The following is a 67596-nucleotide window of genomic DNA, read 5'->3' as shown; positions in this document are numbered from 1 at the left end:
GACACAGGCAGAGCAGAGCCACCAAGGCGTGTTTTTCCCTGATGTGACACTGGCAGTGCAGAGCCACCAAGGTGTGTTTTCCCCTGTGTGACACTGGCAGTGCAGAGCCACCAAGGCATGCTTTCCCCTCCTGCCTTTCCTGAAAGCTCCCAGCCCCACCCCAGCTGGTGTGACATGTGCAGAGCCACCAAGGTGTGCTTTCCCTGATGTGACACGGGCAGAGCAGAGCCACCAAGGTGTGTTTTCCCCTCCTGCCACTTCTGGAAATGTCCCAACCCCACCCCAGCTGGTGTGACATGGGCAGTGCAGAGCCACCAAGGGCAGCTGGGTCAGTGGCACTGTGTCACCCGTGCCAAGCTGGTGTGACACTGGCAGCACAGAGCCACCAAGGTGTGTTTCCCCTGGTGTGACACTGGCAGCACAGAGCCACCAAGGTGTGTTTCCCCTGGTGTGACACTGGCAGCACAGAGCCACCAAGGTGTGTTTTCCCCTGATGTGACACAGGCAGCACAGAGCCACCAAGGTGTGCTTTCCCTGATGTGACACTGGCAGCACAGAGCCACCAAGCTGGGCTCTCCCCTCCTGCCGTTCCCGGAAAGCTCCCAGCCCCAGCCCAGCGAGGCACTCAGACATTCCAGCACTCACTTCTCCACCACGTTCTTGCTCTTGAGGATCCGGTGCAGCTCAGCAGACGTCTGGGGACCTTGCAGCTTCTGCCCGTTCAGCATCTCCTTCTCCAGCTGCTCGATAGACTGCAAGAACCCGGAGGTGAGGAGCTGAACCTGCAGCCCAGTGCTGCCCAGTGCTGCCCAGTGCTGCCCCAGCTCTGCCCAGCGCTGCCCAGTGCTGCCCAGAGCTGCCCAGTGCTGCCCAGTGCTGCCCAGTGCTGCCCCAGTGCTGCCCCAGTGCTGCCCCAGTGCTGCCCCAGTGCTGCCCAGTGCTGCCCCAGTGCTGCCCCAGTGCTGCCCCAGCGCTGCCCAGTGCTGCCCAGTGCTGCCCAGTGCTGTCCCAGCTCTGCCCCAGTGCTGCCCAGTGCTGCCCAGTGCTGTCCCAGCTCTGCCCCAGTGCTGCCCAGTGCTGCCCAGTGCTGCCCAGTGCTGCCCCAGTGCTGCCCAGTGCTGTCCCAGCTCTGCCCCAGTGCTGCCCAGTGCTGCCCAGTGCTGTCCCAGCTCTGCCCCAGTGCTGCCCAGTGCTGCCCAGTGCTGTCCCAGCTCTGCCCCAGTGCTGCCCAGTGCTGCCCAGTGCTGTCCCAGCTCTGCCCCAGTGCTGCCCCAGCTCTGCCCCAGTGCTGCCCCAGCGCTGCCCAGTGCTGCCCCAGTGCTGCCCAGTGCTGCCCCAGCGCTGCCCAGTGCTGCCCCAGTGCTGCCCAGTGCTGCCCAGTGCTGCCCTGGAGCTGGGCAAGGCTGGGCAGTACTGACCACCCTCTGGGGGCTACCTGGGGTCACCTCCCTGCCTGCTCAGGGTGTCACAGAACCGTGGAATATCCCGAGTTGGGAGAGACCCACCAAAATCATCCATCCCAGCTCTCAGACACCCCAAAAACCTCACCCTGTACATCCCTGGGAACATTTTCAAACACTCTGGCAGCCTCAGGGGGCTTGTTTAGTGACCAACAACCCTCTGGGGGCTACCTGGGGTCACCTCCCTGCCTGCCTGGGGTGTCACAGAACCATGGAATGTCCTGAGTTGGAAGGATGGATGACAAGGATCATCCACCCCAGCTCCCAGACACCCCAACAATCCCACCCTGTGCATCCCTGGCAGCATTTCCAAACACTCTGGCAGCCTCAGGGAGCCTGCTCAGTGCCTGACACCCTCTGGGGGCTACCTGGGGTCACCTCCCTGCCTGCTCAGGGTGTCACAAAACCATGGAATATCTCAAGTTGGAAGGATGGATGACAAGGATCATCCATGCCAGCTCCTAGACACCCCAACAATCCCACCCTGTGCATCCCTGGCAGCATTTCCAAACACTCCTGGAGCTCTGGCAGCTTGTTTAGTGCCCAACCACCCTCTGGGGGCTAACTGGGATCACCTCCCTGCCTGCTCAGGGCGTCACAGAACCATGGAATATCCCGAGTTGGAAGGAATCCACAAGGATCCTCCATCCCAGCTCCTCCCCCTGGCACAGACACCTCATCAATCCCACCCTGTGCACCCCTGGGAGCATTTCCAAATGCTGTGGCAGCCTTGAAGAGCCTGCTCAGTGCCTGACACCCTCTGGGGGCTAACTGGGATCATCTTCCTGCCTGCTCAGCAGGCTGATGCAGGAATCACAGAATCATGGAATATCCTGAGCTGGAAGGGATCCAAAAGGATCATCCATCCCAGCTCCCAGACACCCCAAAAACCCTACCCTGTGCACCCCTGGGAGCATTTCCAAACACTCTGGCAGCCTCAGGGAGCTTGTTTAGTGCCCAAACACCCTCTGGGGGCTAATTGGGATCACCTCCTGCCTGCTCAGCAGGAATCACAGAATCATGGAATATCCCAAGCTGGAATGGATCCAAAAGGATCAGACACCCCAAAAATCCCACCCTGCGCACCCCTGGCAGCATTTCCAAACCCTCCTGGAGCTCTGGCAGCCTCGGGGAGCTTGGTTAGTGCCCAAACACCCTCTGGGTGCTAACTGGGATCACTTTCCTGCCTGCTCAGCAGGTTGATGCAGGAATCACAGAACCATGGAATATCCTGAGCTGGAAGGATCATCCTTGCCAGCTCCCAGACACCCCAAAAATCCCACCCTGTGCACCCCTGGGAGCATTTCCAAACACTCTGGCAGCCTCGGGGAGCTTGTTTAGTGCCCAAACACCCTTTGGGGGCTAACTGGGATCATCTTCCTGCCTGCTCAGCAGGAATCACAGAACCATGGAATATCCCAAGCTGGAAGGAACCCACGAGGATCCTCCATGCCAGCTCCCAGACACCCCAAAAATCCCACCCTGTGCACCCCTGGGAACGTTTCCAAACGCTCTGGCAGCCTCTGGGAGCCAGTTTAGTGCCCAACCACCTTCTGGGGGCTAACTGGGATCACCTTCCTGCCTGCTCGGGCTGTCACAGAATCATGGAATATCCCGAGCTGGAATGGATCCAGAAGGATCAGACACCCCAAAAATCCCACCCTGTGCAACCCTGGGAGCATTTCCAAACGCTCTGGCAGCCTCTGGGAGCCAGTTTAGTGCCCAACACAGCCTCTGGGAGCCAGTTTAGTGCCCAACAACCCTCTGGGGGCTAACTGGGATCACCTTCCTGCCTGCTCAGCAGGAATCACAGAACCATGGAATATCCCGAGCTGGAAGGGATCCAAAAGGATCATCCATCCCAGCTCCCAGACACCCCAAAAACCCTACCCTGTGCACCCCTGGGAGCATTTCCAAACACTCTGGCAGCCTCAGGGAGCTTGTTTAGTGCCCAAACACCCTCTGGGGGCTAATTGGGATCACCTCCTGCCTGCTCAGCAGGAATCACAGAATCATGGAATATCCCGAGCTGGAATGGATCCAAAAGGATCAGACACCCCAAAAATCCCACCCTGCGAACCCCTGGCAGCATTTCCAAACTCTCCTGGAGCTCTGGCAGCCTCGGGGAGCTTGGTTAGTGCCCAAACACCCTCTGGGTGCTAACTGGGATCACTTTCCTGCCTGCTCAGCAGGTTGATGCAGGAATCACAGAACCATGGAATATCCTGAGCTGGAAGGATCATCCTTGCCAGCTCCCAGACACCCCAAAAATCCCACCCTGCACACCCCTGGGAACATTTCCAAACACTCAGGGAGCCTGCTCAGTGCCTGACACCCTCTCGGGGCTACCTGGGATCACCTCCCTGCCTGCCCAGGGTGTCACAGAATCATGGAATATCCCGAGTTGGAAGGATGGATGACAAGAATCATCCACCCCAGCTCCCAGACACCCCAAAACCCCACCCTGTGCATCCCTGGGAACATTTCCAAACACTCTGGCAGCCTCAGGGAGCCTGTTCAGTGCCCAACAACCCTCTGGGGGAAGAACCTCTCCCCGATTCCCACCCCAAACCTCCCCTGGCACACCTCCATCCCCCCCAGCGCCGCTCACCTTCCCGGTCTTGGCGAAAGCCTCGGCCACCTTGCGGTTCCGTCCCCCGTAGCAGGTGGTGATGAGGTCAGCCACCCCGCAGCTCTCCAGGAAGGTGGAGGAGGTGACAGGACCCTTGCAGAAGAGCTTGGCGAAGGCAATCATCTCCATCAGGCCCAGGCGGATCACGGCAGCCTTGGTGTTGTCCCCGTAGCCGAGGCCATCGCAGAATCCTGCTCCCACTGCCACCACGTTCTGGAAAAGAGCAGCACTGAGGCTCCCAGGTTTGCAGCAAGACTTTTAGAGTTCTGGGAACTGTGGCTAGCACAGGTCTTTCCCATGAGAACTTTCCTCTGTGTTTTATAAACAAAGATAAAAGTTTGGATGTTATTAAAAACAGTGTCTGGAGATTTGGGCAGTTCAGGCCTGGCCAGTCAGGCCTAGGGGGGAGGTTTCTGACTGACCAATCTGGGTGACCTCTGAAAAGTCTATATAAGCTGAAATCAAAATAATAAATCTCTCTTTTCTATGCCACGCTGAGAATCCGGGATTTCTTCTCTGCTAGCAGCTCAACAGCAACAGAGAACAAGCAGGGTGAAGTGAATAAATCCCCTTTTGCATGATTTTAAACCCCTGAATGTGAACTTTCAGTTTTCTCCGTATTTCCTCCCAGCCGAGCTCAGCGCTTTGCTGCGTCCTTGAGACACCTGTGGGATCACAGTGACCACCATCCCTCACCCCTGAGCCCCCTGCAGACCCCAAACCTGACCCCAAAAAGCCCTGAACGCCCACCTTGAGAGCCCCACAGATCTCCACCGTGTCGGCTTCCTGCACCACCGACACGCGGAAATTCGGGGTTTGCATCAGCTCCTTCAGCATCTGCCCGTGCTTCATGTTCTTGCAGCCTGGGGAGACATAGCAAGGAGGAGAAAGGTGATGAGGATGACCTTGAGGTAGGTCTGGAGGTCATCCAGGGAGAGGGACTTTGTTGGGGAAGATGAAATAGGAAAAGTCTTATAAATAGGATTACCTGGCAAAAGATGCTGAGAATGTGGGAAGTGTAAGGGAAATTGAGATGAAGACAAGCTTTGAGTTACTGAACAACTAGAAAACCGACTGGAGGTAATCCCCCTCTTGATGAGACAATCCTCTCTGCCAGCAGACAGGTCCAAGGGTCAGAGCAGACCCTGCCAACTTGGGTCCAAAAAGCAGTTTTTAGGGTTTAAAATATAACCCCGTATGGTAATGGGATGATTCTTACAGGTTGTGTGTAAATGTTGTAGGGTTTGGAGCTTGTTGTAGATTGGTTAATGAGAATTAGAATATTCAACACAGGAGATGATTTATTGTATTGTAAAGGCAACCAGAATCTCTCTTTTCCACTCCTCTTCTACTCTCTCTCTTGCTTCTCTGACCTGCTTTGGGCTCGTCTGGCAGCCCCTGGCAGCTCTCCTACACCCACCCATGGTGTAGAAGATTATTTTCACAATAAATTATTGTTTTCACAATAAATTATTATTTTCACAACAAATCCCATGCTCTAAACCTGACTTCAGAGATCTCTCATCTCTGTCCAAAACCCACAAACAGACCCCAAAAATCCTACTGGATCTAATCCTACAGGGATGACCTTGAGGCAGCTCCACGTTGTCCTGGAGGTCACCCAGGGACAGGAACCTGTTGCCCAACCGATGGATGTCACCAAACATTTGCAGGTCCACAAAGAGCCAGGCACACACTGCCTGACAGATTATCAACGTTTAACCGAATTTCTCAGCGTTCCCAGAAGACAATCCCCATCAGAAATAACCTCCTGAACACTCAGTGGGTTAAAAACACCTCCAAAAAGTTGCAAATTTGGGGTTTTCTGTGCTGACAGGGGTTGTGCTCCACCTCCCTGGCCTCCTGCCCAGCAGGTTTGCTGCTGTTGAATAAAACACTCCGGAAGGCACAACTCCTGACCCAGCCAGCTGCCCTGTTTGCTTTGGCTCTGCGAGGTTCCCGAAAGCACAGAGGATTTAGGACAATCCCCAGGTGAACTGCCAAGCAGCTCTGGCTGGCAAGAGCGTGAGATCCAGGTGAGTGAAGCCCAAAGAAATCGAGGATGGAATTATTCCTAAAAGAACTCTTGAAACCCAAGGGAATCGAGGATGGAATTATTCCTAAAGGACCTCTTGAAGCCCAAAGAAATCGAGGATGGGGGATATTCCTAAAGGACCTCTTGAAACCCAAAGAAATCAAGGATTATTACTAAAGGACCTCTTGAAGCCCAAAGAAATCAGGGATGGGGATTATTGCTAAAGGACCTCTTGAAGCCCAAGGAAATTGAGGATTATTCCTGAAGGACCTCTTGAAGCCCAAAGAGATCGAGGATGGGGATTGTTCCTAAAGGACCTCTTGAAGCCCAGAGAAATCAAGGATGAGAATTATTCCTAAAAGACCTCTTGAAGCCCAAGGAAATTGAGGATGGGGATTATTCCTGAAGGACCTCTTGAAGCCCAAGGAAATCAAGGATGGGACTATTCCTAAAGGATCTCTTGAAGCCCAAAGAAATCAAGGATGGGGAATATTCCTGAAGGACTTCTTGAAGCCCAAAGAAATCAGGGATGGGGGTTATTGTTAAAGGATCTCTTGAAGCCCAGAGAAATCGAGGATGGAATTATTCCTAAAGGACCTTTTTAAGCCCAAAGAAATCAGGGATGGGATTATTCCTAAGAGACCTCTTGAAACCCAAGGAAATCAAGGATGGGAATTATTCCTAAAGGACCTCTTGAAGCCCAAGGAAATCAAAGATGGGGATTATTCCTGAAGGATCTCTTGAAGCCCACAGAAATCGAGGATTATTCCTACAGGACCTCTTGAAGCCCAAAGAAATCAGGGATGGGGAATATTCCTAAAGGACCTCTTGAAGCCCAGAGAAATCGAGGATGAGAATTATTCCTAAAGGCCCTCTTGAAGACCAGAGAAATTGAGGGTGGGAATTGTTCCTAAAAAACCTCTTGAAGCCCACGGAAATCAGGGACGGGGAATATTCCTAAAGGACCTCTTGAAACCCAGAGAAATCGAGGATTATTCTTAAAGGACTTCTTGAAACCCAATGAAATCAAGGATGGGGAATATTCCTGAAGGACCTCTTGAAGCCCAAAGAGATCAAGGATGGGATTATTCCTAAAGGATCTCTCAGTGTCACCCCTTTAAATTATGCCAGGACTGTCTGATGCCCACTGAGGAACTTCTAGCTGCACAACTCTGTCATTAACGAACTGATCCCACCAGAAACCCTGGGAATGAGCCCATGGGATCTCCTGCCTCCCCAGGGAACAGGACCAGCAGAGTTTCAGCTCCTGCTTTGCCTCCTCCTGCTCGTCACAAACGAAATCTGCTGGCGAGGTGGAGCTCCTTACCGATGGTGGTTTCACAGAACTTCTCGTCTGCCACCTCGTTGGCGATGTTGGCCCCCATGAGGACGTTCATTTCTATGCCCAGCTTCTCGTGGATGATGTCTGAGATCAGCCTCAGCCCCTCTGGTCCTTCGTCCACGCCCTGGGGGAGAGCCAGGGATGGGAATCACAGGCTCAGTGAGAGTGGAAAAGATCTCTGAGGTCATGGAGTGAATTTGGTTGAGCAGCTTGTCGAGCAGAGCGTGAGGAGTCAATCCTCCTGGAGATCTGTCCTCCACCCCAGTGCCACCTTGCTGTGCTGCAGGACCCGAGGGATCCTGATTGCTGAGCTGTGCTGAGCTGATCTCGGTGCAGGAGATCCCCAGATGGCCTCAGCCTTCTCCACCAGCAACCCCCAAATCTGCACCAAGACTCTGACCCCATGTGCCCCTTCCCCAGCTGCCCATTCTGATCCTAAATATTTCTGATCCAAAATGTTTCCACTCCAAAATTCTCCCCAGCTGCCCATTTCTGCTCCAAAATATTTCTGCACCAAAACATTTCTGCTCCAAAATCTCCCACCGCCCATTTCTGCTCCAAAATATTTTTGCTTCAAAATATTTCTGCTCTGAAATCTCCTCACTGCCAATTTCTGCTCCAAAATCCTCCCATTGCCCATTTCCACTCCAAAATATTTCTGCTCCAAAATCTCTCACTACCCATTTCTGCTCCACGCCCTGGGGGAGAGCCAGGGATGGAAATCACAGGATCAGTGAGAGTGGAAAAGATCTCTGAGGTCATGGAGTGAATTTGGCTGAACAGCTTGTCGAGCAGAGCGTGAGGAGTCAACCCTCCTGGAGATCTGTCCTCCACCCCAGTGCCACCTTGCTGTGCTACAGGACCCGAGGGATCCTGATTGCTGAGCTGTGCTGAGCTGATCTCGGTGCAGGAGATCCCCAGATGGCCTCAGCCTTCTCCACCAGCAACCCCCAAATCTGCACCAAGACTCTGACCCCGTGTGCCCCTTCCCCAGCTGCCCATTCTGATCCTAAATATTTCTGATCCAAAATGTTTCCGCTCCAAAATTCTCCCCAGCTGCCCATTTCTGCCCCAAAATCTCTCACTACCCATTTCTGCTCCAAAATATTTCTGCTCCGAAATCCCCCCACTGCCCATTTCTGCTCCAAAATCCCCCAATGCCCATTTCTGCTCCAAAATATTTCCACTCCAAAATCCTCCCATTGCCCATTTCTGCTTCAAAATCTTCCCAATGCCCATTTCTGCTCCAAAATCCCCCAATGCCCATTTCTGCTCCAAAATATTTCCACTCCAAAATCCTCCCATTGCCCATTTCCATCCAAAATATTTCTGCTCCAAAATCTCCTCATTACCCATTTCCTCTCCAAAATATTTCTGCTCCAAAATCCTCCCAATGCCCATTTCTGCTCCAAAATATTTCTACTCCAAAGTCACCTCACTACCCATTTCCTCTCCAAAATATTTCTGCTCCAAAATATTTCTGCTCCAAAATCCTCCCAATGCCCATTTCTGCTCCAAAATATTTCTGCTCCCAAATCCCCCAAAGCCCATTTCTGCTCCAAAATCCCTCACTGCCCATTTCTGCTCCAAAATATTTCTGCTCCAAAATCTCCCACTGCCTATTTCTGCTCCAAAATCCTCCCAATGCCCATTTCTGCTCCAAAATATTTCTGCTCCAAAATATTTCCACTCCAAAATCCCCCGTTACCCATTTCTGCTCCAAAATATTTCTACTCCAAAATCACCTCACTACCCATTTCCTCTCCAAAATATTTCTGCTCCAAAGTCCTCCCAATGCCCATTTCTGCTCCAAAACCCTCTACTGCCCATTTCTGCTCCAAAATCTCACCACTGCCCATTTCTACTGCAAAATCTTCCCCAATGCCCATTTCTGCTCCAAACTATTTCTGCTGCAAAATCCCCCCACTGCCCATTTCTGCTCCAAAGTCCTCCCAATGCCCATTTCTGCTCCAAAATATTTCTGTTCCAAAATCCTCCCACTGCCAATTTCTCCTCCAAAACCCTCCACTGCCTATTTCTGCTCCAAAATCTCACCACTGCCCATTTCTACTCCAAAATCCTCCCAATGCCCATTTCTGTTCCAAAATATTTCTGCTCCAAAATCCCCTCATTGCCCATTTCTGCTCCAAAATCCTCCCATTGCCCATTTCCACTCCAAAATATTTCTACTCCAAAATCTCCTCATTACCCATTTCCTCTCCAAAATATTTCTGCTGCAAAATCCCCCCACTGCCTGCTTCTGCTCCAAAATATTACTGATCCAAAATATTTCTACTCCAAAATCTCCCCACTGCCCATTTCTACTCCAAAATCTCCCACTGCCCATTTCTGCTCCAGAATCCTCCCAATGCCCATTTCTGCTCCAAAATATTTCTGCTCCAGAATCCCCCCAAAGCCCATTTCTGCTCCAAACCCCAGGACTCCCCCCGCAGCCCCTGCCAGCCAGGCTGCTCCTGCTCCCACCTTGATGAGCGACATGCCCACAGCCTCTTTCTTCACGTGGCCCCTGAGCTGGTCGCAGACCTTGCCGATGAACTGGTGAGGCACCACGAAGAGCAGGATGTCAGCTCCTGCACAGGCTTTGAGCAGGTCGGGCTCTGCCACCTGCAGAGAGAGGGAGATGGGAGGGACTGGGGAGATGGGAGGGAGATGGGAGGGAAAATAGAAGGGGAGGTGGGAGGGAAGCTTGGAGGGAAAATAGAAGGGAAGGTGGAAAGAAGTTGGAAGCAAAGCTGGAAGTGAATCTGGAAGGGAGCTGGAGGGGAAGCTGGAGGGGAAGCTGGAAAGAAGTTGGAAGGGAAGCTGGGAGGGAAACTAGAAGGGAAGGTGGAAAGAAGTTGGAAGCGAAGCTGGAAGGAAGCTGGAGGGGAAGCTGGAAGGGAGTCTGGAAGGGAAGATGGGAGGAAAACTGGAAAGGAAACTGGAAGGGAAGATGGGAAGGAAGCTTGGAGGGAAACTTGAAGGGAGCTGGAAGGGGAGCTGGAAGGAAGGTGGGAGGGAAAACAGAAGGGAAGGTGGAAATAAGTTGGAAGTGAAGCTGGAAGGGAATCTGGAAGGAAGCTTGAGGGGAAGCTGGAAGGGAAACTGGAAAGGAAACTGGAAGGGAAGATGGGAGGAAAGCTGAAAGGGAAACTTGAAGGGAGCTGGGAGGGAGTTGGGAGGGAAGCTGGAAGGGAAGCTGGAAGGGAAACTGGAAGGAAGCTGGAAAGGAAGCTTGGAGAGAAACTAGAAGGGAACCTGGAAGGGAGCTTGAAGGGAAAATAGAAGGGAAGCTGAAAATAAGTTGGAAGCGAAGCTGGAAGGGAATCTGGAAGGGAAGCTGGGAGGGAAGCTTGTAGGGAAAGCTGGGAGGGAAGCTGGAAAGAAGTTGGAAGAGAAGCTGGAAGGAAGTTTGAGGGGAAGCTGGAGGGGAAGATTGAAGGGAAACTGCAAGGGAAACTGGAAAGGAAACTGGAAGGGAAGCTGAAAGGGAAGCTGGATGAGAAACTATAAGGAAAGCTGGAAGGGAAGCTTAGAGGGAAACTAGAAGGAAAAGTGGAAAGAAGTTGGAAGGGAAGCTGGAAGGAAGCTGGGAGGGAAGCTGGAGGGGAAGCTGGAGAGGAAACTATAAGGGAAGGTGGAAGGAAGCTGGAAGAGATCTGGAAGGAAGCTTGGAGAGAAACTAGAAGGGAAGGTGGAAGGGAAGCTGGAAGGGAAGCTGGAAGGGAAGCTGGAAGGAAGCTGGAAGAGCCCAAAGCCACCACGCTGAGGACCCTGCCAGCGCTGGCAGGGCAGAAGGGCCGCAGCAGAGTGGGACCATGCCAGCTCAGAGGCACCGCGTGGCCTCCAGCCCAGTCCGTGGGCTGCCAGGGCAGGGGCAAAGGTGGGCAGCGAGAGCGGCCAGGGCTGCAGCTCATCCAAGCACAGATGAAGGTCAGCGGGAGGGAGGAACTGAGCCCCGCGCAGCTCGGGGCATCCCTGCGGCTCCAGCGGCCCCGCGGAGCCCAGCGGTCAGCTCTGCCCCTCCAAGAGGATTCTGAAACCTCCCCAGAGCCCAGCGGTCAGCTCTGCTCCTCCGAGGGGCTGCTGAAACCTCCCCAGAGCTCAGCGGTCAGCTCTGCTCCTCCGAGGGGATTCTGAAACCTCCCCAGAGCCCAGCGGTCAGCTCTGCTGATCTCTCCCAGAGCCCAGCGGTCAGCTCTGCCCCTCCGAGAGGCTGCTGACCTAGGCTAGAGAATATTCAGAGAATGGGATCTGAGGGTAAAACTTCCCTAGGCAAGTTTCAGGTCTGAAAACGCTTGTTAGCCTAGACCTTAGTCTGGGAAAAAGAGAGAAAGTTTTCTCTCAGCCAGAGCCACTCTGATCGGTGTGTCTCCAGCCTGATGGACGGGAGAGGAAAGAAAGATTACATACATTTTAGATGACATTTCAGCCTGCAATGGGGATTAATGTTTGGCTGTTCTCTGGTTTTAATGGTGACTTTCTAAAACTGAAGTTAAACTATTACTCTGACATGGAAGTCCATCCGGAGCCCAGTGGTCAGCTCTGCCCCCCGGAGGGGCTGCTGGCCTGTCCCCAGAGCCCAGCGGTCAGCTCTGCTGATCTCCCCCAGAGCCCGGCGGTCAGCTCTGCCCCTCGGATGGGCTGCTGGCCTGTCCCCAGACCCCGGCGGTCAGTTCTGCCCCTCCAAGAGGCTGCTGACCTCTCCCAGAGCCCAGCGGTCAGCTCTGCCTCTCTGAGAGGCTGCTGATCTCTCCCAGAGCCCAGCGGTCAGTTCTGGCCCCCCGGACAGGCTGCTGATTTCTCCCAGAGCCCAGCGGTCAGCTCTGCTGATCTCCCCAGAGCCCAGCGGTCAGCTCTGCCCCTTGGAGGGGATTCTGATCTCCCCCAGAGCCCAGCGGTCAGCTCTGCTGATCTCCCCAGAGCCCAGCGGTCAGCTCTGCTGATCTCCCCAGAGCCCAGCGGTCAGCTCTGCTGATCTCCCCAGAGCCCAGCGGTCAGTTCTGCCCCCCGGACAGGCTGCTGATTTCTCCCAGAGCCCAGCGCTCAGCTCTGTTGATCTCCCCAGAGCCCAGCGGTCAGCTCTGCCCCTCGGAGGAGCTGCTGATCTCCCCCAGAGCCCAGCGGTCAGCACTGTTGATCTCCCCAGAGCCCAGCGGTCAGCTCTGCCGATCTCCCCAGAGCCCAGCGGTCAGCTCTGCCCCCACGGCCGGACAGCTGCCGCCCCACACTCACCACGTTGGGCGGCAGTTTCCGGCCCGGCAGGTACTTGACGTTCTCGTGCTCGGTGTTGATGATGTCGGTGAGCCGCCGGCCGCCCACCTCCTCCTCCAGCACCCACATGTTCACCTGCCGCTCGAAGCTGCTCAGCCGCGCCGTGTTCGTCCCGGCGATCTTGGCGATGGCCGAACCCCTGCGAGGGCACAGCGCGACGCGGCTGTGGCTACCTGGTCACCGCAGGTCACCCGCAGGGACACCAGGAGGTGCAGCGGGGTGACAGGGACAAGGGAGGGCAGGGACAGTGCTGGCCGAGGGGACCCGAGCGCCCCGAGCTCACCAGTTGCCAGAGCCCACGATGCAAACCTTCTTGGCACCCATGGCGTGGGGACAGCGGGGACAGCGGGGACAGCGGGGACACTGCGGGCGCTCAGCTCGCTGGCTGAACGCTGCTCGCTGCTATTTGAAGGCTGCCCGGAGCGGGGGAGGCTCCGGACCGCCTCCGGCCCCGCCTCGGCCCGGGACACCGGAGACACCGGGCAGCGCTCCGGGCAGCGCTCCGGGGACACCGGAGACACCGGGTAGCGCTCCGGGGACATCGGGCAGCGCTCGGGACAACGCTCCGGGGACACCTGGCACCGCTCCGGGCACCGGGCAGCTCTCCGTGCACTGGACACCGCTCCGGGCAGCGCTCCGGGGACACCGGAGACACCGGGCAGCACTCCGGGGACACCTGGCACCGCTCCGGGCACACCGGGCAGCGCTCCGGGGACACTGGGAACACCGGGCAGCGCTCCGGGGACACCGGGCAGGGCTCCGGGCACTGGACACCGCTCCGGGCACCGGGGACACCGGGGACACCTGGCACCACTCCGGGCACACCGGGCAACACTCCGGGGACACCGGGCAGTGCTCCGGGGACACCGGAGACACCGGGCACTGCTCCGGGCACTGGACACCGCCTCGGGCAGCGTTCCGGGGACACCGGGAACACCAGGCAGTGCTCCGGGGACACCGGAGACACCGGGCAGCGTTCCGGGGACACCGGGAACCGCCCCGGGGACTGCTCCGGACAGCGCTCCGGGCACCGGGGACCCCGGGCACAGCCCCGGTCACCGCTCCGGGCACAGCCCGCGCTCGGGGCGGGGAGGCTGCGCGGGAGGTGCAAAGCGCTGCCCCGGGGCAGCTCAGGTCCCGCAGGATCACAGAATCATGGAATATCCCGAGTGGGAAGGGAGCCACGAGGATTGTCGAGTCCAACCCTGGCCCTGCACAGACACCCCAGTGATCCACCCTGTTGGCCTGGAGCTCCCGCAGCTCTGGCAGGGTCAGGGTTGGGATCATTCTGTCCAGGAGCCTCTTCTGTGACCAAGAACCCTTTTCCTAATATCCTCTATCCTGTGTGATCCCAGTGCCCATCATCCCTTTTCCTAATATCAATTCTGTGTGATCCCAGTGCCCATCATCCTTAATTTCCATCCTGAGTGATCCCAGTGCCCAAGTCCCTTTTCCTAACATCCTCCATCCTCTATGATCCCAGTGCCCATCATCCTTTTCCTAATAAATTTCCATTCTGTGTGATCCCAAAGTCTATCCTCCCTTTTCCTAATAAATATCCATTGTGTGTGATCCCAATGCCCAGCATCCTTTTTCCTAATATCCACCCTGTGTGATCCCAGTGCCCAACATCCTTAACATTCATCCTGTGTGATCCCAGTGCCCATCATCCTTAATATCCATTCTGTGTGATCCCAGTGTCCAACATCCTTAATATCCATCCTGTGTGATCCCAGTGCCCAACATCCCTTTTCCCAATATCCTCCATCCTGTGTGATCCCAGTGCCCAACATCCCTTTTCCTAATAAATATCCTTATAAATATCCACCCTGTGTGATCCCAGTGCCCAACATCCCTTTTCCTAATAAATATCCTAATAAATATCCATCCTGAGTGATCTCAGTGCCCAACATCCCTTTTCCTAATATCCTCCACCCTGTGTGATCCCAGTGCCCAAGTCCCTTTTCCTAACATCCTCCATCCTCTATGATCCCAGTGCCCATCATCCTTTTCCTAATAAATTTCCATTGTGTGAGATCCCAGTGCCCAACATCCCTTTTCCTAATATCCATTCTGTGTGATCCCAAAGTCCATCCTCCCTTTTCCTAATAAATATCCATTGTGTGTGATCCCAATGCCCAGCATCCTTTTTCCTAATATCCACCCTGTGTGATCCCAGTGCCCAACATCCTTTTCCTAATATCCTCCATCCCGTATGATCCCAGTGCCCAACATCCCTTTTCCTAATAAATATCCTTACAAATATCCATCCTGTGTGATCCCAGTGCCCAAGTCCCTTTTCTTAATATCCTCCATCCTCTGATCCCAGTCCCCAACATACCTTTTCCTAATAAATATCCTAATAAATATCCTAATAAATATCCATCCTGAGTGATCCCAGTGCCCAACATCCCTTTTCCTAATAAATATCCACCCTGTGTGATCCCAGTGCCCAACATCCTTAACATCCATCCTGTGTGATCCCAAAGTCCATCATCCCTTTTCCTAATAAATATCCACCCTGTGTGATCCCAGCGCCGAGCCTTTCTGCATTAAAGCATTTAATTCTACCCTTTTTGCTAAAAAATGCCATTTTCCACCCATGTAAGGAATAGGAACTGCCTGGTGCAGCTCAGGACTCAGCCTGAGGCAGCAGCACTTTTCTCACAGAGGATCCTCCCCTCGCCCGAGGGCTCCAGGTTTGCAGCAAGCCATTTACAGCCCTAAAAACAAGCAGGGTGAAGAGATTAAATCCCCTTTTCCAGTTTTAAATCCCCATTTACAGCCCTAAAAACAAGCAGGGTGAAGAGATAAAATCCCCTTTTCCAGTTTTAAATCCCTGTATGAAAACTTTTTAATAGTTTCCTCCAAATTTCTGCCCCAATCCCCTGGGATTGCTGCCTCAATCCAGCAAAGTGGACATGACTTATTAGCAGTGGCCACTGGATTGCCAGTTTTGAAGGATTTATTAGCAGTGGCCACTGGATTTCCAGTTTTGCAGGATTTATTAGCAGTGGCCAATAAATTTCCAGTTTTGCAGGATTTATCAGCAGTGGCCAATAAATTTCCAGTTTTGCAGGATTTATCAGCAGTGGCCAATAAATTTCCAGTTTTGCAGGATTTATCAGCAGTGGCCACTAGATTGCCAGTTTTGAAGGATTTATTAGTAGTGGCCAATAAATTTCCAGTTTTGCAGGATTTATCAGCAGTGGCCACTAGATTTCCAGTTTTGCAGGATTTGTTAGCAGTGGCCACTGGATTTCCAGTTTTGCAGGATTTACTAGTAGTGGCCACTGGATTTCCAGTTTTGCAGGATTTACTAGTAGTGGCCACTGGATTTCCAGTTTTGCAGGATTTATTAGCAGTGGCCACTGGATTTCCAGTTTGGCAGGATTTATTAGCAGTGGCCAATAAATTCCAGTTTTGCAGGATTTATTAGCAGTGGCCACTGGATTTCCAGGTTTTGAAGGATTTATCAGCAGTGGCCACTGGATTTCCAGTTTGGCAGGATTTATCAGCAGTGGCCAATAAATTTCCAGTTTTTCTCTTCACTTTGTTTACCACAAAAGCACTTTGCAAAGGCTCAGCAGACTCTGCAAGCTGGGAGATCCCTCTGTGAAGAGCTCACTATAAAAGGTCAAAATATGAAGAATATTTTTTTCTCCAGTCACTTCACCCTGCTGGCTTTGAAAAGAAGAAAGAAATCAGAGATAATCCTGTCTCTTCCCCCACAATTCATCCCCCTACAGCTTCCTTCAGAGGAGTCTTTTATTAAAACTGGGTGACGTCTACAAGGATACAGTACAAAAAAAAAAAAAAAATTTTGGTCCATGGAAAAAAACCGTAATATTCAGTTAAGAGGAGCAGTTACTCTGCAACAGCTACGTTTGCCTACGTAGGATTCTGCATCCCTCCTGTGGGAGAACCCTGAGGAGCCTGGGGCTGCTTCTCCAGCACCAAGACCTTCACCCCAGAACCACAGAGGAGCTTTTTGGGAGAGAAGGGGAAAATTGAGAGTCTATTACTCACAGACATGTAGTAACACAGACACGAGGAGGAGGAGGAGGAGTAGGGCCACCCAGGTGCTCCAACTCACAGCAGCTACACCGAGCTGGGGCAGAGCTTGTCAGCAACATGATCTGCAGTTAAGAGTTGGACCAACTTTTGAGTCCATTTTGCATTACAGTCCCGAGCAGAAATGCTGGGATTGGGGTGGAGAGGAGGAGTTTTGTTCTCCTAATTACCACCAGTAATTCGTGCCAGGAGGAGGCTGCTGCTCCTCGTGGTGGAGAGAAAAATCTATTTGTACATTCCTGAACCATGCTGGGCCCTACTGCAGCCCCACAGCCTAAAATCTGACTAAAAACCACAGGAGCTCCAGCATGGAATCACCTGCTGCTTGGAAAAAAATGTCCATTTCCAAGGACTGTCCTGTTCTTGGATCCACACAAAGGAGCCTCTGGTCCCCACAGCCAGTGACACAGGACAAGTGTCCCAAAGGAATGAGCCTACAGGAGTGTCCCTGCAGAATTCCAGGCAGCTGCTGCCATCTCCTCTTCCTGCTCCAGGGAAAAGCAGCAGCAGCAGCAAAAAAAAAAAAAGGTTTGCTGGAATCCACTTGTGGATATTTCAAGTGCAGAGCGCTGCGTCACTCCAACATCCCTGCAGCAATTGTCTCAGTGATCCCAGCCCAGGACAGTCACAGAACACCAAGGGAACGGGGCAGGGAAGGTGGGAGAAGGGAAAAAGCTAATTTTTTTACACAGTTCAGTGAATTCCTGGAGGAGGAGAGCGAGCTGGGAGGCAGCCCAGTGCAGCAGCACCCTCGGAGGAGGGGGTGAGGGCAGGGAGGTATGTCAGCTCACGGCGTCCTGCCCACCACAGCGCCTGGCACGGGCTGTAAAACGTGGCAGGGAAGAGCCCAGCCACACCTTAGAGCAGAGGCAGGCTTCAGAGCCAGCTCTGAGTGCCCAGCCAGATGCTGGCTGGGGAGGAACAGGCTGAGGGAGAAGCCACTGTGGCTAGCAGGGACACTAGGGAGTCACGGGGAAGCTCGTGGAAGCCTCGGGGCTGACAAGGCAACAGTCAGGAAGGAAACCAGGTAGAAATGTGTGCTCAGTGGAGCCTGGCTGCTTGTCACACAGCCCACCAGGTGGCCTGGAGTTGTCCCAGCAGGGACAAGGCCAGGGTGAGGAAGGTGGGCCTGGCTGCTGGGACGGGGTTCTGGGAGCCGAGCGGCGAGCTCTGCAGCTTTGTCCCCAAAAACTGCTGTGGTGCTTCTGCCTGGGCAGCAGCAGGGCAGCCTATGTGTTCCTGATGCCCAGGGCTTGCTCCAGCTCCTGCCGTCTCTGCTGCACCTGCAAGAGGAGCCAAACGGCAGAGTTAACACCTTTGGGTGGGGCAGAGAAAACTGTGAACAGGTGGGAAAGTGTGAGATCAAACTGGGATCGAGATGGGTTTGTCACCTTCCCCTCAAGGTGTGTCCCCCACCTGGGGGACACAAGGAGTGACAGGTAGGGAGAAGGATTCCTGTGTTGGGGAAGGTGAAATAGGAAAGCCTTATGAATAGCATTACCTGGCAAAAGATGCTGAGAATATGGAAAATATAAGGGAAATTGAAATGAAGACGAGCTTTGAGATACCAAACCCCAGTTACTGAACAACTAGAAAACCAACTGGAGGTAATCCCCCTCTTGATGAGACAATCCCCTCTGCCAGCAGACAGGTCCAAGGGTCAGAGCAGACCCTGCCAGCTTGGCAGAGGGTCCAAAAAGCAGTTTTTAGGGTTTAAAATATAACCCTGTATGGTAATGCGATGATTCTTATAGGTTGTGTGTAAATGTTGTAGGGTTTGTAGCTTGTTCTAGATTGGTTAATGAGAATTAGAATATTCAACACAGAAGATGATTTATTGTAACCAGAGACTCTCTTTTCCACTCCTCTTCTAATCTCTCTCTTGTTTCTCTAACCTGCTTTGGGCTCATCTGGCAGCCCCTGGCAGCTCTCCTACACCCACCCATGGTGTAGAAGATTATTTTCACAATAAATTATTATTTTCACAATAAATCCCATGCTCTAAACCTGAATTCAGAGATCTCTCTTGTCTGCCCTCACTGTCCAAAACCGACCAACAAACCCTCAAATCCTACATCCCTGCTCGGGGAAATTGGCAGAAATCTACTCACCTGCTTGGGGAAATTGGGGGAAATTGGGGGAAATGACTCACCTTGGAGTAGAAGTATCTGCACACAGCTTCCTGCGCCCACGGCTGGAAGTAGAACTCAGCCCTGCGCTCCTCCTCGGGATTCCCAACCACGTCAGTCATGGTCTGGGGAGCAAAAAACACGACAGCTCAGGGAGTGTGAGAGCTCTGGCTGTGCTGAGCAAACCCACAGCCTCCCCTTTTTTCCCCAGACATCTCAGTTCAGTCAAGTTCTGATGTTTGACTCCAATTCCAGCCTTGCTTTTCAAGGAGGAAATTGCCTTTTTCCCTCTGCAGGAGCTCGTTGTAATGAGGGAAAGGAGGGAGTGGATCCACCTTGCACAGCAGCCAAAGGTTTTACCTTCAAATCCCGGCACTGGGACTGGAGCCAGTCGTTGATGAAGCCCTGAGGATCTCGGGCAAAGCTCAGCATGAACTCGCGCTGCGTCTTCAGCTGGTTGATGGTCTCGATGGTTTCGTGGATCTGAAGGAGAAAAACTCAGAATGGAACTGCTGAGCAGGGGAGAAGTCAAAAACATCAAGATGTTCAACACATGGAGACAAATTCTTACACTCTCTGGTTGACTTATTAGGATTTTCAATTCCCAGTCTGTGGCTCTAAATATTATCAATTTTCCCATAGTTTGCTTTAAAAATTTAATTTCATTTCCAGCTCTGCAGCTTCCAAACAACAGAGCACTGCTGTCCTGCCCAGGCTCACCTCCTCCAGAGACACAACCCTGCCCAGCAACGAGGAGAGCAAAGCTGAAGGAGCTTTTCCTACCTTGTTATCCAGAGCAGCAATCTCCTGCTGGCTGGCTGTGGAGAGCAGGAAGGAATTCATCTGAGTTTTCAGGGTGTCGTCCACCTCCACGTCAATGTCATAGCAGGCTGTCTTCTTCTGGTCGTTTGGGTCAACACTGGGGACATCCACAGGAAGGCAAAATCAGGGATTGGCTCCAGAAAGGAGGAGGGGAAAAATCAGGGAGTAGATCCAGGAAGGAGAAAAAAAATTATCAGGGAGTAGCTCCAGAAAGGATAACAGAATCAGAGAGTAGCTCCAGAAATGAGAACAGAATGAGGGAGTAGCTACAGAAAGGAGAAAAAAAAAAAAAATCAGGGAGTAACTCCAGAAAGGAGAATAAAATCAAGGAGTAGATCCAGAAAGAATAAAATCAGGGGGTAACTCCAGCAAGGAAGGGGGAAAAAATTCAGGGAGTAGCTCCAGAAAGGAGAACAAAATGAGTTCCAGAAAGGAGAACAAGTAGCTCCAGAAAGGAGGAAAAAAAATTATCAGGGAGTAGCTCCAGAAAGGATAGGAGAATCAAGGAGTAGCTCCAGAAAGGAGAACAGAATGAGGGAGTAGCTCCAGAAAGGAGAACAAAAAATATCAGGGAGTAGCTCCAGAAAAGAGAATAGAATGAGGAAGTAGATCCAGTAAGGAGGGGGGAAAAAAAATCAGGGAGTAATTCCAGAAAGGAGAACAAAATCAGGGAGTAGCTCCAGAAAGGAGGAAAAAAATTATTAGGGAGTAACTTCAGAAAGGAGAATAAAATCAAGAAATAGCTCCGGAAAGGATAACAGAATCAAGGAGGAGCTCCAGAAAGGAGAATAGAATCAAGGAGTAGCTCCAGAAAGGAGAACAGAATCAAAGAGTAGCTCCAGAAAGGAGAATAGAATCAGGGAGTAACTCCGTAAAGGAAATTAGAATCAGGGAGTAGCTCCAGAAAGGAGGAAAAAAATATTAGGGAGTAACTCCAGAAAGGAGAATGGAGTCAGGGAGTAGCTCCAGAAAGGAGGAAAAAAATTATCAGGGAGTAGCTCCAGAAAGGAGAACAAAACGAGGGAATAGCGCCAGAAAGTAGAATAGAATCAGGGAGTAGCTCCAGAAAGAAGAACAGAATCAAGCAGTAGCTCCAGAAAGGAGGAAAAAAAAATGTCAGGGAGTAACTCCAGAAAGGATAATAGAATCAGGGAGTGGCTCCAGAAAGGAGGGAAAAAAATTATCAGAAAGGGGAATAAAATCAAGGAGTAGCTCCAGAAAGGAGAACAGAATCAAGGAGTAGCTCCAGAAAGGAGAAAAAAAAATTATCAGGGAGTAGCTCCAGAAAGGAGAATAAAATCAAGGAGTAGCTCCAGAAAGGAGGGAAAAGCCAGGAGAAGCTGTAAAAAGCAACAAGTGTAGCTTCTCCGGGATGCTGCAGCACATGATCTGCAGGCAGGGAGAGGGACAGGGACAGGGACAGGGACAGGGACAGGGACAAGCCATGCCACTGTCAGCCTGAGCCCCAGAAGCAGCAGAAGAAAGGAGTGATTGCTCCAAGCAGGTTTGTAGCCACAGCAAGGACAGCAGGGAGGTGGGAGTGCTTTGGAGGAGGGATGTGGTAATGAGGGAGGAGGCAGCTCTTGTACAAAGGGACAGTGACAGCAGGGACAGTGGTGACAGCAGTGACAACGGTGACAACAGGGACAGCAGGGACAACAAGAGGGACAGCAGGGACAACAATAGTGACAACAACAGGGACAACGGGGACAACGGGGACAACAGGGACAACAGTGACAACGGTTACAACAGCGACAACGGGGACAACAACAGTGACAACAGGGACAACAGCGATAACAGTACAACAGTGACAATAGCGACAACAGGGACAACAACAGTGACAGCAACAGTGACAGCAACAGTGACAGCAACAGTACAACAGTGGTGACAACAACGGTGACAACAACAGTGACAACAACAGTGACAACAGTGACAACAGTACAGCAGTGATGACAACAGTACAACAGTGACAACAGTGGTGACAACAACGGTGACAACAACAGTGACAACAGTGACAACAGGCACAACAGGGATAACAACGGTGACAACAACAGTGACAACGGCGACAACAACAGGGACAACAGTGACAACAGGACAACAGTGACAACAGTGACAACAAGGACAACAGGGACAACAGCAACAACAGCAGTGACAACAACAGCGACAACAGCGACAACAGGGACAACAGGGACAACAGCGACAACAACGGCGACAACAGCGACAACAACAGTGACAACAGCGACAACAACAGTGACAACAGTACAACAGTGACAACAGTGACGACAACAGAACGGTGACAACAACAGGGACAACAACAGGGACAACAACAGGGACAACAAGGACAACAAGGACAACAACAGTGACAACAGTGACAACACTGACAACAGCGACAACACGGGAACCGCTGCTGACAATGGGGACACATCTCACTCTCTGCCCATCCCTCCCACCCTTACCTGGCCCGAGGAGCTCACCTGGCGCAGCCTCACCTGATCACGTGGTTGATGATGATGGGCTCAGGGGGCATCAGCAGCGCGTGGAGCCTCTGCGGGATTTCAGAGAACTTCATCCTCTGCGACTCGAATATCTGCAACACAGACAGGGCTGAGCGAGGAGCAGGGGCTCGGTGAAGAAACCCAGGTGGGAAAATGTGGCTAGCACAGGCCTTTGCCATGAGAATTCTTTTTGTGTTTTATAAATAAAGTTTGGATGTTATTAAAAACAGTGTCCCAAGATTTGGACGGTGCAGACCTGGCCAATCTGGCCTAGGGGGAGGTTTCTGACTGACCAATCTGGGTGACCTTTGGAAACTCTATATATGTGATGAAATCAAAACAATAAAGGTCTTTTTCCTTCTTGCCACTGAGAACTGGGTTCTTTTACTCTGCTAGCGGCTCAACAGCGACAGGAAAAGTGATCCAGTGTTGGGGAAGATGAAATAGGAAAGCCTTATGGATATGATTTACCTCGGAAAAGATGCTGAGAATGTGGAAAGGATAAGAGAGATTGAGATGAAGACAAGGTTTGAGTTGAAGGATAACCAGGAAACAATGGTGTGGCTGCTGGAGGTAATCCAGCTTCTTGAGAGAACCCTGCCTGATGGCAGAGAGTTCAAAAACCAGGTTTTTTAGGGTTTAAAATATAACCCTGTATGGTAATGGGATGATTCTTATAGGTTGTGTGTAAATGTTGTAGGGTTTGTAGCTTGTTCTGCATTGGTTAATGAGAATTAGAGTATTCAAAATATAACTCTATATGGTAATGGGATGATTCTTACAGGTTGTATGTAAATGTTTTAGGGTTTGCAGCTTGTTCTGGATTGGTTAATGAGAATTAGAATATTTAAAATATGGTAATGTGATGATTCTTATAGGTTGTGAGTAAATGTTGTAGGATTTGCAGCTTGTCCTAGATTGGTTAAGGAAAATCAGAATATTCAACACACAAGATGTGTATTGAATACTCTAATTCTCCTTAACCACTTCAGGAGAATTAGCAATTCTCCAATTAACAACAAATTGTTAAACAAACGAACAAAACCGATTAACAACGCATTAATACAATTTATTGTATTGTAAATGGCAAATTGCTCTCTTTTTGCTTCTCTCTCTTGCTTTTCTGACCTGCTTTGAACTTCCTCTTGCAGGTTTCTCACACCCATCCTCTTCCACAACAAACCCCATGCCCTAAAACCCAACCTCAGACATCTCCTCACAACCAAGTAATTTCTATTTTTCTATTTCTAATTTCTCCAAGTTTCTATTCCATCCTCACAACCAAGCAATAACTTCGTTTTTTATTACATTTAACTTCTGTTGAACGTAACAGAATCAACTCCCACCACCCAGGTGCTGCTCCTGCAGCCCCAAAGCTGCTCACCTGCTGCAGGTACTTGTCACAGATGACAAATTCCCTCTCGTGGGGATCCTGCAGCTTGTGGGTTTTGATGTATTGCCGATTAACAATAAATTAATACTATTTATTGTATTGTAAACGGCAAATTGCTATCTTTTTGCTTCTCTCTCTTGCTTTTCTGACCTGCTTTGAGCTGCATCTTGCAGGTTTCTCACACCCATCCTCTTCCACAACAAACCCCATGCTCTAAACCCCAACCTCAGACATCTCCTGTTTCTATTCCATCCTCACAACAAAGTAATAACTTAGTTCATTATCACATTTAACTTCTGTTAAATACAACAGAATCAATTCCCACCACCCAGGTGCTGCTCCTGCAGCCCCAAAGCTGCTCACCTGCTGCAGGTACTTGTCACAGATGACAAATTCCCTCTCGTGGGGATCCTGCAGCTTGTGGGTTTTCATGTATTGCCGATTAACAATAAATTAATACTATTTATTGTATTGTAAACGGCAAATTGCTCTCTTTTTGCTTCTCTCTCTTGCTTTTCTGACCTGCTTTGAGCTTCATCTTGCAGGTTTCTCACACCCATCCTCTTCCACAACAAACCCCATGCCCTAAAACCCAACTTCAGACATCTCCTCACAACCAAGTAATTTCAATTTTTCTCTTTCTAATTTCTCCAAGTTTCTATTCCATCCTCACAACCAAGCAACAACTTGGTTTATTATCACATTTAACTTCTTTTAAATACAACAGAATCAATTCCCACCACCCAGGTGCTGCTCCTGCAGCCCCAAAGCTGCTCACCTGCTGCAGGTACTTGTCACAGATGACAAATTCCCTCTCGTGGGGATCCTGCAGCTTGTGGGTTTTGATGTATTGCCACAGGGCCTGGATGATCACAGGTCTGGTCTGGGTGTGGATGCCCAGCAGCCGAGCCAGCCGTGGGTCCAGCTTGAACTGGGGAGGCTGAAAAAAAAAACCAGAGACAAATCTGAAATGGCTCCAGATGTAAATAATAGCACTGCTGCTGTTATTTATAGTAATATTTATAAATAATACTATTTTATAATGATTTATATAATTTATAATAATATATTTATAATTTATATAATTTATAATAATATATAATATATAATTTATAATAATATATAAAATATATCAATATATTTTATAATATATAATTATATATTTCATAATATTTTATAATCATTTTATAATATTTGTAATATTATAATATTATTCCATGCTGCTCCCAGCATGGAATCGTGGAATGGGTTGGGTTGGGTTGGGTTGTGGTGTTAAACACACAATCTATGGCAAAGACACTTTATTGCAAAAATTCAGGGTTCTTAGACTGTTAGTTTGTTAATTTACTCATAATTTTAAAAATCCAGGGTTCTTGAACTGCTAGTTTGTTATGAGTTTACTCAAACTGTTAGTTTGTTAGGAGTTTATTCATCTTTTTAAAAATCCAGGGTTCTTCAACTGTTTGTTAGGAGTTTACTCACAGTTTTAAAAATCCAGGGTTCTTAAACTGTTAGTTTGTTAGGAATTTAGTAGTATTTTTTAAAATCCAGGGTTCTTAAACTGTTAGTTTGTTATGAGTTTACTTGTATTTTTAAAAATCCAAGGTTCTTCAACTGTTAGTTTGTTGAGTTTCCTCACATTTTTAAAAATCCAGGGTTCTCAAACTGTTAGTTTTTTATAATTTTACATACATTTGAGGCACAAATGTGCTTCTCCAACCCCCACAGCCCATGACAGGAACATCAGGTGTGACCAACCACAGCCCCACTGTGAGCACTGATTGGTTCTGATCATTATTTTCCAATTATGGAATTCATTTTTTCACCTCTAGTTGAGCTGAGTCATTCCCCCAATGCTTTTCTAGTTAGCCAAAGTCACAGAAGTGAGCAAGGATTTTACCAGGGCAGCAAAGCACTCACTTTGCAAAGCCTTTCTGCTCCTAAAAAAAGCAATTTTAAATAAAAAAATCTCATTCCACCGCCTGGCATGGACAGAGACATGTTCCACTGGACCAGTTTGTTTATTCAAACCCCATCCAACCTGGCTTTGGGTGATTTCAGGGATGGGGAAGGACACTCCAGGAGGAATTTCTCCCTCCTGTCCTACCTGGTAATCCAACATCAGCAGGACTGTGCAGCGCACGTTGACATCTCCTGGCCTCTTCACCTGGAAACCATCTGTCTCCTGAGTGGTAGCAGTCCTGTGCCACTGGGACAGGAGAGGGAATTTAGAAACACCCTGTTCCTGCTGCTGGGCACCCAAAAGCTTTGCTTAAATCCCACCCAGCTAGGGAAAAAATCCGATTTTTCCCACCTACAGCTCGAAACAAGAGTAAATACATCTACTCCAGCGAGTGAGAGGAAAAGCCAAAGTGAGAATTTCAGAGCTCCTGGTTCCCAGGAGCTTCAAGGATTCCCACCTCCCTTGTTTATAAATGAAACACAAACCCCCAGCCTGGTGAAAAACCAACCCACTTTTAGAGGAAACACAGCGAAAAGCAGCTCACCTCTACTAGGTGATTGTCAGGGCCATACAGGTCTTTATCAAGTTCAATGACCAGAGATTTAAAGAAGGACGAGAATTTCCTTTTCTGCTTGGTGGCATCGTATTTGGACAGAGCAGACTGCAAGCAACACAGGGAGGAAGAGGGTTAAGGGGCAGCAAGTCTCAGCGTTCAAGCACAGCCACCTGGAAGCTCCTGGAAGTTCTGACCACCTGAATTCACCATGTTTTTTTGTGCTCAAAAATCAGATTTTCCGAGCGAGGAAGGGAAAGGCTGGAGTTAAAGATGAGCTTGCAGGAGTTAAACCCCTTAGTGGTTACGTACAATGCCAGTGCCCTGCTTCTCAGAGTTTGGGACACGAGTGCCACTGAGCTGCTGTCACCAAGGATTCTCACAGCTCTAAGAACTTTGGACAAACTCATGGGGATACCCATCGGTCTCCAAGCCGGGGCTCTCGGTCTCGGCACCATCAGACTCCTTGGGAAACAGAGATGGAGGAGGATATCAAGCCCCAGCTGTGCTCTCCAGACACTAAAAAACTGGTTTTACTGCCAATTCCAGATGCAGAGTGTCCTCTGAGGCTGGGTGTTTGTCACTTACATCCTCCAGCAGCCGTCCTTCCACGCGCAGCTCCCAGGAGGCGACGGTTCCTTCGCCGTCCTCGGCGTCCGACTTGGCTGGGTTGAAGGTGTTGGAGATGAAAATCCTCAGCTTTCTCTTTTGCTGCGAGGAAAAGCATCAGCTCAGGGTTAATTGTCATGTAAAGGACTTTCATTTTTGCTACGAGGAAAAGCATCAGCTCAGGGTTAATTGTCGTGTAAAGGACTTTCATTTTTGCCACAAGAAAAAGCATCAGCTCAGGGTTAGTTGTCGTGTAAAGGACTTTCATTTTTGCCACAAGAAAAAGCATCAGCTCAGGGTTAATTGTTGTGTAAAGGACTTTCATTTTTGCCATGAGGAAAAGCATCAGCTCAGGGTTAATTGTTGTGTAAAGGACTTTCATTTTTGCCACAAGAAAAAGCATCAGCTCAGGGTTAATTGTGTAAAGGACTTTTATTTTTGCTATGAGGAAAAGCATCAGCTCAGGGTTAATTGTTGTGTAAAGGACTTTCATTTTTGCTATGAGGAAAAGCATCAGCTCAGGGTTAATTGTTGTGTAAAGGACTTTCATTTTTGCTATGAGGAAAAGCATCAGCTCAGGGTTAATTGTTGTGTAAAGGACTTTTATTTTTGCTACGAGGAAAAGCATCAGCTCAGGGTTAATTGTTGTGCAAAGGACTTTCATTTTTGCTATAAGAAAAAGCATCAGCTCAGGGTTAATTGTTGTGTAAAGGACTTTTATTTTTGCTATGAGGAAAAGCATCAGCTCAGGGTTAATTGTTGTGTAAAGGACTTTCATTTTTGCCACGAGGAAAAGCATCAGCTCAGGGTTAATTGTCGTGTAAAGGACTTTTATTTTTGCTATGAGGAAAAGCATCAGCTCAGGGTTAATTGTTGTGTAAAGGACTTTCATTTTTGCTATGAGGAAAAGCATCAGCTCAGGGTTAATTGTTGTGTAAAGGACTTTCATTTTTGCCACAAGAAAAAGCATCAGCTCAGGGTTAATTGTGTAAAGGACTTTCATTTTTGCTACGAGGAAAAGCATCAGCTCAGGGTGAAATGTCATGGAAAGGGCTGACTGTCCTGCATAGGCTTGGATAAAACTGAGCTGAATTTTAGCTGCTTCATGTTTTCCCTCTCCTGGGGCAGACAGCAAGGACAGAGGTGTTGCTGGTCCCAGTCCTTGGCTGTGTCCAGAGCACTGGGATCTCTGACATGCCACACCCACAGGACATGATTTTCAGAGTCCTCCTGAGCTCAGGAACTTCCAAACATGACCTTTCAGTGTCCTCCTGAGCTCAGGAGCTTCCAAATCTGGATAAAAACATTGGGATCTCTGACATGCCACACCCACAGGATGTCACCTTTCAGAGTCCTCCTGACCTCAAGAGCCTCCAAATCTGGATAAAAACATTGGGATCTCTGACATTCCAGACCAACAGGACATGATTTTTCAGTGTCCTCCTGCTGCCTGAGCTCAGGAACTTCCAAACCTGGATAAAAGCACTGGGATCTCTGACATGCCACACCCACAGGACATGACCTTTCAGAGTCCTCCTGAGCTCAGGAACTTCCAAATCTGGATAAAAGCACTGGGATCTCTATGTCACACCCACAGAACATGACTTTTCGGAGTCCTCCTGAGCTCAAGAACTTCCAAACCTGGATAAAACCATGGATTCCCCTACCTTGATGGGGTGTTTGAGAGGTAAAACCGAGCTGAATTTCAGCCCCACATTCCCCTCTCCTGGGGCAGACAGCAAGGACAGAGGTGTTGCTGGTCCCAGACCTTGGCTGTGTCCAGAGCACTGGGATCTCTGACATGTCATACTCAGGACAGGACCTTTCAGAGTCCTCCTGAGCTCAGGAGCTTCCAAATCTGGATAAAAGCACTGGGATCTCTGACATTCCACACCAACAGGACATGATTTTTCAGTGCCCTCCTGCTGCCTGAGCTCAAGAGCTTCCAAACCTGGATAAAAGCACTGGGATCTCTGACATGCCACACCCACAGGATGTGACCTTTCAGAGTCCTCCTGAGCTCAGGAACTTCCAATCTGGATAAAAACATTGGGATCTCTGACATTCCACACCCATAGGATGTGACCTTTCAGGGTCTTCCTGAGCTCAGGAACTTCCAAATCTGGATAAAAACATTGGGATCTCTGACATTCCACACCCATAGGATGTCACCTTTCAGGGTCCTCCTGAGCTCAGGAACTTCCAAACCTGGATAAAAGCACTGAGATCTCTGATATGTCACACCCACAGGATGTCACCTTTCAGAGTCCGCCTGAGCTCAGGAACTTCCAAATCTGGATAAAAGCATTGGGATCTCTGACAATCCATACCCACAGGACGTGAACTTTTAGAGTCCTCCTGAGCTCAGGAACTTCCAAACCTGGATAAAAGCACTGGGATCTCTGACATTCCATACCCACAGGACGTGAACTTTCAGAATCCTCCTGAGCTCAGGAACTTCCAAACCTGGATAAAAGCACTGGGATCTCTGACACGCCACACCCCAGTGCCCTCCTGAGCTCAGGAGCCTCCAAACCTGGCCAAACCCATGGATTCCCCTACCTTGATGGGGCGTTTGAGAGCCTCCTGGATATCCAGGCGTTTCCTCATGATGGTCTGGTCCAGCTTCCTCTCGAAGGCCAGCAGGTCCATGTAGGCCTGGGACTCAGGCACGAGCTCCCTGATCTGTGCCAGGCAAGGATGGAGATGCCCATGAGCTCCCCAGAGTGCCCCAGGCTGCCTCAGTTTCCCCCAAACCCTGTGTCCACTCACCCTCTGCGGGAGGATTTTGTCTGCCATCTTCTTCTTCTTGGCGCTGAAGAGGCAAAAGGCAAAACGGGAGTGAAAATGGGAATTCACAAAGGGAATGGGAAATGGGAATTTACAAAGGGAATGGGAAATGGGAATTCTCAAAGGGAATGGGAAATGGGAATTCACAAGACAGGAGTGAAAATGGGAATTTAGAAAGGGAATGGGAAATGGGAATTCACAAAGGGAATGGGAAATGGGAATTCACAAAACAGGAGGGAAAATGGGAATTTAGAAAGGGAATGGGAAACGGGAATTCACAAAGTGAATGGGAAATGGGAATTCACAGAACAGGAGTGAAAATGGGAATTCTCAAAGGGAATGGGAAATGGGAATTCACAAAGCGAATGGGAAATGGGGATTCAGAAGGTGAATGGGCAATGGGAATTCACAGAACAGGAGTGAAAATGGGAATTCACAAAATGGGAGTGAAAATGGGAATTTAGAAAGTGAATGGGAATTCACAAGACAGGAGTGAAAATGGAAATTCTCAAAGTGAATGGGAAATGGGGATTCACAACATAGGAGTGAAAATGGGAATTCTCAAAGGGAATGGGAACTGGGAATTCATAAAGCGAATGGGAAATGGGAATTCACAAAACAGGAGTGAAAATGGGAATTCTCAAAGGGAATGGGAACTGGGAATTCATAAAGCGAATGGGAAATGGGAATTCACAAAACAGGAGTGAAAATGGGAATTCCCAAAGTGAATGGGAAAGGGGAATTCACAAAGTGAATGGGAAATGGGAATTCCCAAAACAGGAGTGAAAATGGGAATTCTCAAAGTGAATGGGAAATGGGAATTCACAGAACAGGAGTGAAAATGGGAATTCTCAAAGGGAACGGGAAATGGGAACTCACAAAGTGAATGGGAATTCAGAAAGTGAATGGGAAATGGGAATTTACAAAGGGACTGGGAAATGGGAATTCTCAAAGGGAATGGGAAATGGGAATTCTCAAAGTGAATGGGAAATGGGAATTCTCAAAGTGAATGGGAAATGGGAATTCACAAAACAAGAGTGAAAATGGGAATTCAAAGCTGCACTGACTGCCCAGTGACTCCCCAGCTACCTGGGCCATGACTAACTGGTTATCTCAACCTTTCCCATCCCCTGAGCACTCAGTGAGTTACATCCCCTGAAAAGCAGGTTGGGAAGGAGCTGCACCCCTGGAGGAGGTGGATCTGACACCAAACCCACCCCAAGTGACTCCCCAGCCCCAATCAGCTTCGGGTTGATTGGCTTTTCCAGCTGATTTTAAATCCAGGATGAATGCCACTGTCACCATCAGGACACAGGGATGTGACAAACTCACATCCTTGGGTTGTCCCTGGGGAGCTGAGAGTCCTCCAGCCCTGGGGGGATTCACAAGGATCTGAGAGTCCTCCTGGGGGGATTCTCAGGGATCTGACAGGACCTTTCAGCCCCCTGAGTGCTGCAGGATTGCCAAAAACTCCACAATCCCTGAGGCTGGATAAAACCCCCAAAATCGAGTCCAACCTGTGTCACCACATGTCCACCTTGTCACCAGCCCAGAGCTCTGAGTGACACATCCAGTCCTTCCCTGGATGCCTCCAGGGATGGGAACCCCAAACCTGCCTGGGCAGCTCCTTCTAATGCCTTTTTAAGCTTTTCTAATGATGATTTCCATGAAGAAATTCCTCCTGGATCCCAAAATAACCCAGCAGATGTCCCCTCTGCCCAGGGATGTCCCCAATAGCCCCAGGATGTCCCCAGTAGCTGGGGATGTCCCCAGTAGTCCCAGGATGCTCCCGGATGTCCCCAATAGCCCTGGGATGTCCCCAATAGCCGGGATGTCCCCAATAGCCGGGATGTCCCCAATAGCCGGGATGTCCCCAATAGCCCTGGGATGTTCCCAATAGCCCTGGGATGTCCCCAATAGCTGGGATGTCCCCAGTAGCCCCAGGATGCTCTGGGATGTCCCCAATAGCCCCAGGATGCTCTGGGATGTCCCCAATAGCCCAGGGATGTCCCCTCTGCCCAGGGATGGTGCTGATGGCTGGAGAGGGCTGAGGATGTCCCAGGATGTCCCCAAGAGCTGGGGATGTCCCCAATAGCCGCGGGATGCTCCGGGATGTCCCCAACAGCCAGGGATGTCCCCAGTAGCCCCAGGAAGCTCTGGGATGTCCCCAGTAGCCCAGGGATGTCCCCTCTGCCCAGGGATGGTGCTGATGCCCAGAGATGGCTGGGGATGTCCTGGGATGTCCCCAAGAGCTGGGGATGTCCCCAGTAGCTGGTGATGTCCCCAATAGCCCCAGGATGCTCTGGGATGTCCCCAAGAGCTGGACATGTCCCCAGTAGCCCCGGGATGCTCCAGGATGTCCCCAACAGCCAGGGATGTCCCCAATAGCCCCAGGATGCTCTGGGATGTCCCCAATAGCCCAGGGATGTCCCCTCTGCCCAGGGATAGTGCTGATGCCCGGAGATGGCTGGGGATGCCCTGGGATGTCCCCAAGAGATGGGGATGTCCCCAATAGCTGGAGATGTCCCCAATAGCCTGCGATGCCCCCGCTAGACCCGGGATGCTCCAGGATGTCCCCGTTAGCCCCGGGATGTCCCCAGTAGCCGGGGATGTCCCCAAGAGCGGGAGATGTCCCCAATAGCCGGGATGTCCCCAACAGCCCGGGATGTCTCCATTAGCCCCTGGATGCTCCAGGATGTCCCCAATAGCCCCGGGATGTCCCCAGTAACCCGGGATGTCCCCCTTAGCCCCAGGATGCTCCAGGATGTCCCCAGTAGCCCGGGATGTCCCCAGTAGCCTGGGATGTCCCTGTTAGCCCCAGGATGCTCCGGGATGTCCCCAATAGCCCCAGGATGTCCCCAGCAACCCGGGATGTCCCCGTTAGCTCCGGGATGCTCCCTCTGCCCAGGGATGTTGCTGATGCCCGGAGATGCTTCCTTTGTCTGGGGATGCCCTGGGATGTCCCCAATAGCTGGAGATGTCCCCGTTAGCTCCGGGGTGCTCCAGGATGTCCCCAATAGCCCCGGGATGTCCCCAGTGGCCGGGGATGCTCCCAACAGCCGGAGATGTCCCCGTTAGCCCTAGGGTGCTCCACGATGCCCCCAATAGCTGGGGATGTTCCCAATAGCTGGGGATGTTCCCAATAGCCCCGGGATGCTCCCTGATGTCCCCAATATCCGGGGATGTCCCGTTACCCCCGTTAGCCCCGGGATGTCCCCAGTAGCCGGGGATGCCCCCGTTAGCCCCGGGATGCCCCCGTCAGCCCCGGGACGCTCCCTCGGCCCGTCTCTCACTTGTGGTTGCGGTTGGGCACGGCCTGCGGCTGCACCTGCTGGAGCTGCTGCGGCGCGGGTCTCTTCCGAGCCTGGTCCAGCCCGGCCTGCGCCAGCGCGGGCCGCACCGCGGGGCTGCCCCCGTACCCGGGCGGGCCCATGGCCGGGCCCTGCGGCGCCAGCCGGCCGCCCGGCAGCATCCCGGGGCGCTGCGGAGAGAACAGAGCCGGTCAGCTCCCGCCGCGCCCGCCGCCGCGCCCCGCCCCGCGCCGCCCCACACGGCCCCGCCTCACCGGGTAGGCGGCTCCGGGCAGCGGCGAGCGGTACAGCCCCTGCCCCGGCGCCGGGCCCATGCGCACCGCCCCGGCCGGCGTTCCCGGGCCCAGCGCGGCTCCCGGAGCGGCTCCGGCGCCGCCGCCGCTCGCAGGCCCCGACTGGAACCCGGCCCGCGCCGCCATCTTGTCCCGCACAAAGGGAGCGGAACCGGAAACGGCCCGGCGGGGCGCGAGGAGGGCCGGGGAGGGGCTGACGGTGCCCGCCGGCAACAGCGCCCCCCTGCGGGCGGGAGGACCGCGGTGCGAGTATGGGGCGAGTGGGGTTGGGATTGGGGTTGGGATTGGGGTTGGGATTTGGGCTCTTGGGGTCGGAATTGGGGTCATTGGAGGTTGGAATTGGGGTCAAAGTTGGGGTCAGAATTGGGGTCGGAATTGGGGTCATTAGGGGTTGGAGTTGGGGTCGGGATTTGAAGTCAGAATTGGGGTCGGAATATGGAGTTGGAATTGGGGTTGGAACTCGGATTGGAATTGGGGTCAGAATTTGGGGTCGGAATTTGGAGTCGGAATAAGGGGTTGGAATTGGGGATGGAATTTGGGGTCAGAATTGGGGTCAGAGTTGGGGTGGGAATTGGGGTCGGAGTTGGGGTCAATTTGGATCGGAATTGGGGTTCAGATTGGGGTGGGAATTTGGGGTTGGGAATTGGGGTTGGAATTGGGGTCATTAGGGGTCGGAATGAGGGTCGGAATTAGGGTTGGAATTGGGGTTCGAGTTGGGGTTGGAATTGGGGTTGGGACTGGGGTCAGAATTTGGGGTCGGAATTGGGGTTGGAATTGGAGTTGGAATTGGGGTTAGAGTTGGGGTTGGAATTAGGGTCAGAATATGGAGTTGGAATTGGGATTGGAATTGGGGTCAGAATTTGGGGTCGGAATTTGGGGCTGGAATATGGGGTCGGAATATGGGGTCAGAGTTGGGATTGGAATTTGGGGTCAGAGTTGGGGTCAGAATTAGGTCAGAATTTGGGGTCGGAATTGGGGTCGGAATTGGGGTCAGAGCTGGGGTCGGAATTTGGGGTTGTTAGGGGTTGGGAGTGTGGGAAGGTGGATCGGGGATGGGAACAGGGACCTTCAGGGCTGTGATTGGGATTTTGGGGTTCTGGGGGATCTGGGGAAGGAATGGACACCGTGAGGATGTGGGACTGGGGGTGTGGAAAGGGAATTTGAGAACAGGGACCTTCAGGGCTGTTGAAATTGGGATTTTGGGGTTCTGGGGGATTTGGGGAAGGAATGGGGACCCTGAGGATGTGGGACTGGGGGTGACACTCACTGCTCTGCTGGGCATCACTCACAGGTTGGACTTGACAATCTTAAAAAGCTTTTCCAACCTCAGGGATTTTGGGATTTTAGGGATTTTAGGGACGAAACCTACGGGGAAAACAAATGGCCACGAAGGGGTCCGGTTTGTGCACCAGGAAAAGGATTCCCATCTCCCCTGGGGTCCCAAAAAGAGCAGGAGGTTGGAGTTAAAGGCCAATTTCTGCAAATATTAACATTAAATTTCTTTTCCCTGAAGCAGTTTAGAGCAAAAAAGGGACACAAATCCAGTCGGAATTAATCAGTGGAAAAAGCCAAGTGTGCAGTCACACCATGGTGGGTGAAGGAAAGGAAGAGAAGGAAAAAAAAGGAAAGGAAAGGAAAAAAAAGAAAGAAAAGGAAAAAGGAAAAGAAATAGGAAAGAAAAAGAAAAATAAATAGGAAAAAGGAAAGGAAAGGAAAGGAAAGGAAAGGAAAGGAAAGGAAAGGAAAGGAAAGGAAAGGAAAGGAAAGGAAAGGAAAGGAAAGGAAAGGAAAGGAAAGGAAAGGAAAGGAAAGGAAAGGAAAGGAAAGGAAAGGAAAGGAAAGGGAAAAGGGAAAGGGAAAGGGAAAGGGAAAGGGAAAGGGAAAGGAAAAGGGAAAGGAAAAGGGAAAGGAAAGGGGAAAGGAAAGGAAAAAGGAAAGGAAAGGGAAAGGAAAGGGGAAAAAGGAAAAAGGAAAAAGGAAAAGAAATAGGGAAAGAAATAGGAAAAAGAAAAAGAAATAGGAAAAAGGAAAAGAAATAGGAAAAAGGAAAAGGAGGCTGAAGGCAGATATTTCTGGTCTTGTGGATTCCATTAATCTTATCAAGATAAAAGGGGAAAAAAGGAATCCTTTTGCTATTGAGCACAAGAAATCGCTAATAATATTAATGACTTACGAGAAGTAATTTGTATAGCCACTCCTATCCTGGAGAATGTGATGAATATTCATGAATTTTACCTGTAACACTGTGTCTTTGGGGGGACTGAGGTGTGTGTTTGGTGGAGAGAATTCCCCACACACCTGGTGTAAATATATATATCTAAAGCAAATATATATAGCAAATTTATACATATAAATAAATACACATAAAGCAAATACCCACTGCTCTGAGTTGGTCTCTGAAGTGTCTCCAGGCTCGACTGGGATTGAATCAATCCTCAGCAAGCTGAGAGTTTTTGGATGCTGAACAGTCTGAAAGCTCAGGATGATGTTCTCACCGTGCTCCAACACACTGGAGACTTGAAAAATGCAATTTTTTTCCACATTCCATCCACAAGCTGCTCCCTGTGGTACCTGTCCTGCAATTCCAGAGCTCAAACACCTCCTCTGAGTCCTCCTGGTGCTGGAAAATAGACCAGGTTAAAAATTTTTATAACTTTAGTCAAAGGTTTTGTTTGTCTTTATCCCAAAAAAAGGAATTTTAGGTTTCTTTCAGGGTGTTGTTCTGCCAGGTGAGGTCTGGTGGACTCAGCGTGTCAACAGATTGGGAGTGACCCCGGAGATAGCCAGAGAGATAAAGAAATATAGAAAAAATAAAGGAAAATGAACCAGAAAGATAAAGAAATATAGAAAAAATAAAGGAAAATGAACCAGAGAGATGAAGAAATATAGAAAAAATAAAGGAAAATGAACCAGAAAGATGAAGAAATACAGAAAAAATAAAGGAAAATTAACCAGAAAGATAAAGAACTATAGAAAAAATAAAGGAAAATGAACCAGAAAGATAAAGAAATATAGAAAAAATAAAGGAAAATGAACCAGAAAGATAAAGGATGTTAACAGAACATCCACAGGACATCAGTGACTATCACAAACATCCACCCCAGATCACCTCCAGCAGGGCTGAAGACATCCTGGCCCAGAAAAGACTGATAAGAACAACTGAAGAATGAAAAACCTAATTAACATCAGAGGTTAGGAAATTCAGATCCAATGAGGAACTGAATATTGAGGATTTGCTCAACTTTAGACCAATGAACACTGACCCAAAGTATATGTATACATATTTCCTATGTATTTTTACTGTATAAAATATCTAAAAAATCGAGTAAAATCATCTATCCTGGAATGATTCTCTCTGCACAGCCGGGCTGAGTGTGGATGAGATGATTTCTGTGGCACAGAACAACATCCTGACCAGATAATAAAGCAACGCCTTGACTCTCTGACATTAAAAATGTTGTTGGAGGGTTTTTGTGTTTCCCGCAGATTCGGTGACACCGGGAGAGCTGCGCCGGGCAGGGAGGTGACAGATGGACAGGGTGACCTGCTCCCAGCGCGGCCAGCAGCTCCCGGGAAGGGATTAGAGCTCCGGGAATGCCGTGGGGAGGGAGGGGCGGTGGGCAGCTCCGGCCGTGGTTAATCGGGTTCGTTAGCGCCCTTCAGATCCCACCTTTCAGATCCCATCCTTCAGATCCCAACCTTTCAAATCCTGCCCTTCGAACCCCACCTTTCAAATCCCACGTTTCAAACCCCACCCTTCCAATCCCACCCTGCAAATCCCACCTTTCAAATCCCAACCTTTCAAATCCCACCTTTGAAATCTCATCCTTCAAATCCCACCCCTCAAATCCCACCCTACAAATCGAACCTTTTAAATCCCAACCTTTCAAACCCCACCTTTCAAATCCCACTTTTCAAATCCCACCTTTCAAATCCCAACCTTCCAATCCCACCATTCATATCCCACCCTTCAAATCCCACCCTTCAAATCCCACCTTTCCGATCCCACCCTTCAAATCCCACCCTTTAAAATCCCACCCTTCAAATCCCACCTTTCAAATCCCACCCTTCAGATCCTATCCTTCAAATCCCACCCTTCAGATCCCACCCTTCCAAATCCCACCCTTCAAATCCCAACCTTTCAAATCCCAACTTTCAAATCCCACCCTTCAAATCCCACCTTTCAAATCCCACCTTTCAAACCCCACCCTTCAAATCCCAACCTTTCAATTCCCACCTTTCAAATCCTGCTCTGCAAATCCCACCCTTCAGCTCCCAATCTTTTAAATCCCACCCTTCAAACCCGACCTTTCAAACTCCACCCTTCAAACCCCACCTTTTAAATCCACCGTTCACATCCCACCCTTTAAACCCCACCCTTCAAAAATTCCACCCTCAAATCCCACCTTTCCAATCCCACCATCCACATCCCGCCTTTCAAATCCCACCTTTTTTTTTTTTTTTTTTTTTTTTTTAATCCCACCCTTCAAATCCCAATTTTTAAATCCCACCTCAATCCCACCCTTCAAACCCCACTTTCAAATCCCACCCTCAAATCCACCCTCAATCCCATCTTCAATCCACCCTTCAAATCCCACCTTTCAAACCCCACCTTTCAAATCCCACCTTTAACCCCACCTTCAAATCCCACCCTTCAAATAGTCTCACCCTTCAAATAATCCCACCCTTCAAACCCCACCCTTCAAAGCCCAACCTTTCAAATCCCACCCTTCAAATCTCACCCCTCAAATCTCACCTTTCAAATCCCACCCTTCTAATCCCACCTTTCAAATCCCACCTTTCAAACTCCACCCTCAAACCCCACCTTTCAAATCCCACCTCTCAAATCCCACCCTTCCAATCCCACTCTTCAAATCCCACACCTCAAATCCCACGCTTCAAATCCCACCCTTCAAACCCCAACCTTCAAAAATCTCACCCTTCAAAAATCCCCCCCAACTCCCACCCTTCAAATCCCACCCTTCAAACCCCATTTTTTTTTTTTTTTTTTTACCCTTCAAACCCACCTTTCAAATCCCACCTTCAAATCCCACCTTTCAATCCCACCTTTCAATCCCACCCTTAAGCCCCAGCCTTCAAATCCCACCCTTCAAATCCCACCCTCAAATCCCACCTTGCAAATCCCACCCTGCAAACCCCACCCTTCAAACCCACCTTTCACATCCCACCCTTCAAACCCCACCCTTCAAATCCCAACCTTTCAAACCCCACCTTCCAAATCCCACCCTTGAAACCCCACCCTTCAAAGCCCAACCTTCAAAGCCCACCATTCACATCCCACCCTTCGAATCCCACCTTTCAAATCCCAACTTTTCAAGTCCCACCCTTCAAATAATCCCACCCTTCAAATCCCACCCTTCAAATCCCAACCTTCAAATCCCACCCTTCAAACCCCACCCTGCAAACCCCACCTTTCAAATCCCACCTTTCCAATCCCACCCTTCAAATCCCAATCTTTTAAATCCCACCCTTTAAATCCCACCCTTCAAATCCCACCCTCAAATCCCACCTTTCAAATCCCAACCCTTGAAATCCCACGTTTCAAATCCCACCCTGCAAATCCCACCTTTCCAATCCCACCCTTCAAATCCCAATCTTTTAAATCCCACCCCTGAAATCCCACCCTCCAAATCCCACCCCTCAAGTCCCAAGATTTCAAACCCCACCCTCCAAATCAATCCCACCCCATTGCCCTTTCCAGCTCCAGCCCTGGCCAGGAAGGACAGGAACAGGCTGAGGCTGTCCTAGTTGAGATGCAAATCACTCCTCTGTCATTTCCAGGAGCCGCGGGGACATCGTCGGGAGCCAAGGGACCCGGGGGGGGTTTGGCATTTCACTATTCCCTGCCCACTCCCTATTATTCAGTCTCCATGGAGCCCGGAGGGATTTTTTTGGGATGCCCAGAGTTGGATCTGCTCCGTGGTTACTTTTGCTCTTTGTAGGTGGGGATTTGTAGGATAAAAACTGTGTTTTATATGGGTTGTGCCCTTCTGGGGTTAAAAAACGAGGTGAAATTCCAGCCGGTGACTCCAGCTGCATCCCAAACCACGGAGGGAAGGATTTGGGGTTGGAATTGAGGGGTTGGGAGTGTGGGAAGGGGGATTCGGGATGGGAACAGGGAGCTTCAGGGGTGGGATTGGGATTTTGGGGTTCTGGGGGATCAGGGGAAGGAATGGACACCGTGAGGATGTGGGAGTGGAGGAAAGGGAAAGGGAATTTGAGAAAAGGGAGCTAGAGGGGTGGGATTGAGGGTGTTGGAGTGGTCAGGGATTACCAGCTCTGCGTGAGTTAATTTTTCTCTCCATTTGGGAGCAAAAGTCAGCTCACTCCAGCCCTGGATGAATTCCCAAGGCAAGGCAGTGAGGAAAGGGAAGCTCAGGGGATGTTCTGGACATCCCAGGCAGCACTGAATTCTGGCCCAAAGCGTTTATTCTTTTCCCTTTTCCCTTTCCTTTCCTCTGTTTCCCTTTTCCCTTTCCCTTTCCTCTGTTTCCCTTTTCCCTTTCCCTTTTCCCTTTCCCTTTTCCCTTTCCCTTTTCCCTTTCCCTTTTCCCTTTCCCTTTTCCCTTTTCCTTTCCTTTTTCCCTTTTCCTTTTTCCTTTCCTTTCCCTTTTCCATTTTCCTTTCCTTTTCCCTTCCCTTTTCCCTTTCCCTTCCCTTTTTCCCTTTCCCCTTCCCTTTCCCTTCTTTCCCCTTCCCTTTTCCCTTTCCTTCCCTTTCCTTCCCTTTTCCCTTTTCCCTTTCCTCCGTTTCCCTTTTCCCTTTTCCTTTTCCCTTTTCCTTTTCCCTTTCCCTTTTCCCTTTTCCTTTTCCCTTTTCCCTTTTCCCTTTTCCCTTTTCCCTTTTCCCTTTTCCCTTTCCTCCGTTTCCCTTTCCCTTTTCCCTTTCCCTTTTCCCTTTCCCTTTTCCCTTTCCCTTTTCCCTTTTCCCTTTCCCTTTTCCCTTTCCCCTTTCCCTTTCCCTTTTCCTTTTCCCTTTCCCTTTTCCCTTTCCCTTTTCCCTTTCCCTTTTCCCTTTCCCTTTCCTCTGTTTCCCTTTTCCCTTTCCTTTTCCCTTTCCCTTCCCTTTTCCCTTTCCCTTTTCCCTTTCCCTTTCCCTTCTCCTTTCCTTTCCTTTTTTCTCCTCTTTCTTTCCTTTCCATCTCCACAAACATCCCAAAACCCAATCCCCACCTTCCTCCCCGGGGAATCACCTCCAGCAGCTCAGCAAGAGGGAAAAAAAAAAATCTCGGCGTGGGGGAGTTTTATCATTTATATCATTCTTTATATCATCGTTAAGAGTAGCAGGTATTGATGTACAATGCATCTGTCATCTTATTGTGCTTCCTATGAAAATGTGTGTACATAGTACAGATACCGGAGAGAATTCCACACTTTATACACTTGAAGGCATTCAGAGATCAGTAACAGAAAAAAAAAAAAAAATTAAAATTAAAAATAAAAATGGCACAAGAACAAGGCCTAAATGCTACCGGATGGGTATCTACACTGGCATGATGCATATAGATATATATATATATATGTACACATATATATAGTCATATATATTATATATAAGAAATATAAAATGCCAATGACATAATAACAAAAAAAAAGCGTTTTTGTTCAACAGGCGAGCCTCAAGGTCAAATCCCAGCCCCATCTTTAAAAGCTTGAATGGGAAAGAGAGAGAAAAGAAAGAAAGAAAGGAAATAAATAAATGAAACATTTAGGAGGTGAAACATTAGGAGAAATCCATAAGAAAATTTATGGATGTGGCCGATCCGTCGTCTTTGGGTGATCGCTGGACACAAAGGACTGACCCCCCCAGTTCCTAATTTTGGTCAGGAAGCAAATCATAAGAATAAAAAAATGACAAGAATAAGAACCGAAAATGCAGTTTTAGAAACAAAAAAATCACTCAAAAGACTTATTGCAAAAGCTCTTAAAGGTAAGTAGCACTTGGGCCCGGGGAGGGCTCTGGCCTGGGGGCTGGGAGAGGGGCAGGGAGAGGGGCTGGGGGGCCAGACGGGGGTCCTGGAGGGGACTGGGTGGCCCAGGGGACAGCGACTCGGTGGCCACAGACCCCCGGCCAGGGCAGGGCTGTGCCAGCGAGGGGCGTTGGCAGCCCTGGGAACCCACAGACACCCCAAACCCCCCTGGGGTCCCACAGACACCCCAAAAACCCCCCTGGGATCCCACAGACACCCCAAACCCCTCTGGGATCCCACAGACACCCCAAAAAAACCCCTGGGAACCCACAGACACCCCAAACCCCCCTGGGAACCCACAGACACCCCAAAAACCCCCCTGGGATCCCACAGACACCCCAAACCCCCTGGGATCCCACAGACACCCCAAACCCCCCAGGGCAGTGGCTGTGGGGGGCTCAGCGGGGCTGGAGAGCCCCAGAGCCCCCTGAGAGCCCCGGGGGGGTTGGGGTCCGGCGCCCACCCCAAGTGGGGGTGTCAGTGCCAAGGGGGTGTCCCGGGCTGGGGGCTGCAGCCAAACAGGGCCTTTTGGGGGTTCCTTCTGCCTTTTCCCCCAAGCATGGCCGAGTTTGGGGTTCCCTGGGGGCAGCAGGGGCTGCGGGGCAGTGCTGGAGCTGGCCAGGCTGCCCAGAGCCCGGCAGGGGTGACAGGGAGGGACAGTGCCCGGGGAGGGACAGTGCCCAGGGAGGGACAGTGCCCGGGGAGGGACAGTGCCCGGGGAGGGACAGTGCCTGGTGTCCTCAGAGCTGAGGTGGCACCTCGCAGCTGAACCCCGTGGCCGATCCCGGGACAGAGGCTGAGGAAGACCTTCTGGACAGGTGGAGGTGCTGTGTCTTCACGCCCCAGGTGAGGCTGGGCTGCCGAGGGGCTCTGGGGACCCCCAGCCTGCTGCCAGGCGTGCCAGGGGCTCCTCGACAGTCCCCATCAGGCACGGGGCGCCCGGCAAGCGCTGGCCGAGGCGTCGGGGCGGGATGAGCATGGAGACAACAGACGGACAGGGCTGTGGATGGATGGATGGATGGATGGAGACTGCGGCCGGACGGCTGCTTCTTCTTGGCTTCTGGGTTTTGTTAAAAAGGCCGAGGGGAGCCGAGGGGGAGCCGGGGCAGGCCGTGCCCTGGCCCGCTGTGCGTGTCACTCCCGCTCCGCGGGACGGCTGGGCTGGAGCGTCCTGGAGTCTCTGGAGGAGCAGGGCAGGCGCAGAGCGGCCGGCGTTGCCCGACCCCGCTGCCCGCCCCGAAACCGTCGCTCTGGTCCGTGTCCCACCGTGCCGAGGAGCAAAGGTCCCCTAGATGTGTCTCTCCGCTGGGGAGAAGGGCAGCTCTCGCAGGGCTTTGGTAGCTCAGGTTGTACATCCAGACGTCGGTTAGCAGGTGAAGTCCTCGAAGGTGCCCCGGGCCGGGTGGTGAGGTAGGATGTTGGCTGCGTACGTCATGCCTGCCGGGTGTCCCCGTATGCTTTCGCAGGGGTTCTGCGGGATGAACGGCGTGGTGGGGTCACTGGTTGTATCCAGGTCCCTGCAGGGACCCAGCGCCATCCCTCTGCCCTTTCCCAGGCACTGCCCAGCCAGTGTCATCCCTCTGCCCCTTTCCCAAGCACTGACCACCCAGTGTCATCCCTCTGCCCCTTTCCCAAGCACTGTCCACCCAGTGCCATCCCTCTGCCCCTTTCCCAAGCATTGCCCACCCCATAGCACCTCTGCCCCTTTCACCCCACAGCACCTCTGCCCCTTTCCCAAGCACTGCCCACCCTGTGTCACCTCTGCCCCTTTCCCAAGCCCTGCCCACCCCATGGAAACTGTCCCTTTCCCAAGCACTGCCCACCCTATGTCACCTCTACCCCTTTCCCAAGCACTGCCCAGCCTCTGTCGCCTCTGCACTTTTCCCAAGCACTGCCCACCCAGCGCCATCCCTCTGCCCCTTTCCCAAGCACTGCCCACCCCATAGCACCTCTGCTCCTTTCCCAGGCACTGCCCACCCCATGGAACCTCTGCCCCTTTCCCAAGCACTGCCCACCTTATGTCACCTCTGCCCCTTTCCCAAGCACTGCCCACCCAGCGCCATCCCTCTGCCCCTTTCCCAAGCACTGCCCACCCTATGTCACCTCTGCCCCTTTCACCCCACAGCATCTCTGCCCCTTTCCCAAGCACTGCCCACCCTATGTCACCTCTGCCCTTTCCCTGGCACTGCCCACCCCATGGAAACTGCCCTTTTCCCAGGCACTGCCCACCCCATAGCACCTCTGCCCCTTTCCCAGGCACTGCCCACCCTGTGTCACCTCTGCCCTTTTCCCAAGCACTGGCCACCCCATAGCACCTCTGCTCCTTTCCCAAGTACTGCCCACCCTATGTCACCTCTGCCCCTTTCCCAAGCACTGCCCACCCCACGGAAACTGCCCCTTTCCCAGGCACTGCCCACCCCACCCCACCTCTGCCCCTTTCCTAAGCGCTGCCCACCCTCTGTCACCTCTGCCCTTTCCCAAGCACTGTCCATCCATGGCACCTCTGCCCTTTTCCCAAGCACTGCCCACCCTATGTCACCTCTGCCCCTTTCCCAAGCACTGCCCACCCCACAGCACCTCTGCCCTTTTCCCAAGCACTGCCCACCCCACACCACCTCTGCCCCTTTCCCAAGCACTGCCCACCCCATGGAAACTGCCCTTTTCCCAAGCACTGCCCATCCCATAGCACCTCTGCCCTCTTCCTAAGCACTGCCCACCGATGTCACCTCTGCCCTTTCCCAAGCCCTGCCCACCCCCAGCACCTCCCCTGAGCCGGGCAGGGGACAGGCAGGAGGGGACAACGCCATGTCCAGCACTCACGTGGCGCTTCACGTCGTCCATGCTCAGCGCCACGCCCTTGTCCGTGTTGTTCCTCTTGTGGTTCTTGCGGCATTTTCCCCGCCGGCACAGCCGGTGCTTGATCACCTGCCAGAGCCACCTTTCAGCCCCGTGGGGCTCGGGGGTGGCACTTCCCCTGTCCCACACTGATGGCTTTTTGTCCTTTTTGTACCCTTTTTATAGATTTTTATACAATTTTTATACCTTTTCCCTTTCCTCGTACCCTTCACAAACACTCCTTGTGCCTCATCCCCACATGTTGGTAAGTCTGTAGTTTGATATTTAGCTTAGTTTGGGGGTTTTGCAGGGTTGGGAAGACGAAACATCCATAATTATCTCAAAACTTGAGGCTCCAACGTTGGATGGAGTACAAGTTTTTGTAAACTAGGCTGTAGTCTCCCTTGGGGGTAGGATAATTAGAACAGGGGGGCAATTACTTCATTTGTTAACATTCTTATTGGGGGATTTTAGGTAGATATGCTAATTTATAAGGTCCATCAATTTATATATGCATTGTACACAAGGGTTCTTCTCGGTGTTTCCACCTTTGACGAGCATGATCCTATTAAAACCAAAATAATCCCTTTTTTCCCAATACTGCTCTGTCTGCTTCAAATTTTTACCTTGAATAAATAAATTTAGCTTGATAAGGCATCAGTTCTCGGCCAGCCAGGAAACAGGAACCCCAAAACTGAGCAAAACAACGGGGTGCAGCAGACACTCACCTCGTAGGCGTAGTCGAACAGCTCCAGGACCGTGAGGATGCTGGCGCCAATGAACAGCCCCATCTGCCCTCCAATGTCACCTGCAGGGGACAGCAAAGCCACCAGGGTGGCCTCAGCCCAGAGCTGGGCGGCAGAGAGACCAGAGAAAGGGGCAGAACTCGTCACAGATGTGACTGGTGCTCCACATCTGCACTGCCAGCACATCTGGCGATGCCTGAGGAATTTCTGGCTGCTGTTTTTCGTGGAAGAATTTCTAGCTTCTGTTTTTCTGCGGGTTTGGTGTGTAGTTCTGGGCTTCATATAAAATGTCAAAACCCCTGTTCCCAGCACTTTTAGCCAAAAAAAAATTCCTCTGGATGGAAATCCAACGATTTCTCTGAATGGAAATTCAATTCATTGTCCGAGAGCCCGAAAATATATAAGCATTTTTATATGTAAACATATTCCTATGTAAACATATATGTAAACATATAAAAATTATATATGTTAAAAAATTATATATGTAAACATATAAAAATTATTATTATTATTCACTTTTATATAAACATATTAAAGTGAATTGGGAGGAGTGGCCTGGGGTGTTTGACATCATCACCTAAGGCTGTGATTGGAGAATTAAGGCCCAATATGCTAATAAGACAGAACTTATAAAAGGTGAAGAGCTCCTGACCTGCTGTCCATTTTTGGGTGTCATGAGGGGGCTTTGTTTGCCCTGAATGACTTAATAGTAATATTTAATAAATTTGTCTGCTTTTTATTCTCCTAACTCTGTCTTGGCCTCTGTTTGATGATGTTTTAGGCATCACGAGAACAGAGCCATGGTGACAGGACCACCATGAGCCCACCTAGCTGGGGGACTGCTGGGGAAGATGAAATAGGAAAGCCTTATAAATATTATTACCTGGCAAAAGATGCTGAGAATATGGAAACTATAAGAGAGATTGAAATGAAGACAAGCTTTGAGATACCAAACCCCAGTTACTGAACAACTAGAAAACCGACTGGAGGTAATCCCCCTCTTGATGAGACAATCCCCTCTGCCAGCAGACAGGTCAAAGGGTCAGAGCAAACCCTGCCAACTTGGGCCCAAAAATCAGTTTTTAGGGTTTAAAATATAACCCTGTATGGTAATGTGATGATTCCTATAGGTTGTGTGTAAATGTTGTAGGGTTTGCAGCTTGTTCTGGATTGGTTAATGAGAATTAGAATATTTAAAATACAACCCTCTATGGTAATGTGATGATTCTTACAGGTTGTGTGTAAATGTTGTAGGGTTTGGAGCTTGTTCTAGATTGGTTAATGAGAATTAGAATATTCAACACAGAAGATGATTTATTGTATTATAAAGGCAACCAGGATTTCTCTCTCTTTTCTGTTCCTCTTCTACTCTCTCTCTCTCTCTTGCTTCTCTGACCTGCTCTGGGCTGTGTCTGGCAGCCCCTGGCAGCTCTCCTACACCCACCCATGGGTGAAATAAATACAATAAATATTGTATTTATTTCACAATAAACCCCATGCTCTAAGACCTGACCTCAGGGATCTCTCGTCTCTATCCCGACCATCCCAAACCAACAAACAAACCCTCAAATCCTACAGGATCCAATCCTACAGGGATGACCCTGGCTTGGGACAGTCCCAGGACAGCCACCAACACTCACCCAGCAAACCAGCCACCTCGTACGCCTTCTTCTGCTCGATCGTCTCGTAGTTCAGCGCTTCGAAGAAGATATCCAGCACCAGGATGTTCTCCCTGCGCGGGGCAGAGGCGGCGTCACGCCGAGGTTTGGGACGGAGGGACAGAACCATTTCGGACCAACCCAAAAACCTTACCCGATGTACTGCTCCGACTTGTTGTACTTCTTGGCCAGGTATTTGGCCGAAGCCTTGCTGGGGATCTTGACCATGGAGAGCTCTTTGCCGTAGCGGGTCATGTTGCAGGGCATCTCGCAGATGCAGTACTCGTTGTCCTTCTCCACCAGGAAATCTGTGCAGGGAGAGAGGGGGATGGATGTCGCTGCTGAACCGCTAGCAGAGAGAAGGACTGAGGCTCCAAATGTGGCAAAAAGTTCTAAATTTATTAATTCCGACTTATATAGACTTTCAATGATCACTTGGGTTGGGCCAATTTAAAACCTCCCCTCCAGGCCGATTGGCCAGGCTTGAATCATCCATATCTCGAGATACCATTTTAACGACATCCAAACTTTATCTTTGTTTATAAAACACAGGAAGAAGAGAGAAAAATTTCTCACGGGAAAGGTCTGTGCTCGCCACAGATGGGGGTGTTAACATAGGGTTAAAATGTTAATTAAAAATAGGCTTTGGGGATGGGGATAGGTAAGAGCTGCATGTGCAGGCTCAGGGTGACATGATCACGAAGATTGTTTAGAAAATATCAGGGGTTGTTTCAGTGAAATCATGTGGATTTGCGCCTGGGAAATAAATCAGAAATATTGTGGAAGAAGGGGGGCTTAAAGTCATGCTTAGGGGAAAACTATGGAACAATATTAAGCTGATGATTAACATATGATCATCATATGTTGAACTGCTAGCAGAGTGCAACAACCAAGCCGTGTCGAATGTGGCGAATTTCTGATTTTATTAATTAATTCTAAAACTTATGTAGACTTTCAAAGATCATCCGGATTGGGTCAGTTCAAAACCTCCCCCTAGGCTGATTGGCCAGGCTTGAACTGCCTATCTTTCCAGAGACCGTTTCAATAACACCCAAACTTTATCTTTGTTTATAGAAAACGGGAAGAAGAAGTGAAAAATTCCCGTGGGAAAGTCTGTGCTTGCCACACGATCATACCACTGTTATGTAAGGGAAAGATATAAAATATATTCCCTTCAGATCAATGGAAGGCAGATTTGGGTACCTCACCCATCTTCCCGAGCTCAAATAAAAGCACCTGCACATAACCTTCGTGATTATGTGTTATCCACGCTAACAGAGAGGTGGAGAAACCCAAAACCTGCAGCTCCATCCCACGGGGAAGGGCAGCCTCACCTAGGGCCGGATCCGCACACTCCTTGTACTGCTCCGGGGTGCAGTAAGGGGCATCGCCTGGGGAGACACAGAGTTGGGGGAGATGAAATAGGAAAGCTTTATAAATAGGATTACCTGGCAAAAGATGCTGAGAATATGGAGATTGAAATGAAATGAAGACAAGCTTTGAGATACCAAACCCCAGTTACTGAACAACTAGAAAACAGTGGTACAGCCAACTGGAGGTAATCCCCCTCTTGATGAAACAATTCCCTCTGCTTGCAGACAGGTCCAAAGGTCAGAGCAGACCCTGCCCACTTGGCAGAGGGTCCAAAAAGCAGTTTTTAGGGTTTAAAATATAACCCTGTATGGTAATGAGATGATTCTTACAGGTTGTATGTAAATGTTGTAGGATTTGTAGCTTGTTCTAGATTGGTTAAAGAGAATTAGAATATTCAAAATAGAACCCTGTATGGTAAAGTGATGATTCCTATAGGTTGTGTGTAAATGTTGTAGGGTTTGTAGCTTGTTCTAGATTGGTTAATGAGAATTAGAATATTCAACACAGAAGATGATTTATTGTATTGTAAATGGCAACCAGGATCTCTCTCTCTTTTCTCCTCCTCTTCTACTCTCTCTCTCTCTTGCTTCTCTGACCTGCTTTGGGCTCATCTGGCAGCCCCTGGCAGCTCTCCTACACCCACCCATGGGGTTTATTTATTTCACAATAATCTCTGTCCCAACCATCCAAAACCAACAAACAGACCCTCAAATCCTACAGGCTCTAATCCTACAACACAGAGCAGGTTTTCCAGGTGTGAGCACACCTGAGGGCTGGGCCGGGCAGGGCTCGGGGCTCACCTGGCATGTGCACCATGCGGCAGTTGCAGTTCTCCACCAGGTAGCGCGTCTCGCAGTCGATCCGACACGCCGTGATGCTGTAGGTGTCGTAGAACTCCGAGTCGCCCGCCACGGCCTTGCAGTCGCCCCAGGGAGGTGGCAGGTAGATGAGCTGGAAGGGGAGAGAAGCCAGGAGTGAGGAGAGAAGCCCCCCAGCGTGGCAGGGGACAGCCACCCTCGTGGCATCAGTCCCCAGGGCTGTGTCCACCTCTCCGTCCGTCGTGGGGACAGAGGCACGGCGAGGAGCAGCTCAGGAACATCCCAGACCTGCCCGGTTCCTACCCGCTGCTCCTGGCAGGACACGAAGGTCTGGAAGCCAGGAGCCACCCCGAAGCCCAGCTGGTCGATCAGAGGAGGTTCATCCTGACTGTGGATCTGCACCTTGATCCCGGCTTCGAACGAGGTCTCATCTGCGGCAGAGAGAATTGGGATGAGCACGGGGTGACCCCTGTTGTGAGACTGACCACAACTTCTGCCTCCCACACTCCCCCTGGGTCAGTCCATTCATCCTCGTGTCCATCCAGCCATCTGTCCTTGTCCCCTCCACCCCGACCCTCCTGCTCCATGCCCGGCAGTGTGGCAGGGAAAGCGTTTTGCCTCTATTTATAAACAAGTGATGGCTGCGTGTCTAAACCATGGGGAGTTGCCATGGCGAGGAGCAAAGACAGGGAGGAAAAGGGAAAGAAAAGACCAGAAGTGATGAGGAATGGAAGGAGGGGAGAGAAAGGAGCCTCAGGGGTGTGGGAAGGGGCTGGGGAGGTGGGAAGGGGCTGGGAAGCACCCCAGGAGCTGCCCGAGTGGACCTGCTGGGGCAGTGACCGAGGTGACCGAGTGGACCTGCTGGGGCAGTGAGTTACCTGTTTCCCCCCACACCGGCAGGTATTCGTCCTGCTGGATGTCCAGCATGATCTCCAGGCCGTTTCCAGTGCCTCCCTTCATGGTGATGAGCCTGGGCTTGCCGTCCTGCCCCGCGTTGAAGGTGTAGCACTTCCCATATCGGGTGAAGACCTGCAGGAGAGGACACGGGGCTGAGGCTGAGGTCCCTCTGCATGGAGCCACAGCGTGGAGCCAGCAGAGCATCCCCAGCCCCAAAATTCAGCCAGCCCAGCCTGGGCATGGGTCCAACCCAGGCTCCTGGGGTCTCTCAGGGTTGGAAATTCCCATCTTGGCCCTGGTGGAGGAGGAGATGTTCTCACATTGATGGATTCAGGAGAGACATTGCAGATTTGCAGATTTGCAGATTTGCAGCACCTTGGCCCCACAGAGCCCACGGAAGTTGTGGCTCCCTGAGGTGGTGGCACTCAGCCTGGCACCTCCTCCAAGCCTTCCTCCATCCCTGCAGGGCACGGGGCTGGATGGTATCCTGGACCCTTCATCCCTCAGCCGTTCCAGCTCTCCCCTGGCCGCTGGCACAGCCCCAAAGCCACGGAGCTGCTGCCAGCCCTGGCAAGGGGCATGTGAGAGCAGTGGGCTCAGGCCACACCGTGCCCCACAAGCCCCGATGCCACCACGACAGAGCTGCCAGCCACCTTCTCTGCAAGCACAGCCGCGGGGTTGCTCTCCATGCCCCGCCAGCCTGTCTCCACAGCCGGTGCCATCCCCAGCTCCGGCTGACGGGGCTGAAACATCAGCTGAAATATCCCTGAGTGATCTCCAAGGACAGCATCACCCGATCCAACACGGATCACCTCCAGAGCTGCTCCCCGTGCCAGGCCACCCCGGGGCTACTCACCGGAGCAAAGTCCCCGGGGCCGCAGTGCTGCCCGCGGTAGCTGCAGCTCAGCAGCATGTCCTCCAGCTGGTGGCAAGTGCGGTTAAAAAACCCGTACAGATTTAGGGGTTCGTCCTCCTCCCAGGGGCCGGGCTGGGCCGGGGTGAAGCCCAGCTCCATGCCGGGCTCGTAGTCGAGCAGCGGGGCCAGGTAGAGCAGGTCCTCGTGGCTGAGCTGCGAGAGCCGCACGCGGTTGACGTTGCAGAAGGTGACGGCGGGGAAGGTCATCTCGGGGCTGTCCTCCTCGCTGAGCAGCGTGACGTGGTGGTACTCCAGGTAGTAGGCGATGCGGTCGGCCACCTGGTAGAGGAAGACGGAGAGGGAGAGGAGGAAGGCCAGCGCCCACAGCGCCTGCCGGGCGCCCAGGCTGCCCTCCACGAAGATGTGGCTCAGCCCGTGCAGGGTGCAGCTGCTGGCGAAGGCCACGAAGTCTGTGGTTGCCCCTGTGTCCTCTTCCTCCTCTTCATCCTCCTCCTGCCCATACAGGAACTCGTCCGCTCCATCTTCTCCCTTCCCAGCGTCCGCAGAATCTTCCGGTCCTTCCTCGCTGGAGAAGGAGATGGTGCAGAATATCTGCAGAGGCATTGTCCGGCCTGGGGGTCCCAGCTGCGGCGTGGAGGTCCTGGCTGTGGTGTAGAGGTCCACCCTGCCACAGCCTGGGGGTCTTCAGTCAATCCCTCGGGGGAGAGGGGCTGAGGCAGAGCAGGGGAGGAGGAAAGGGAGGAGGAAAGGGTGAGTTCAGAGAGAAAGAGAGAGGGGGAAAAGGAGTGAGGCGAGCGGGAGTGAGGAGGGAGCAGAGGGATGCTCGGAGGGTATATGAGGAGCAGGAGGAGGGGAGGAGGAGCCAGAGGCGGTTCCTCGGGCTCCCCAGGTCCCCCGGGACCTGCTGGCTGCGGCTGCCAGGACGGAGCAGAGACATCCAGAGGCGCCGTGGGAGCTCCCGGTGCTGCCCGGGGGGCTCGAGGGGCTGCCGGGCTGGGGGCACACGGTGTGCGTGGGTGTGTGCAGGTGCCACACGCTGCCACCCCACTCCGTGCCCTCCATCCTGGCACGTCCTGGTCCTGGCAGGCTTGTCCAAACGGCTACTCCAGCCAGGCCCTCCCCGCTGGCTGCCCGGCTGTCTCCAGAGCCGCCATATGCTGAGCTCTCTGCGCTCATCCTCAGGGGCAGCTGGAGCCAGAGGTTTTCCCAAAATGCTCCTGAGGCTGTCCTGGATCCGTGCTGGTGCAGGTGGGTGGAAGGATGCTGTGGTGTCCTCAGGCTCCTGCAGTGCTCTCCCTGCCCTGGCAATGCCCATCTCCGCAGGGCACTGGTGTGTGCACATTAAAATCTGGCAAATCCATCATTCCGAGTGCTGTGAGGTTTGTCTCACTCCAAACAGGGCTGATCTTGGCAGGATTTGGGTGCTCTCCGGGTGATGAGTCCTTCTGCAGAGCCCAGCCAATGCTGGGAGTGTCACCTTCGGATCCCAGTGGGGCACAGGGAGCAAATTCTTCCCTCAGGGAACGGCGTGCAGGTCTTGTGCTGCTGAACCAGCCAATGCTGGGGGTCCCAGAGAGCAGGCTGGGGGTCCCAGAGAGCAGGATGGAGGTCCCAGAGAGCAGATGGGGGTCCCAGAGAGCAGATGGGGGTCCCGGGGAGCAGATGGGGGTCCCAGAGAGCAGATGGGGATCCTGGGGAGCAGGCTGGAGGTCCCAGAGAGCAGGTTGGAGGTCCCAGAGAGCAGATGTGGGTCCCAGAGAGCAGATGGGGGTCCCAAAGAGCAGGCTGAGGGTCTCAGAGATCAGGCTGGGGGTCCCAGAGAGCAGGATGGGGGTCCAGGGAGCAGATGAAGGTCCCAGAGAGCATATGGGGGTCCCAGAGAGCAGGCTGGGGGTCCCAGAGAGCAGATGGGGGTCCTGGGGAGCAGGCTGAGGGTCCCAGAGAGCAGATGGGGGTCCCAGAGAGCAGGCTGGGGGTCCCAGAGAGCAGGCTGGGGGTCCCAGAGAGCAGGTTGGAGGTCCCAGAAAGCAGGATGGAGGTCCCAGAGAGCAGATGGGGGTCCCAGAGAGCAGATAGGGGTCCTGGGGAGCAGGCTGGGGGTCCCACAGAGCAGGCTGGGGGTCCCAGGAAGCAGATGAAGGTCCCACAGAGGAGATGAAGGTCCCACAGAGCAGGCTGGGGGTCCCAGGGAGCAGCTCTGGTGCAGTACGGTGTGATGGAGCCAGCGGCAGCCCGGAGCACAGGCGTCTCCTCCCTGCAGCAGCTCAACCCCTTCTCGTGGTTTGCTGTTTTCCTGCACTCAGCACTTTGTGAAAGCATCCAGAGACCACAGAGCAATCTCCAGCCCCATCCCGGCGCTGCCAGCCTGGGGGGAGAATCTAAATCTGGATGTGCAGGATGGGAGGTTTGGGTCTGTGCCTGGGTGGGAGAAAATCACCCCAACCCCTCGGTTTGGCTGCTGTGCCTCCTTCCCTCACACCCCGCGGGGTTTTCAGTCCCCGAGCACATCCCAGCACAGATGGACACCGCAAACTGAGAGAAAAAATCAGCCAGGAAATGAGTACAAATCTGATGTGATAGCAGCACAGTTGTCAGTGGTGGAACAGGCGCTGGGCATCCCTGCCAGGGGTAACAATCCGTGATGTGACAGCGTGTTGTCCCATCCTGGGGCTCCCCAAGCTCCCTTCAGTGTGGCCCTTGTGTGAGAGGGACACTGGCAGATGCCACCTGGGGACCTGGGAGGAAGGCTGGCTGACCTTGGGGACGAGCGCCAGAGCCGCGGGATGGAATTTCACCGAGCCAAGAGCAAGGTCACACCTTTTGGGAGCATCCCAGAGAGTGTGAGATGAAATCTCCTCCGAGCAAGAGGGGCAGGAGGATGGATTGGGTGGCTGGAGGTCACCAGGAGGACGTGGGGACAAAGTCACAGGTGCCCTGTGCATCTGATGGGGATGAGCTGCGGCTGCAGGCAGGGCTGGGCTGGAACGGCATCAGGGATGCTGCTGGTGGGTTTTTTGGGGAGAGTTGGGCTGGTTCAGCCCTGTGGGAGCAGATTGGGGACACACTGGGCTGATCCCACACAGACTGGCGCCGGGGGATGCTCTGACAGGGAGGAGCAGGCAGGTGTTATCTGGGATTTCTGCTGCTCCCAGCTCTGAGTTTCTGTGGATCTGAGGTTGGGATTTCTGCTGCTCCCAGCTCTGAGTTTCCATGCTATCTGAGGTTGGGATTTCTGCTGCTCCCAGCTCTGACTTTCTGTGGATCTGAGGTTGGGATTTCTGCTGCTCCCAGCTCTGACTTTCCCTGGATCTGAGGTTGGGATTTCTGCTGCTCCCAGCTCTGAGTTTCCCTGGATCTGAGGTTGGGATTTCTGCTGCTCCCAGCTCTGAGTTTCCCTGGATCTGAGGTTGGGATTTCTGCTGCTCCCAGCTCTGACTTTCCCTGGATCTGAGGTTGGGATTTCTGCTGCTCCCAGCTCTGAATTTCTGAGCTATCTGAGGTTGGGATTTCTGCTGCTCCCAGCTCTGACTTTCTGTGCCATCTGAGGTTGGGATTTTTGGTGTTTCCAGCTCTGACTTTCCCTGCCATGGCTGTAGGGGGAGAGGAGAGGGGAAATGGAATTGCTGAATTGCAGATTGAGGGAATTGTCCAGCCCTGGCAGGGCTCGGACAGCTGACCAGCACTGCCTTGACCACCAGGCAGTCCCTGGCTGGATCCACTCCCTCAGCTCGGGGAGGTTTAATGTATCTTCCTGGGAGCAATTGCAGCAGGGAGAGAGAGAGGAGAGATGCTGTAATGAAAACATTCCATCATCGGCTGGGGCCATTAACCTGCCTCGCTCGGCTTAAACAGCTCGCGGGGAGCGCCGGGCTGCTTCCCAGCAGGGCGAGCACGGCGTGGCTCCGGTTACACCACCTGTCCCAGCGGCGACACTCGAGCCGGGCTGAAGGTGACCGGGCCAGCCACAGCCGGGTGGCACCGAGGGGAGCGCGTCCTGACCCCCAGACTGGGGACAACCCGCGCGGTACAGGCAGGGGGGTGCCGCCCTGGTTTTGTGCAAGTTTTGGAGATGCTGGAGGAGTCCTTGGGCTCGTTCCAGCTCCTCCCTCGCCGGGAGTTATTTTTACCCTCTCTCAGGTAAAGCTTCGGCGGGGGCGAGGGACGGGGGATGCTATAATTAGCCGTGACACCAACCCCCGTGGCGGGTGCGGGGATGATGTCGCCACGCCCGACCCGGCTGGGACCGGGGATGCTCCGTGCCCTCCTCCCCTCCGCAGCAGGGAAGGGAGGAGGAGATGGATTTTTCCTGCCTCCAGCACCGCGTTTGGCCACCATCCCGGCTGTCCCGGGGCGCTTCGCCCCGCTCGCTGCTCTGCAGCTCCTCCCGGCCCCGCGAAAGGAGGTTTCCCGGAGCGGGGGAGCACGGAGGCGGCGGGGGGGGGAGCGGGAGCGGGATTTGACGGCAGCAACAGCACATTTCACAGCCTGTCACGCTTTAATGGCAGAGGAGATCAAAGCCGGGATGGAGTTATTCATAGAGATAAACCAATCCCCGAGGAGGCGAGGAGAAAACAACATTGCGAGCTCTGTTATCCCAGGTCTCCGAGCCCCGGGGAGGATGTCGCAGAAAGCGCCCGGGGAGCTGGACCGGCTCGGTTTTGTGGTGAGCACTGCCAGTCACCGCGAAGAGCTGTCCGCATCATCCCTGGGGTGCCCGGAGGTCGCAGCAAGCTGCTGGGAAGGGATGCGACGAGCTGAAGCCCCAGCAGCACGTGGAGGTGGATATTTGGGGCAGAGGCAGACCCCACAGCCGGGCTGTCCCGCTCCCACCCGGGTGTGCGAATCGCGAGGGAGAAAAGCGAGGTTTCCCACGTGTCTCGCCTCAGGGATGTGGTTTGGAGCTCGCAGAGCTGCCAGGGTGGTAATGGAGCACCGGCGGCGCGGGATGAGCCGCTCCGGGACACCTCCAGGGCTGCAATCCCTCCCTGACCCTGGCGAGAGACAGAGCAGGGGCAGCCAAGCAAGGTGGGATTGCCCGGGATGTGCTCCGGGACTAATCCCGCAGCCCCTTATCAGATGCTGCCACCTTGCCTCAGCTCGCTCCGCCAGCCAAGCCGGGCGCAGCCGGTGTTATCCGGCCCTTTATCCCCCAGATTAGACGCTTCACAGCGGATTAGCATGTCACATCCTAATGCAGAAAAATTGACGATTAAAAAGGAGTTTCTCGGCGGTATTATTCGCCACCTCCGCCTCCTCTCCACCCCGTCCCTGCAGGCCCACCAGCCCCAGCCGTGGGGACGGTGATGCCACCAGAGTCACACCCCTGGATCAAACAGGAGGTGGGGAGCAGGAAGCCAAAACTGCTTTTCCACGCTGCATTCTGGTGGCAGAATGGTCCAGCCCTGTGCCATTCCAGCCCCGTGTTCCCGGCTGCAGACTCAGCACCTGCAGCCCAGGACTTTAATAAAAAGCACATTACGGTGAGTAATGTGCTAAGTGGACTTCATTATGGAGCCAGGGCATCCCTGGATCCCGTTGTTCCATATGATTTCATATCAGATGAGCCTTATCTCCTCTCCAAACGCTTCCATTTAAACTCTATTAATCTTTCAAAGCTTTCCTGGGTGAGTTCTTCCCAGCCAGCCCTGCTGGGTGTTGCTGCTGCTGCTGCCCCAGGGCACTGAGGCCACCTGCAGCCACGCAGGGTTTGGGGGGCTCAGCCAGGACCCCCCTGCAGCCCCACGAGCAGTGTCAGTGTCCCCAAGAGCTGTGATCCGCCGTGACATCCCCGCAGCCGCCGCATCCTCCTCGCCGTGATCTGTTTACGCTCCTATAATTGAGCCAGTTTGTACCGCTGAGAGCTTCCCGGCGATTTAGCCGCCGGCGGTGTCCCTTTGTGTCGCGCCGGGGTCACCGGGACTCCGCCAGGAGGTGGAGGATGCCGCCGAGGTGTCGCTGATTCCCGCGCATCCGGAATTATTCCTTTGGACTCTTATCCCGACGCTTTCCCGGGTTTTGTGCCGATCGGGAATCACCCGTAAAAAGCAGGTTGCGATTTTTTCCGACATCCTTCTCAGGCGGTTCATGCAGGCAGATCCGAGCCGGTGAATTTTAATTTTTTTTTTTTTTTTTGGAGTTTTATTGGAGTGGAGGAAAACCCCACGGTGTTCCGGTCTGGTTTCCTCGCTGTGCTCGCTCTCTCCGGCTCTGCACGCATCACGCTTTTCAGATCTAATCTAATCCAAGCAGAGCAGTCACACTGCTCTGGGTGTCCCTTGAAAATCTCTTTAAAATCTCGGATAAATCAGGCGGTGGGTGGGAACACCCTGCCCCAGCTCCGTCCTTGGGGTGAGAGCCTGCCTGCAAACACACCAAACCCTCCACACAGGAAAAACCCTCCGAAAATAAATAACCGGTTATAATATCCAATTGTCAGGGCTGGGTAAATAAATAAGAGCTGGTGAGGAGCTCCTTGAGCCCTGGCTGGAGCAGGAATTGCAGCGCCAAGCTCCACGGGAGATAAAACACAGGCGGCTCTGAGCAGCCAGAGAAATTAAACTGAGGCAAAAGGCCATGAGACAGTGAATTTCCTGGTGGAGATCTGTGGCTCCAGAGGCTCGGGGGATCTGTCCCCTCCACCCTGGCTTCTCCCCACTTGAGCTCAGGGACAGAGGGAAAGTGGCACCAGGAGGTTCCTGGGCAGATCCTGTGGAATCCTCAGAGAGCTCCTTGCCTGGGGCTGTGAAAAACACCGAAGGGAGGCTGAGGGGAGAAATTTGGAACTCCAGGGCTGTGCTTCCAACCTGTGGATCCCTTGGGACACACATGCCCAGGGTGCTCTGTCCTCAGCTGTGACATCCTCACCTCCACTGCGGTCGGGTAGCACTCGAAAGCCTCCTCATCTCTTCCAGCAGCCACAGATGCCATTACAGCTTATTAATAATCATCAATAATTCATTTGGTAATGAGCCTTTATGTGCAAAGGCATGGCAAGAGGAACGGGGATGGCCAGAGGTGAAGCTGAGATGCTCCGAGTTCTTGGTGTGTGACACCTCTGGGTGTGCAGGATGGCTCTGGGAGTGCTTTGGGGTGTGTGTGACACCTCTGGGTGTGTGGGATCACTCCAGGCGTGTGTGTGACACCTCTGGGTGTGTGGGATCACTCCAGGTGACATTTCTGGGTGTGCACATAGCTTTGGGGTGTGACACCTCTGGGTGTTTTTTGTGCAATGTGCTTTTTGTGTGTGTGACACCTGGACGTGCACAGAGCTTTGGGATGTGACCCCTCTGGGTGTGCAGTGTGCTTTGGGGGTGAGTGTGACACTTCTGGGTGTGCAGGATCACTCCAGGAGTGCTTTGGGGTGTGTGTGACACCTCTACGTGTGCACAGAGCTTTGGGATGTGACCCCTGTGGGTGTGCAATGTGCTTTGGGGGTGAGTGTGACACTTCTGGGTGTGCAGGATCACTCCAGGAGTGCTTTGGGGTGTGTGTGACACCTCTAGGTGTGCACAGAGCTTTGTGGGTGTGACACTCCTAGGTGTGCAATGTGCTTTGGGGGTGAGTGTGACGCCTCTGGGTGTGCACAGAGCTTTGGGGTGTGACATCTCTGGGTGTGCAATGTGCTTTTTGTGTGTGTGACGCCTCTGGGTGTGCACAGAGCTTTGTGAGTGTGACATCTCTGGGTGTGCAATGTGCTTTGGGGGTGAGTGTGACACCTCTGGGTGTGTGGGATCACTCCAGGGGTGAGTGTGACACCTCTGGGTGTGCACAGATCTTTGGGCTGTGACCCCTGTGGGTGTGCCAGGGCAGCTGCTGCACTGGCCGTGACCCCTGAGCAGAGCCAGGGACCAAGTGACACTGATCCTTATCCCACAAATCCTTCTCCTCTAACCCCACTGCCATCCAGAGCTCTGAGGTTCAGGTTCAGGATGATCCACCTGCACCATTTACAGCCCCAAGGAAGTGGCCACGAGGTGCAGGCAGGCGGTGGCCTCTCACTGTGTCCTCGTCCCCGTTGTCCCTGACCCTTTCCTGCCCCATTTTGGCTACAATCAGCGGCGCTGGGCTCCGTGCTGCTGGTCCTGCACAGCAGCAGCATCGCTGTCCTGCCGTGGAGAGTGTGAAGTGCATTTCCCACCAGAATTCCCATCCACGTTCCCATCAGTGTTGGGTGAGCAAAGCCACGAGGGGCTGAGGAATCCCAAATCCTCCTGCCTGGGCACGCCTGGGTGCAGCTGGGGCGAGGATTCAGCCGAGGAGCATCGCCTGAGTATCTCCACTCCATGCCCGAGGGCAAAACAGCTCACGGCCGCTTTCTGCATGATTTGCTTCGTGCAAAACGCAGCGATACCCGCAAGTCTCCGAGCTGCCGAGCAGACAACAACCTCCTGCACTTCCTGGGAGAGCCGAGCCACCACCAGCAAGCTGCAGTCCCGTGCACGGCTGCTCCTCTGCTCCATCGCCTCCGATTATCTCGCGCCAGGCAGCCAACATCCCGCCGGGCTTGCTCCGTTCGGCTGGAAAACGGGGCAACCTCTGGGGTCAAAGCGCTGCTGCTCAGCCACGGAGGGAGGATGATGAGGGGGGATGAGGCTGGCCGGAGTTTTCCCGGTGATCCAGGTGAGGATGCTCAGCCAGGAGCACTGCCGGGATGCCCGAGGTGAATCACTGCTCGGAAACGGAGGATACATCCGAGAGGTTTCCAACGCTTATAAGTTATTTAGGAGCCTCCGCGCCGCTTTAAAAGGTGATTTGCATAAATCGCTCGCCTTACAGAATTTGTAAATTCACCGGTGCCGTCGGGGGCTGCGGAGGGAACTGCCGGGGTCGGGATGCTGCTGGGAAGCAGCCCCAAACCAGGACGGGACTATCACGGGCCGGCGGTGCCCACACGCCGTCCCCGAGTTGTTTTTGCAGAGCCAGATGGACCCATGCGGTTTGTTTATTAACTGTCAAAAGCTCCAGGAAATGTCTGGGTATCAGTAATTCCCGCGCCCGCTCTCTCCAGCTGTGTTGGAGATGCTTCTCACTCCGGCTCCGTGATTATCCACTAACGCTGCGCCGCGGGGGAGCTCCGCTCGCCACGGGGCTGCTCCGCTCGCCACGGGGCTCCGGGGCTTGTGACTGCCGCGGGGCTCGCTGGGGCCGCGGGGGGATGCAGGCTGGGTTTGGGGTCCCCTGGAAAGGGTTGGGGTCTGGATCCTGTGGGTCTGAGGGTCAGGGAGAGCAGGGGAGCAGCAGCACGCTGGGACCATCAGCCTCTGTCCCTCCCTGCCCGAGCTGCCAGGGGTGCTGCAGGACACCCCAGCACCCACCAACGGGGCAGGGTTGAACCCCAAAAATTGATTTTTTTTATCAGGGGGAGAAGTTCAGTGTTCCCAGGGTGTCAGGAGCAGAGCTCAAACACCCCCCGGCTGGACTGAAGCAGGCTGTGGGCTGAGCAGTGGGTGCAGAGAGGTTTTTGGGGTGCAGAGAGGTTTTTGGGGTGCAGAAGGGGGTTTAGCAGGGTCTAGGGGGCCCAGCAGGATCTGGGGGTGTCCAGTGGGGTTCACCACACTGCGGTGGCATCAGAGGGAGGCCCAGCAGACAGCAGTGGGGTGCTGTGGGGAACACGACCTGCTCTCCATCACAGGAGCTCCTGCACTGCTCTGGGGATGGGAGGAAGGAGAGGAGGAGTGTGGTTGGGGTTCGCCAGGATTCCTGCAGACCCTTCCCCTCCCTCCCTGCCTCGGAGTTCCCAGGGCATGCAGAACCCAATGCAAAAGGCAGCAGCATGATCTCCACGTCAAACTCGATTCTCCCCAGTGCCAGCTCAGCCCTGGAGCCTCATGGAAACAGTCCAGAGGTCTTAATCCTCTCCAGCTCATGTCCCGTGCTCGCTGTGGGGCTCCAGGCTCTGTCACCGTGCCCCGGAGCAGGGAGGTGACAGGGACATCAGGATGGAGCTCTGCCTGGGATGGATTCACGGGGTGGGAGAAGGAAAAGCTGGAAATGCACACTGTGCTGCCTCAGGCAGAGCTGTTCCTGTCCTGCCTGGCTGCACCGACTCCCCAGAAGGAGTTTCCCGAGCACAGAGCACCTTCCCGAGGTGTGGATTCCCATTCTCAGGTGTGGAGAGGAAGCTCATTCCTCTGCATTTCTCCTTTTTCCCTGATATAATGAGAAAACTCCTGGGGTTCAGAGGCCAGAGACAGGACTGATGGGTCTTTCCCTCGCTGGGAACAAGGCACAGATCCCTGGGGATGTTGGGGATCCAGGGGAGCCCCAGGGTGTGGGGAGGAAGAGGAGGAAGGAGCTGGCAGGGCTGCACGTTCCTGCAGTGGAGCAAGGATTCCAACTCATAAATAATGAAATAGGAAGTGTGAAACATTGATCTGTGCTGCTAATGAAGGTGTCAGAGCCCCGAAACAGGGGTGATCCTGCTCTGGGGGATGTGTCTGGTCTGTCCCCTGCCTGTCCCATCCCTGTGTGACGCTCTGGGGACATCTCAGCCCTTGTCCCTCAGTGGTCATCAAGATTTGCCTCTCAGCCTTGCATTTGCCTTTCCAGGCTTTAAGGTCATGCTGGGATTTTGGGATTGTGGTGAGGAGATCACTGCACCTCCCTGTGCACCCTTGTCCTGCTCTGGGGGATGTGTCTGTCCCCTGCCTGTCCCATCCCTGTGTCATGCTTTGGGGACATCTCAGCCCTTGTCCCTCAGCGGCCAGCAAGATTTGCCTCTCAGCCTTGCGTTTGCCTCTCCAGGCTTTAAGGTCACGCTGGGATTTTGGGATTGAGGTGAGGAGATCACTGCACCTCCCTGTGCATCCTTGTCCTGCTCTGGGGGACGGGGATGTGTCTGTCCCCTGCCTGTCCCATCCCTGTGTGACGCTCTGGGGACATCTCAGCCCTTGTCCCTCAGGGCCACATCCTGATGGGAGTCAAGATTTGCCTCTCAGCCTTGCATTTGCCTCTCCAGGCTTTAAGGTCATGCTGGGATTTTGGGATTGTGGTGAGGAGATCACTGCACCTCCCTGTGCACCCTTGTCCTGTCCTTGTCCCTGCACTGGGGGAGCTTTGGGGACACCAAACACTGTCCTGGTGCTGAAGGGGCTGTGAAGAGCCATGGTGGGCCAATGCTCCCCCCTGGATCTTTTTAGAGGGTTCAGCCCATGGGATGAGTGTGACCTCCACCGGGGTGTCCCTCCATCCTGGGGACACCGCCCAGGGGGGGACATGGAGGGGCTGAGCAATGCCAGGACCCCCGATGTGGCTGGTGACGATGTAGGATGAAAGGGAGGTGGGAAGATCTCGTCCCATCCCAGGTTTGGCTTCCCCACAGCAGCTGGCACGAGGTCTGTGTGCCTGGGCACCCTGTCCTGGCTGCAGGTGACGCTGGGAGCTGACCTGGGGTGCTCAGACCAGCCCAGAGCCCCCCAGGCTGCTTTGGGGACACACAGGCGGTGTCCCCAGCACGGGGGTCCCTGCTCTGGTGCTGCTGCTCTCCAACCCTGGCAGGGCAAGGGGGGACCTGGGCAGGAGGTGACTCCTCCTCTGCCAAATTGTCACCTCAGATATTTGGGCTCTGCCAGTCCCTTGTTTGCATTCCCTGCACTGCCCTGAGTCCTCCCTTCTGCTGGGGACAGATAAGGTGGCACCGCGGCGTGTCAGGCCCTGGCGCTGCCACCAGAGCTGTGGCTCTGCCACCAGAGCTGTGGCTCTGCCATCGCCTCCTGTGCTGGCCAGCAGCATCACCTGGTGGCCATGTGCCCCCCGGCCAGCCCTGGCCACCTCCATGGACTCCCAGCCAGCCCACTGACCCCCAGGCTGTCCCCACTGACCCCCTGCTTGTCCCCACTGACCCAGGCTGTCCCTACTGACCCATGGACTGTCCCCACTGACCTCCAGGCTGTCCCCACTGACCCCCAGGCTGTCCCCATTGACCCCCTGACTGTCCCCACTGACCTCCAGGCTGTCCCCACTGACCTCCAGGCTGTCTTGATTGACCCCCAGGCTGTCCCTACTGACACCCAGGCTGTCCCTACTGACCCATGGACTGTCCCCACTGACCTCCAGGCTGTCCCTACTGACCTCCAGGCTGTCCCTACTGACCCATGGACTGTCCCCACTGACCCCCTGCTTGTCCCTACTGACCTCCAGGCTGTCCCCATTAACTTCCAGGCTGTCCCCATTGACTCCAGGCTGTCCCTACTGACCCATGGACTGTCCCCACTGACCCCCTGCTTGTCCCCATCTGCCCTGGGTTGCCGTCACCCACCCCAGGCTGTCCCTGTGAGTTGCCTGGCTGTCCCCATCGACCCCCTGGCTGTCCCCATCGACCCCCTGCCTGTCCCCATCAGGCCCAGCCTGTGGGCTCTGGGCAACCCCCGAGCTCTCCCTGGCAAGCTCCCTCTCTGTCCCCTCTGGATTGGTGATCAGCACCGACTGTGAAAACATCCCTGGACACTGAAGGGACTTCCTGACGTGCAGAGGGGACTTTTGGGAGGACATGGAGCCCCACCAGGGCTGATGTCCAACCCCCAGCACCCCCAGCCTGGCCAGGGCCACCAGGCCCAGAGCAGCACCCAGCCTGGCTCAGCTCAGGGGGACACGGAGGGAGCAGCAAAGCAGCAGGAATTAACCAGAAAAACAATCCCCTAAAAGCTTCTGCAACCACCAGGAGCTCATCCCAGCACCACCTCAGCCCCAACCAGCCCTGCCAGGCTGCCAGGGGACTCCACAGAGCAACAGAGACGTAGCACAGAGCCAGCATCCTCTAATCAAATCCATTAAATCATCCCAACCTGCTCGCAAGGAATAATCCAGGCAGGAATAACAAGCCAGCTGCGAGTCTGTTTGGCTTTTTGCTGGTTGAAGGGGATGTGGAAAACAGGGATTTGGAACCCAACGGACGAAGGGAGGGAGGTGGGATGGAGATCCCTGAGGATGGTTTGGTGCAGAAAAAGCGACCGTGCCCCGGGAAGTGCCAGAACCATCAGAAGCAGGCTGGAGCTGGCCCTGCTGGAGGGGATCCAGCCCCCTCCAGGCTGCAACGTGCCTCCATTTAACAAATAAAACGCCTCATGGCTGACAACAGACACCTGCTCGCGGAAAGAGCCCGTCGCGGGAATTTAACGCCGATGACTAAAACCACCCGAATTTCGCTGGGCGGTTTTCCTCAGCCGGTTTGAGGTGGCAGCTCCTCAGGGTGGGACACGAGGGGGACATCCCCGAGCCGGTGACGAGGATGGGGACCCCGAACGGCGCAGGGGACAGAGGCTCCACGGGAAGAGCCGAATTGGCGAGGAAGCCCCCGAATAGCCAGCACTGTTTCATTCCCAGCTGGATGGGGCCGGGCAGCCGCGGGGATAAAGGGTTTATTGTGCGCTGGATCCACCAGCGAGAGAACAACCTCCATGGCGGGGCTCAGTGCTGAGCCACGGCAAGCTGAATTCCCCAGGGGGTTCGGCCAGCCGCGCTCTCCCTGCTTTTCCACGGGAAATTCCCAGCCCGGCGTGCACAGCCCTGCTTTGCAGAGCCCAGATGATCCCAGCGAGCTCTGCCCACGTGGCAGAGCAGCCCACGGAGCTGCGTGGAGCCTCACGTGCTCCTGGGGACAACCAGCACCTCCAAAACCCGGCGGTGTCCCCTTAGTAACGGCGCTGCCGGTCCTTTCCGAGCTGGAAGGAGCTACAGGTGGACAAACACCCTCGAGGAGTGGCACAGAGGTGGCACTGGGCAGGGCCCGTGGGTCACTCACCACTTTGAAGTCTTCTGGGGTGCACTGCTCGCCGCGGAAGAAGCAGGACAGCAGCATCTCCCGGATGTCGTGGCCAGCGCGGTCGTAAAACTCCAGCATGTTGAAAGGTTTGGGTTTGAAGTTTCGGAAGTTGGCCTTGTCCTGCAGGATTTCCAGCTGCTTCTCGTCGGCCGTCTGGGTGTCTGGGATCTCGTATCTTGGGGGAAAGAGCAGGGAGAGGCTCAGGCCTGGCTGTGGCACGGGAAAAGGTCATTTGGGGCTGCCAGGAGGTTTGTCTGCCCTGGCATGGCGTGGATCAGCACAATCTCACTTTGCACGGGGAGTTTCCAGAGCATCCAACAGCACAAAGTGGCTCAGAGGTACACGAGAGGTGGCAGAAGGATGGATGAGGAGAAGCTGGATGTCCCAAACCTGTCCTACTTGCCCCACTGCTGGTCCAGCCCTGGTTGAGGCATCCCAGCCACCTGTGCTGTGCCTTTGGTGGCATCACGGGGAGGTGGTGACATTGCCAGGAGGTGGGCTGAGTGGGTTTGGTGTCACCTCTGCTGTCACAGCTGCAAAACCCTCCCTGGGCAGGGGTGGGGGCAGCGTGAAGCCCCCTGGCATTGGCACAGGCAGGGAGGCCACCAAGGGGCCACCAGCCATGGGTGAGCAGTTGTCACAGCCCAAGGAATGGCACCATCCTGGGGTCTGGGTGGCTTCATCTGATGGCACCCCTGGCCTTGCTGCATGGGATGGCACCAGGCCTGGCACTGGAGCTAGGTGTGATGGCACTGGAGCTAGGTGTGATGGCACCAGACATGGCACTGGAGCCAGGTGTGATGTCACCCAGGACATGGCACTGGAGCTAGGTGTGATGGCACTGGAGCCAGGGGTGACAGCAACCAGATATGGCACTGGAGCTAGGTGTGATGGCACTGGAGCCAGGTGTGATGGCACCCAGATATGGCACTGGAGCCAGGTGTGGTGGCACCCAGATATGGCACTGGAGCCAGGTGTGATGGCACTGGAGCCAGGTGTGATGGCACCAGACAAGTCTCCAGAGCCAGGCATGCTGGATCAGCCCCACAGGAGCCCAGGGTAGCCCTGGCATTGCTGCATGTGCCTCACACTGGGGACAGGAGCCATCTGAGCTGGGACAGCCCAACATGGGAGCCACATGCCCACAACCATCAGCAAAACCTGGTGGCTCTTAGCTCCACCCAGCCACAGAGCTGGACTAACCCAGATGTCACCTGTGGCCACCTCAAGCCACCCACCTGTTATTGAGCAAGGCCAGCAGCTCCCCAGCATGGTACAGGTCATTCTTGGTCACGCGGCTGAAGCGGAACTCGTTGAGATTGCAGAAGGTGACGGCGGGGAAGGTGAGCCTGGTGGCTGCCACCTCGTCCAGCTTGGTGACGTGGGGGTACAGGAAGTAGTACTGGATGCGGTTGGTGCAGACGAGGGCGAGCAGCGCCAGCGAGCCCAGGAAGCACAGCGCCCAGACCACGCGCTTCAGCGACAGCCGCTCGTACGAGAAGATGTGCGAGAGCCCGTGCAGGGTGGAGCTGCTGGCGAAGGCCTGGATGCTCACCGGCTGCCCGCTGTCCACCTCCTCCTCGTCCACTTTGAGGTCCATCATGGTCGGTGCCGGCACGCCGGGGTGGCCACTCTGCTAGGGAGGGAGGCTGTGGGTGCCTCGTGGGTGCTGTGGGGGTTCAGCCCACGGGAGCCCCGGGTGGGGATGTGGCTGGCAGTGCCAGGGAGGGGCAGATGCTTTGCTGTGCCCTGCTCTTGCCCCCAAGCCTACAGCTACATCTATATCTATATCATCTGTATCTATATCTATATCTATATCTAGATCTCATCTATATCTATATCTATATCTAATCTCTATCTGTATCAATACCTATATCTATCTATATCTATATCTAATCTCTATCTATATCTAATCTCTATCCATATCTATATAATCTATACAATCTATATAATCTATATAATCTATATAATCTATATAATCTATATAATCTATATAATCTATATCTGTATCTATCTATATTTGTATATATGTATATATACATGTACATATACATATATATACACATGTACATATATATATATACACACAGAGACATATAGCTATACATCAATATGTATATATGTATAAAATATGCATATATTTGGATGCAGCCTCTCGCATTTCCTCCTCTCCCACCTCCTCGCTGCCCTCCCCATCCCACGGCAGGACCGGGGTGCTGTGCCCTCCCCCCCACCTCCTCCCCCCCATCCCCTCCCCTCCCCTCCCACCTGCCCCCGCTCCCCCTCCACCTCCCACTAATGGCACCGTCGCATCGCCAAACGCCCGGAGGAAATCGGGGATGCAAACCTGGAATCAGGGCCGGCGGCCGTGGCTGGAGCCGGGCTGCTGCTGCCGCCGCTGCGTCGCGGGCTCCGGGGCTGGATGAGCCGCTGGCCGCCGGCTGGGAAGGGAGCACGGCAGCGGGAAACGTGCGGCCACCGGGGCTGCTGAGGCACCGAGCCCGGCAGCGGCGGGTGAACCGGAAAAGAAGGGGGGGAATAAAAATAGCCTCGGTGGTACCTTGGTGCAAGCGTGGGAGCGGGGATGCGCCGGGGCCTCGCTCAGCGCCGCGCGGGGGGACCGCAGGCGACCATCGCTGGAGAGGAGGCAGCTGCCGTGTGCGGGGAGATGAGAGGAGGAGAAGGAAGGCGAGCAGGAGGCTGCTTCCCTGCCAAACACATGGATACCTCCCCCTGTGGCTATCTGGGAGCTGGTGGTTTCTTCAGATGCATAATCCGCATGAAGTCATTGTCTGAGCGCTGGTGGGGCCGGAGGCCGCGGAGGGGTGAGGGGTGCCGCAGGCCGGTGGGCAGCAGGGAGGAGGAGGAGGAGGAGAAGGAGGAGGAGGAGGAGGAAGAGGAGGAGGAGGGAGAGGCGCAGGAGCGGCGCTCCAGCGATTGCAGGCGCTGGCAGGGGCTGTTGGTGCTGCTGCCGTGTGCATGTGGGTAATGTGTGTGTGCGTGTGCGTGTGCCTCCCATCCCCCAGCGCCTTCCAGGGATGCTCCGCTCCCCGCTCGGCCCGAGCCCCCCCGAGCCCCCCACTCAGCCCTCACCCATCCCTCCGCCGCCACGGCCCTTCAGGCTTCACCCTCCAGCACCGGGCTGGGTGCTCGGACACCCCCGCCTTGGTCCTTTCGGGGGGCACCGATGGCCTTCGCGCCCCTTCTGGCCACACGGCGTGGCCTCGAGTGTCCAGCCCGGGCTCACCCCGCGCTGCCCCGCTCTGCTGCCCGCGGCTGGGCAGTGTCACGCTTGTCACGATGACCCTCCCGAGGCGCTGGGCTCCTGGCTCGCTCGGGACACGCTGCCCCTTGCCCACTGTCCCCCTGCCGCTGTTCCCCGGGTTGCTCCCGGGGCAGGAGGCGATGAGTGCTGAGCGCTCTGCTCCTCCCCAGGGCAGAGCGGGGGGGTCGAACAGCTCTGCCCA

At 53.3% G+C, this 67596-nt stretch overlaps 4 protein-coding genes and 3 long non-coding RNA genes across 17 annotated transcripts in view; 3 read left to right on the top strand and 4 right to left on the bottom strand.

The window, feature by feature from the left end:
- Positions 1-13155, bottom strand: part of LOC146425819 (glycerol-3-phosphate dehydrogenase [NAD(+)], cytoplasmic-like) — a 14050-nt gene extending 895 nt beyond the window's left edge. The window contains exons 1-7 of the mRNA XM_085041265.1: positions 13027-13155; positions 12705-12882; positions 9954-10094; positions 7455-7593; positions 4843-4955; positions 4072-4305; positions 646-752 (exon numbers count right to left, since the gene is read on the bottom strand). Of these exons, the coding sequence (XP_084897391.1) occupies positions 646-752; positions 4072-4305; positions 4843-4955; positions 7455-7593; positions 9954-10094; positions 12705-12882; positions 13027-13067 (953 nt within the window). The 5' untranslated portion in view covers positions 13068-13155. The remainder of the gene's footprint in view (positions 1-645; positions 753-4071; positions 4306-4842; positions 4956-7454; positions 7594-9953; positions 10095-12704; positions 12883-13026) is intronic.
- Positions 37-650, top strand: LOC146425821 (uncharacterized). Its single transcript, XR_014846374.1, has 3 exons — positions 37-73; positions 320-390; positions 568-650. It is a non-coding gene; the product is annotated as an uncharacterized LOC146425821 (long non-coding RNA).
- Positions 5798-7114, bottom strand: LOC146425820 (uncharacterized). Of its 7 annotated transcripts, XR_014846364.1 has the most exons (4): positions 6906-7114; positions 6818-6864; positions 6398-6724; positions 5798-6356 (listed from the first exon to the last, which is right to left on the bottom strand). It is a non-coding gene; the product is annotated as an uncharacterized LOC146425820 (long non-coding RNA). The 7 variants fall into 7 exon arrangements; XR_014846362.1 differs by lacking the exon at positions 6818-6864; XR_014846363.1 differs by lacking the exon at positions 6906-7114 and having other exon boundaries at positions 6818-6880.
- LOC146425818 (uncharacterized) lies at positions 13045-15186 on the top strand. Its single transcript, XM_085041230.1, has 4 exons — positions 13045-14187; positions 14329-14700; positions 14886-15027; positions 15145-15186. Exon 1 carries the CDS (start codon positions 13045-13047, stop codon positions 13972-13974), a length of 930 nt encoding a protein of 309 aa, XP_084897356.1. The 3' UTR covers positions 13975-14187; positions 14329-14700; positions 14886-15027; positions 15145-15186.
- Positions 15187-16493: 1307 nt separating this feature from the next.
- LOC146425817 (SWI/SNF-related matrix-associated actin-dependent regulator of chromatin subfamily D member 1) lies at positions 16494-33316 on the bottom strand. The gene is made up of 13 exons (XM_085041214.1): positions 33137-33316; positions 32865-33052; positions 29554-29596; positions 29344-29466; positions 26761-26883; positions 26164-26280; positions 25764-25865; positions 24435-24596; positions 22258-22355; positions 19730-19865; positions 19307-19429; positions 18970-19071; positions 16494-18100 (listed from the first exon to the last, which is right to left on the bottom strand). Exons 1-13 carry the CDS (start codon positions 33299-33301, stop codon positions 18047-18049), a joined length of 1536 nt encoding a protein of 511 aa, XP_084897340.1. The 5' UTR covers positions 33302-33316; the 3' UTR covers positions 16494-18046.
- Positions 33317-41864: 8548 nt separating this feature from the next.
- ASIC1 (acid sensing ion channel subunit 1) lies at positions 41865-67115 on the bottom strand. 5 transcript variants are annotated; one of them, XM_085041204.1, is made up of 12 exons: positions 66477-67115; positions 65368-65765; positions 64109-64304; positions 49475-49625; positions 48900-49027; positions 48579-48729; positions 47739-47795; positions 46559-46712; positions 46387-46478; positions 44729-44808; positions 43986-44090; positions 41865-42636 (listed from the first exon to the last, which is right to left on the bottom strand). In XM_085041204.1, the coding sequence occupies exons 2-12, from the start codon at positions 65730-65732 to the stop codon at positions 42532-42534; spliced, it is 1584 nt and encodes a 527-aa protein (XP_084897330.1). In that variant the 5' UTR covers positions 65733-65765; positions 66477-67115; the 3' UTR covers positions 41865-42531. The 5 variants fall into 5 exon arrangements, with proteins under 5 accessions (XP_084897330.1, XP_084897329.1, XP_084897331.1 ...); XM_085041203.1 differs by having other exon boundaries at positions 65368-65762; XM_085041205.1 differs by having other exon boundaries at positions 66690-67115.
- Positions 53923-55603, top strand: LOC146425816 (uncharacterized). Its single transcript, XR_014846370.1, has 2 exons — positions 53923-54507; positions 54969-55603. It is a non-coding gene; the product is annotated as an uncharacterized LOC146425816 (long non-coding RNA).
- Positions 67116-67596: the final 481 nt, after the last annotated feature.

This window comes from Lichenostomus cassidix, chromosome 29 (assembly GCF_008360975.1).
Source record: "Lichenostomus cassidix isolate B80296 chromosome 29, HeHo_3.0, whole genome shotgun sequence".
Lineage (NCBI taxonomy): Eukaryota > Metazoa > Chordata > Aves > Passeriformes > Meliphagidae > Lichenostomus > Lichenostomus cassidix.
This window is presented reverse-complemented; position numbering and strand designations above follow the sequence as displayed.

Coding starts and splice junctions, on each gene's coding strand:
- LOC146425817 (XM_085041214.1), bottom strand. CDS start 33,301: ATGGCGGCGCGGGCCGGGTTCCAGTCGGGGCCTGCGAGCGGCGGCGGC. Junction 29,467..29,553: donor ACAAAATCCTCCCGCAGAGG/GTGAGTGGACAC, acceptor TGCCTGGCACAG/ATCAGGGAGCTCGTGCCTGA. Junction 26,281..26,760: donor AAGGACGGCTGCTGGAGGAT/GTAAGTGACAAA, acceptor TGTTGCTTGCAG/TCTGCTCTGTCCAAATACGA.
- ASIC1 (XM_085041202.1), bottom strand. CDS start 50,973: ATGCCTCTGCAGATATTCTGCACCATCTCCTTCTCCAGCGAGGAAGGA. Junction 47,796..48,578: donor CCGCATGGTGCACATGCCAG/GTGAGCCCCGAG, acceptor GTGTCTCCCCAG/GCGATGCCCCTTACTGCACC. Junction 46,713..47,738: donor GTGTGCGGATCCGGCCCTAG/GTGAGGCTGCCC, acceptor CTCCCTGCACAG/ATTTCCTGGTGGAGAAGGAC.
- LOC146425818 (XM_085041230.1), top strand. CDS start 13,045: ATGCAAACCTTCTTGGCACCCATGGCGTGGGGACAGCGGGGACAGCGG.